The following is a 72,089-nucleotide window of genomic DNA, read 5'->3' on the forward strand; positions in this document are numbered from 1 at the left end:
GATAGATAGATAGATAGATAGATAGATAGATAGATAGATAGATAGATAGATAGATAGATAGATAGATAGATAGATAGATAGATAGATAGATAGATAGATAGATAGATAGATAGATAGATAGATAGATAGATAGATAGATAGATAGATAGATAGATAGATAGATAGATAGATAGATAGATAGATAGATAGATAGATAGATAGATAGATAGATAGATAGATAGATAGATAGATAGATAGATAGATAGATAGATAGATAGATAGATAGATAGATAGATAGATAGATAGATAGATAGATAGATAGATAGATAGATAGATAGATAGATAGATAGATAGATAGATAGATAGATAGATAGATAGATAGATAGATAGATAGATAGATAGATAGATAGATAGATAGATAGATAGATAGATAGATAGATAGATAGATAGATAGATAGATAGATAGATAGATAGATAGATAGATAGATAGATAGATAGATAGATAGATAGATAGATAGATAGATAGATAGATAGATAGATAGATAGATAGATAGATAGATAGATAGATAGATAGATAGATAGATAGATAGATAGATAGATAGATAGATAGATAGATAGATAGATAGATAGATAGATAGATAGATAGATAGATAGATAGATAGCAAGCAAGCACAATGTAAGACTGTAAATGGGAGTGCAGACTGAATTTTGCCAAACCTGCTCAAAGCCTGTCCCGCCTCACATTGAGCCTGTCAGCATGACTCTAAATGCAGATAAGGAAGAAATGGAAAATGGAGGCCAAATTGACCCTTTCACAGCGTGTTAAGTCAGTTTGTATGGGTACCTGGAGTGGTGGTCCCCCTCCTATCAATAAAATAATTTAAGAACACATTATACTCTTTTAAAAGGGCCCATTTGTCAGACCAGGTGACTCCTAAAAGACCCTACGGATTAGAGACGCCCTGCATCAGGTACTTTTAATTCAGCCACAATCGATATGGCTTAGACTGCCGTTGTGTTGGGAGTGAATATTAAAAAAGGGTATTTCAGTCGAAATGTCTCTTGTGCATAAAGTCAATAAAAATGGACGGGGGGTGGGGGGCAGGCTAAGGTGGAAACCTTACATTGCGTGTCTCAGTCATAACATGCAATCTGCAGAACCTGAACATCCATCCATCCATCCATCCATCCATCCATCCATCCATCCATCCATCCATCCATCCATCCATCCATCCATCCATCCATCCATCCATCCATCCATCCATCCATCCATCCATCCATCCATCCATTTTCTATACCTGCTTACTCCAGTCAAAGGCCACTTGGGTGCTGTAGCCCATCCCAGCAATCATAGGGTGTGGTGTTTAGGGTGTGAGGCGGGGTACACCCTGGACAGGATGCCAGTCTGTCACAGGGTCACATATTGACAGACAAACACATGCACACACACCTACGGTCAATTTAAAGTTGAGAACCTGACATACAAAAACAAATACATAATTCTACAATGATCATAATAATCAATGAATGAACAGAACCAAAGCCCTGACCATAAGAACTGTGTTGTCAAAGTGCCGGATCATCATGATACATGTCAACTCCTTCCACATTTGCATCAGTTCTTTTCTCATCGGATCCACCAAAATATTATTTTCATGGATTAAAAAAAGAGCTTTTAATGTCATAATGAAACAAATCAAGCTGAAATAATTAATTGATTAGCTGTTCCCTTACAACACTGTAATAATAATAATAATGACACTAATACTTCCAAAGACATGTAGTTTAGGTGAATTGGTGTGAGTGAGAGTTTCAATTTGGCACAGGTTTTTACAGCAGATGCCCTTCCTAACACAACTCCAGCTTTATCTGGTGAAAACATCAACAACAACAACAACAGCCCGAGTGTTCCAAAGCCAAAATATGCATCAGGACCCACTCTGCTTTACTATAATAATAATAATAATAATAATAATAATAATAATAATAATAATAATAATAATAATAATTGGATAGATCTTTCTGAAACATACATACTAAGTGCCTCACAATAACAGATGCAATAACAAAACAAAAAATGGAACCTTAAAAAAAAAGAAAAAAGAAAGCTATAATTAAAAGCCATAATAAAATAGCTTAGTAGATAAAACCCAAACTGGGCCATGAAGACACAAGTTACCCATCAATGATTAGAGGTCATCAAGTGCATTTAGATTGAGAAGTTTTGAGCCTGACCCAGAAAATGCAGGGTGTTGTTCTCCATAGTATGCATTCTGAGAAACCAACATTGCTCAACACAGCACCCAGTGAGTCAAAACTTCACACGTTCTCGAGAAATGTTGGTTTGCCAGAATACAAAATATGGAGAACAACGCCCTACTTTTTCTGGGTCCGGCTCAAAACATCTGAATCAACCCCTTGTAAGTATATTTGGGTTTAGACTGTTATTCAGACACATGACCATTGCCAGGGGTGGAGAGCACGTGATGACAGACATCAGGTTTTTTTTTTTTTTTTTTTGTATCCTGTGAACCAGATGAAGCAATTGCTTCTGAAAACGATTCATTGTTTTGGAAAGTTCAAATTTCTCAAAAGAAAACAAAATAAAACAATAACAACACAAAAATATTCTTCATGGCGAAATACTCCAAACCTTAAATGAAACAAAGAAATTATGATCAAAACACTACAATAATAACATCCTGTAGACATGAGATTCCTTCGTTAAGAAAATTATTGTTTTTTTGTTTTTATTTTTTACCCCCCAAAATACAAAAACTAAATTACAACAGACTTACAACTGCCGCTGTTCTACATTAGCCACATAACCCCCCCCCTCCCCCCCCCCACACACACACCAAACAACAACAAACAACACCAAAACAAGTGAAACCACTGGATTAATTTTTTGTCACTGTTTTGCTTTTAGTTTGCTGGAATATTACCTCTGCCAACAATGTTTGTTTGCCCGGGTGTTTGTTTATCTGTTTGTTTGATTGTGAACAGCCTGGAGCCCACAATGTTTCATATATCACTATGACTTTTTTACTAAAGATTCATATGCTCATAAGCAAAAACTGATAAAATGTTCAAGGTCATAGGTCAAAGTCAGGAAAAATCTTGGAAAATTGGAAAAATCCCTATCTTGAACAAATTTTCAAAAATTCTTACCTCTGTCAAAAAAGATCAAATTTCTTTCATATTTGAGAGTGTTATGTCGAATGGTGTCCTTTATCAACTGAGTTTGATCCAGATCTGATCCAGATAACAGATTTAGCGGATACCTGCTTACTCCAGTCAAAGGCCACGATTTTAACATTGAAAAGCCCTTTTAATCTATATTTTGTACTATATTTATGTTTATGAAAAGTCACTTCGAACAGGACTTTGAACTTGAACATTTTTTCCAAAGTAAAAATTTGTGGAATTGGAAACTAGTGCTGGTGGAAGTTTGCGCTGTATGAGTATGGTGCTCCAGTTCTGATTTGTTTGGCCCTGTTCACTGCATTAGCCCCATGTTTGATTGTCTCCCCCTTTCTGTGCTGCTGCCAGCTCTCCTTCCTTATTCTTAATTATTTGGGTTGTTCCCCAGTTTTGGATTCACATTGTGTCATGGTAAAATTAACAATTTACTTCATAACTCTGGTTGCCATCTGCATTTTTGGGTTAAATTCCTCAGAAATTAGAACAGTCAGTAAATAAAGGGTTATTCTTGGACTAGTTTTTCTTTGATATCTTGTGTATTATTAAAATAAGTGCATTGGAGGCAGAACTTTTCAGCTAGCCTTTGTACGAAAGCAACCTCACTAATGCAAAGTTTTCAGGACTGTCAGATTTAATTTTATCAGGAATATATGTTATTGTTGGAATGTATGTGTAATTTTTAAATGTATATCTGTGTATATATTGGCACAGTGGCAAGATGCTTGGAATGCGAAGTGTGACTCCAACCTCTTATTATTTAATATCACTTCTGAGTTACTGCGAGGGTGAGATGTTGGCCAGACAGTTAGTGTACTTCCAGAGTGGAAGGTTGCCCCTTCAAAGCCACCTCTGCCCATGCTCCATGAATGTGGAGTTGGCATCTGAAGCACATCAGCCATAAAATTTGTGCCAAATGAACATACAGCTCCAGCTATCATTTCCTGTGGTGACCCATATTGAAAAGGGAGAAGAAGAAGAGACTTACTTCTGACTTACAGGGACAGTTCCACAATCAGCACTCTGGACAGTTCCACAACCACTCTCATTATAGACTTCTTTCTTTAAACCACCCTTCAAAATAAACAGAGAACGTATGCTTCCACCATGGGTCAACAATCCACCAGGGGCCTTGTGTTCAAAGACTTACATGGATTTTGTACTGAAAAATAAAATGTATTAACAGAGTTTCACTAAACTTCATTGTCTGACACATTTTGATTATGGATACAGATCTAAAACCTGAGGCATGGATTTCCTACTGAAACATGGAGAATGCTAAAACCCAGAAACTGACGTAAGCACAAAAATATTCAGATGCATTCAGTGTGTTTTGATACATGATTTTTTTGTACATATGACAGTTTCTGGGTTTTAGCGTACGCCATGTTTCAGTAGGAAATCCATGCCTCAGGTTTTAGATCTGTATCCATAATCAAAATGTGTCAGACAATAAAGTTTAGTGAAACTCATTTAATACATTTTATTTTGTATAACAAATAGAGGAATTCATTGAAGTCCAGTCATGACTTGAAAAAGACAATTGAGAGAAGTGTAAAACAAAACAAAGTTAAGATTATAAGGCAAAAGGGTTAATTTTACAACTTCGTAAATGTTGTGAAAGTGTAGGTACACGGACCCACAACAGGGGGCGTAATGAACGGACAATGGAGAAAGGTGAATAACAAGTTTTACTGTTGTGAAACGAGCACAACTAATACAACAATCAATAATTTGGGGTTTAGGTCGAAATCCGCTGGTGTCGTGTGGGCAGGCTCGAAGGTAGGAGACGTCCGTCCCAGTCGAACCGGAACCACCCAGATCTCCTCTGCCACCGAACCCTGGGAGTACTGGAACCGCCAAGTCCCGAATTCCCAGGTGGCCACTGCCTCCGCTCGTCGGATCCGGTACTGCTGGCGGGAGAGAGCAACAAACACACAGGTGTGGATGCGACAGCACCCAGTAAACGGAGAGGGGAGAAGCCGCCTCCACCTCTTGTCACTATACAGCAGGAAGGTGAGTACTTATCCAAGTGATTAGCTTTCAGTAGTCAGCTGTCCTGAAAAGGTTTAACAAGTTTTATCTGGTTATGCAGAATATGCGTGCAGAGAACGTTACCTCAATCTTAAGGCGATATCTCGGCACTGAGGTGGAGACGCCGTCCTGATGATATACCTCCGTGCTGAGTGGAGTCAGCTGTGTCCAGTAATGGGTGACAGCTGTCACCCTGACTGCTCTCGTAAGGCGGCAGCGCCCTCTGGTGCCTGGAGCCCGCACTCCAGGCAGGGCGCCCTCTGGTGGTGGTGGGCCAGCAGTACCTCCTCTTCAGCGGCCCACACAACAGGACCCCCCCCTCAACGGGCGCCTCCTGGCGCACGACCGGGCTTGTCCGGATGGCGACGGTAGAAGTCGGCCAGGTGGGCCGGGTCCAGGATGAAGCCCTTCTTCACCCAGGAGCGTTCTTCGGGGCCGTACCCCTCCCAGTCCACCAGGTACTGAAAACCCCGGCCCATTCGACGGACGTCGAGGAGCCGGCGCACGGTCCAAGCCGGTTCCCCGTCGATGATCCGGGCAGGAGGTGGTGCCGGACCCGGGGTGCAGAGGGGTGAGGTGTGATGGGGTTTTATCCGGGAGACATGAAACACTAGATGAATCCGCAGCGAGGCCGGAAGCTGGAGCCTCACTGCGGCGGGATTGATGACTTTGAGGACTTTGAAGGGACCGATGTATCATTCTTGGAGTTTGGGGGAGTCCACTTGAAGGGGAATGTCCTTGGTGGACAACCACACTTCCTGCCCAGGACGATACTTGGGGGCCGGGGCCCGCCGCCGGTCTGCATGTTTCTTCGCCCTCGTCCGGGCCTTCAACAAAGCAGAGCGGGCGGCACGCCACACCCGACGGCACTTCCGTAGGTGGGCCTGGACCGAGGGCACACCGACCTCTCCCTCGACCACCGGAAACAAGGGGGGCTGATACCCCAAGCACACCTCAAACGGGGAGAGGCCGGTGGCTGATGACACTTGGCTGTTGTGGGCGTACTCGATCCAGGCCAGGTGGGTACTCCAGGCCATCGGGTGCGCGGCTGTCACACAGCGTAGTGTCTGCTCCAATTCTTGGTTGGCCCGCTCTGCTTGCCCGTTGGTCTGGGGGTGATACCCGGACGAAAGGCTGACCGTGGCCCCCAGTTCCCGGCAGAAGCTCCTCCAAACGTGTGAGGTAAACTGGGGACCGCGATCGGAGACGATGTCTGATGGTATTCCATGCAGACGGACGATGTGGTGGACCAGGAGGTCCGCTGTCTCCTGGGCCGTTGGGAGCTTCGGGAGGGCCACGAAGTGGGCCGCCTTGGAGAAACGGTCCACTATCGTGAAGACGACGGTGTTTCCCTGGGACGGCGGGAGACCCGTGACAAAGTCCAGGCCGATGTGGGACCAGGGGCGATGAGGCACGGGCAGTGGCTGTAGCAGCCCTGAGGTCTTTCTGTGGTCGGCCTTGCCCCTGGCGCAGGTGGTACAGGCCTGGACGTAGTCCCGGACGTCGGCCTCCAGGGATGCCCACCAGAAGCGTTGCCGGACGACTGTCACGGTCCTTCGCACCCCAGGGTGACAGGAGAGCTTAGAACCGTGACAGAAGTCCAGGACTGCAGCCCTAGCTTCTGGTGGGACGTATAGTCTGTTCTTTGGTCCGTTTCCGGGGTCCGGGTCACGGGTCAGGGCCTCCCGGACGGTCTTCTCCACGTCCCAGGTGAGGGCGGCCACGATAGCGGACTCCGGGATGATGGGATCCGGGGGATCCGACGGTTCCGTTTTGACTTCATCTTCGTGCACCCGGGACAATGCATCCGATCTTTGATTCTTGGTCCCGGGACGGTAGGTAATCCGGAAGTCAAAACGGCCAAAGAACAGTGACCAGCGGGCTTGCCTGGGGTTCAGCCGCTTGGCGGTCCTGATGTACTCCAGGTTCCGATGGTCAGTGAAAACCGTGAATGGCACGGCTGTTCCCTCCAACAGATGTCTCCACTCTTCGAGGGCCTCTTTCACAGCAAGGAGTTCCCGATTGCCGACGTCATAGTTCCGTTCAGCGGGGGTCAACCTGCGGGAAAAATAGGCACACGGGTGAAGGACCTTATCGGTCTTCCCGCTCTGGGAGAGCACCGCTCCTATCCCTGAGTCCGAGGCATCCACTTCAACCACTAACTGGCGGCTAGGATCGGGCTGCACCAGAACTGGTGCAGACGAAAAGCGCCGTTTCAACTCCTTGAACGCGGCTTCGCACCGATCCGACCAGGTGAAGGGGACTTTTGGAGAGGTCAGGGCTGTCAGGGGGCTAACTACCTGACTGTAGCCCTTAATGAACCTCCTGTAGAAATTAGCAAAGCCGAGGAACTGTTGCAGCTTCCTACGGCTTGTGGGTTGGGGCCAATCTCTCACCGCCGCAACCTTGGCCGGATCAGGGGCGACGGAGTTGGAGGAGATGATAAACCCCAGGAAGGACAAAGAAGTGCGGTGGAATTCACACTTCTCGCCCTTCACAAACAGACGGTTCTCCAACAACCGCTGCAGGACCTGACGGACATGCCGGACATGAGTCTCAGGATCCGGGGAAAAGATGAGTATATCGTCCAGATACACGAAGACAAACCGGTGCAGGAAGTCCCGCAAGACATCGTTTACCAACGCTTGGAAAGTCGCGGGAGCATTAGTGAGACCGAACGGCATGACCAGGTACTCAAAATGACCTAACGGGGTGTTAAATGCCGTCTTCCATTCGTCTCCCTTCCGGATCCGAACCAAATGATACGCATTCCTAAGATCAAGCTTGGTGAAGATTTTGGCTCCATGCAAGGGGGTGAACACTGAATCCAACAAGGGCAACGGGTATCGATTGCGAACCGTGATTTCGTTCAACCCCCTATAATCAATGCATGGACGAAGCCCGCCATCCTTTTTACCCACAAAAAAGAAACCAGCACCCATCGGAGAGGTGGAATTCCGGATCAACCCGGCAGCTAATGAGTCCCGGATGTAGGTCTCCATTGATTCACGCTCCGGCCGTGAGAGGTTGTACAGCCTACTGGACGGGAACTCACTGCCTGGAACCAAATCAATGGCACAATCATACGGGCGGTGGGGAGGAAGAGTGAGAGCCAGATCCTTGCTGAACACGTCAGCGAGGTCATGGTACTCCGCCGGCACCGCCTTCAGATTGGGCGGGACTCGGACCTCCTCCTTAGCTTGGGAGCCGGGAGGAACCGGGGAACCTAGACACTCCCGATGGCAGGTTTCGCTCCACTGAACCACTACCCCGGACGGCCAATCGATCCGGGGATTGTGCTTTAGCATCCAGGGAAAACCCAAAACCACACGGGAGGTGGCCTGAGTCACAAAGAACTCGATCACCTCCCGGTGGTTACCTGACACCACCAGAGTTACAGGTGGTGTCTTATGCGTGATTGGTGGGAGTAGGGAGCCATCTAGTGCCCGAACCTGCACAGGCGAGGTAAGAGCCACCAGAGGGAGCCCTATCTCCCTGGCCCATCTACTGTCTAGCAGATTCCCCTCAGAGCCCGTGTCCACCAGTGCTGGGGCCTTCAGGGTTGAATCCTCAAACAGGATCATGACTGGGAGTCGTGTAGCAATGTGGGTGTGTCCCACGTGAATGTTTCGGCCCACCCCTGGCCCAGTCTCTAGGGGCGGGCGTTGGAGTTTATCCGCTCGGGGCAGTCGCTTGCGAGGTGCTCACTCGAGCCACAAACATAACAAGCTCCGTAGGCCCGCCTCCTTTGTGCTCCAGGTGCCCTAAATGTTGCCCTGCTCGTGTCCATAGCTTCGTCAGCAGGGGGAGCCGTAGGCGCACGGAGCGCAGGAACAGAGGAGCGTGGGGAGGGCGGAGCTCGGTCGGAACCGGAAGGGACAGGGATGACTCGTGCCTGGCCACGCCCTTCGCCTCGTTCCCGACGGCGTTCCTCTAGCCGGTTGTCGAGTCGTATGACTAGATCGATGAGCCCATCTAAATCCCGCGGTTCGTCCTTCGCCACCAGGTGCTCTTTTAGGACCAGTGACAGTCCATTTACAAAGGCGGCGCGGAGGGCAGTGCTATTCCAGCCGGATCTCGCCGCCGCGATGCGGAAGGCGACTGCATAGGCAGCTGCGCTCCGACGCCCCTGTCTTATTGACAGTAGCACGGTTGAAGCGGTCTCTCCTCTGTTGGGATGATCGAACACCGTTCTGAGCTCCCGCACAAACCCATCGTATGTATGAAGGAGCCGTGAGTTCTGCTCCCAGAGCGCTGTAGCCCAAGCGCGTGCCTCCCCGCGAAGCAGGTTTATTACATAAGCTACTTTGCTAGCGTCAGTCGCGTACATCACGGGACGCTGTGCGAAGACGAGCGAACACTGCATCAAAAAATCCGCGCACGTCTCCACACAGCCTCCGTACGGTTCTGGAGGGCTTATGTAAGCTTCTGGGGACGGAGGAAGGGACCGTTGAACGACCAGTGGAACGTCGCTATCACGCGCAGGGTCCTCGGGAGGGAGAGCCGCAGCGGCGCCCACTTGTGCGGCGAGAGCCTCCACCCTGCGGTTTAGGAGAACGTGCTGCTCGGTCATTAAATCGATCCGAGTGGTGAAAGCGGTGAGGATCCGCTGCAACTCACCGATTACCCCTCCCGAAGACGCCGACGCGCCCTGTTCTTCCATTGGCCGTTCAACAGCCGGTTGACGCCCCTCGGGATCCATGACGCTGGCCGAGATATCCTGTTGTGAAAGTGTAGGTACACGGACCCACAACAGGGGGCGTAATGAACGGACAATGGAGAAAGGTGAATAACAAGTTTTACTGTTGTGAAACGAGCACAACTAATACAACAATCAATAATTTGGGGTTTAGGTCGAAATCCGCTGGTGTCGTGTGGGCAGGCTCGAAGGTAGGAGACGTCCGTCCCAGTCGAACCGGAACCACCCAGATCTCCTCTGCCACCGAACCCTGGGAGTACTGGAACCGCCAAGTCCCGAATTCCCAGGTGGCCACTGCCTCCGCTCGTCGGATCCGGTACTGCTGGCGGGAGAGAGCAACAAACACACAGGTGTGGATGCGACAGCACCCAGTAAACGGAGAGGGGAGAAGCCGCCTCCACCTCTTGTCACTATACAGCAGGAAGGTGAGTACTTATCCAAGTGATTAGCTTTCAGTAGTCAGCTGTCCTGAAAAGGTTTAACAAGTTTTATCTGGTTATGCAGAATATGCGTGCAGAGAATGTTACCTCAATCTTAAGGCGATATCTCGGCACTGAGGTGGAGACGCCATCCTGATGATATACCTCCGTGCTGAGTGGAGTCAGCTGTGTCCAGTAATGGGTGACAGCTGTCACCCTGACTGCTCTCGTAAGGCGGCAGCGCCCTCTGGTGCCTGGAGCCCGCACTCCAGGCAGGGCGCCCTCTGGTGGTGGTGGGCCAGCAGTACCTCCTCTTCAGCGGCCCACACAACAGTAAAGGCACCTCGACACTTACATGAATCCCACACAATGAGTAAACTTGTCATAAACTGTAGTTACCTGTGCAAGAACTGTGCGCGGCTGCATGCCAGTGTGCAAAGAAAATTTTGAAATGTTCAAAATTTGTGGCACTCATAAATTTTGTTCCGCTTGCATGAACTACTCATGAACACTGAGTAACCTATTTGAAAACACTTTGTGTCACTGGGCGCAAGGCATCTGAATGTGAAATTAGATGAAAATGCAACTGTTTTACCAATCTGTTACAATATATCTAATAAATAATTACCTTTGAGACAAGATTCCAAATGCATTCTCCACCACACGGTGCACAAGACAGCCTGCAGCTGTAGATAATGTCTCTGTGATTCTGGGAGCGATGAGAGAATGGTTTCATCAGCCAAGTTCTGAGCGCAAATGCATCACTGACTATGAAATGATATGGCACAGGATTTATTTTATATAGCGTGGCATCAAGTGGGACAAAGCGGGACGCATTGGTGCATTGACAAATTGCAGGGAAGTGTGGGGATCAAATTTGTGCAAATGTCAAGGTGGCTCAAGGCATAATTATGGCATACATTAGAATTTTGAAGTGTAGAAGTGTACATTAAAATTGTGACTTTGAATCACATACTAGCCTAATTTAGAAAGGTAAATGTTTTTGACTCCGTAGCTTATCACAAATTTCATTGTATTTTTTTCTTTTTTCATTGGTGCTTGAGATTCCTCCAATAACTCAGTTGTTATTTTATTTTTCCTCTGGTAGTCCTGTCTAATGATGAATGCTGAAATAATAATGTAAAAACACACACACACACACACACACACACACACACACACACACACACACACACACACACACACACACACACACACACACACACACACACACACACACACACACACACACACACACACAAGTAGCAGGAGGTGGTAAAATCACAAGTCAGAATTTCAATACATCCACTTGGGAAATGATTCACAATATTAATACCAGCATTTTGGCATCAAAATGAATCCTATATCTTAAAAATAACCCCCCACCCTTGAATGTAACAAAGTATGGTCTATTTTCAATTATCTGGTTATTCCGCTATGTGTAAAGTTTGTCCATGCTCTTCAAAAACTTTATAAACACAATTCTTTCACAAAGGTTTTATTTCAGTAACACTGTGTGAATAACAGAACTTAGGAGGAGGCCATGCTCTTCCAAAAATTTAAAAACATAAACCATTGTCAAAGTTTTTATTTCAGTCACACTGTGTCAATAACAGAACTTAGGAGGAGGCCATGCTCTTCAAAAACTTTAAAAACATAAACCATTGTCAAAGGTTGTATTTCAGTCACACTGTGTCAATAACAGAACTTAGGAGGAGGCCATGCTCTTCAAAAACTTTAAAAACATAAACCATTGTCAAAGGTTTTATCAAATTCTTTAGCCTGAGATCTTGTTTTTGGCTTAACCATGACACTTGATTTACTACAACTTGCCATCTTGAAATTACATGTGTAACTGCATGATCACTGTAATAATATCAGTGCTTATGTAGCTTTTGTGACTTCTCTAAAACAAGTACTACCAAGTCAGGAGCATTATATATCATAAACTTGAATGTTGTGTTCAATGCAGGGTTCATCAAAACTAATCATGAAGTCAAAACAATTACATTGTAATATTTCAAAAGATGTTAAAATTACAGTATATATTGTAATTTTCTTTTTTGCATGGGGTGTTTTTTTTTGTCATGGTAGTCACCCACTTCCTATATAAAATATCTGAATCTCTGAAGTGGATATAAGCATATTTGAAAAAAAAAAAAATATTTTCTACCATTACCACCTCCTGCTAACAAAAGCCCCCCCCCCCCCCCCCCCCCCCCACACACACACACAAAAATACCCTCTTCAATTTATTTATTTATTTTTTTGTTGAGATGCCCGGTTTAAAACTTGAATCAGTTTGACAGAACTCAGTAGCACCATGTGTGAGAACTGTGGTTTAGTTTATATCTTCCTCCACTGCATTATTTGATGCCACATTTTTACACTACAGAAGTAGCCACTAACACGTTTTTTTACCTTTCAACTAAAAACTGTAACACAAGAAATGATTGGTTTTTTTGAAGGCCCCAGCTGTTGGTTTTTTTGAAGGCCCCAGCTGTTTGAGTCTGAAAATGACAATGTTTTAATAGGCTGTTGTACTCTGAGATTATCTCTATAATTACAACTCCAAGGAGCGTGTTTGTCGGTGTGAAACAAAACAACTCCATTTTTCTGTCTGAATTGAAGCAGCCTCATTCATCCTCCTTCAACTTGCCATTTTTCCCCCCCTCTGATGTTTGTCAGTTGGTGGAGGTTTTGGAGGCTGAGTGAAGCAGTGATTTGGCATGTTGGTGAGTGTGTTGGGGCTAATCAGACAGAGGGGCCACTGTAATGGACAGAATGTGGGCAGAATCACAGCTAGACCTGCCGCTGTAGGGAGCTGGTAATACAACTAATTTCTCCTCTGTCTCAGCCAGCGCACACACGGAAATGGGGTTAACAAAGGTGCGAGCGGCATCAGATGAGCAGCTGTTGCCTTTGTCAGAACCGAACAGCCAAAGAGGCGAATCTTTACAAAATCCCTCGTCCTCCTTTTTGTGCAAATTCAGAAATACGTATGTAGAAATTAAGGGCAGGACCTGTGCATATTACTTTCTTCATCTCTGAAGGCAGTGATGCTATACCGCCTGATGAAATGTGCATCAGGTTACGCATACATTCCTTTATTGGCTGAGGTTTGTGCATTTGTTGTGCTGGAGAAGCAATTGCCTATTACAAAGATGTCTCTCGTAGGGAAATAAGGTGCTGTGGTGTACGTTGGAACCACCAGCGGTATCGGTGTGAAGTGCCACTCTTTTTGATAAGAAGCTGCCTATGTATTAATGCAGATATTAAGGTACAATCACTGGAGTTTGTTGTCCCAGTTCTGTGTGATTGGTCTGGTCAAATTCTAATCACAACAAATTCCACAGCAATTCCTAATATGCAGCAAAGTATGATGCTTCATTTGATGGGAATTGTAAGGAGCTGTGTGCTGCATTCTGACCCATGTGAGCTGTAAAAAAGTGGAATTCTATACGGACTTAAGCCCAAATATGTTCCACGATGGGTAATTGAAAAGTTTTGAGTCTGACCAAGAAGAAAATACAACTGACTTAGTGTAATGCTTTATATTTCAACATAGTCCCTATGTACAGCAAATTTATATTTGCAAACTCTGGCGCCTTGAGTCTTCACTGTGCCAGTTATATTAGTTATATTGTTATTAGTAGCCTTAAAGGCCTATAGTCATTATGCTACACCACATCATCCTCTACTAGATGTATAATGAGATGCAGCAAACCACATTTTACAATGCAAACTCCTAAAAGTCCTACTTTTGCAGTTATTTTGGTTAAAGTAACTCAAACATAATGCAGAAGCATGAACACACTACAATTCAGAGACAGTAATTTTGTAATCTAATGAATTATTTTCAAACTGCAACTAGTGATCTATAATTTATTACATTTTGAAGTAACTTGCACTGGTGCAATAGTGCTGTGGCAAAACAATGTTAATATCACCGCAATAACTCAATTACAGTCTGATGGTGTGCCTTCGACTTTTATCTATGAAACATAGCGTTTGGGGGACTGTTTTGTACTTGAATGAATTTAATAGAGTATCCCTTTGAGGAAAAAAATGGGTGTTGTTGTTGTTGGTGGTGGTGGGGTGCTCTTATTTAGTCCAAGATTTAAGAACAAAAGTATTTATTTAAGTCCAGGCCTGTTTTAAAGACCCAAGGTTTGTCAAAATTTTCATTTTAAATCCTGCATTAAGCCACACCAAACACCACAACTCCCATAGTAACAGTCGCCTGATCCGGAGAAACAGGGAGCAGGAGGAACAAGAGGAGACTGAAATGCACATGCCAGCGACGGCTGAGATGCATTAAAGCTCCCCCATCAGGAGCAGTAATGGATTAAAGGCCGCTGTGGCTCTGCAGTTTGCCAGTCAATGTTCTTTCGCTCTCCTCCGACCCGAGCCCCCCCCTCCTCTGTTCTCTTCCCGCTGGAAGAAGTTGATTTGCCATCAATTGCCATCTTGGCTGGTGCCATTAATGCACGCCCACAAAAGGATGACACAACGCATTATCACCTCACTCCCTTTCAAATTAGAGCTGAGCGATGCCTCGGCGCAGCTTGTGACTGGTTAACACTATCAGCTATTTGTAGGGATTGCTCCCTAATACGCAGCGTCTAAAGATTTCATCAGGCATTTGATGACGGAAATAAACCACTGCCCACAGGGAAATTGGACTGATTAATGGAATTATGTGTTGGAGGGGAGTCGATACAGGCGGCAGACACTCACGTAGGGAAGAGCAGAGCTGACCAGACTGGAGTGACCTCACCTCGAACGGGGATTGTGCCCACAACAAAAACCAAGGACTGAGACCAGTGCGTGGCCCGGTCTTCCACCACTATAAATACCCCAAACCAGTTGAGTACAGATCATTTATATGCCATCTATCTAACAGAAAGTGCACTACAAACTTTATCATGTTGGGTAAGAGCAGCGCCAAAATGCCACTTCTTCTGCCTTTGTCCCCTTTTACCAGGACAGTTTTTTTTGCCCCCTCTTCAATTTTAGTGTAAGTGCTCTTTTAGTCCTCCTTAATGTGGACTAAGGTGCCAAAACTGTAGGCAACCCTTTTTTTCACCACCACGACCCAGGCTACCTTTGCTTCAAATTAAGGCCTCCTTTTGCATGAATTGTGCAGCACTTGTGGAGCATACAGATGGTTCTTTTACAACCATTCATGCATTTGGAGAGACTAGCAGCGAACCTATTGAAGCTATTTACTCTTTTATCGACTACTGTGTGTCCCATTTGGCATTTTTGTGTCATTGAAATCTGCTTTGATTGCTATTTGATTCCAGTGCAGACTGCTCGCCATATACAAGCGGTGCAAATGTGGGGGATTCATTCAAATGAAGGAGCACCAAGCAGGTTTTTGGTACTGTGATAGGAAATGGGTCTTGTCATGCTCAGAACCTGCTCTGATACTTCTCAGACAATCAACAATTTTAATGAAACAGTCAAAACTAGTAGACAAATTTAAATAGATCTAAAATTAATGTTTAATGTCACCTACTTCTAGTCTGTAAATTAATGGTAATGTAATGAATGAGTCTTATTGACCTCGCCTGAAGCAGATTATTCTAATGGCCATGTCTGTTTGTTTGTGCACGGCGATATCTTCAAAACGTAAAAAGCCATTTCAGTCAAACTTGGTAGATACACTCTGTGGACCATCCTCTCACAACACAGGTCATATGAAGGTCCTAAGTCAAAGGTCAAGGTCAAATCAGATGTCAGTGTTGAAAATACATTTGCATCAATATATCAGCAACACCACAAGATATTTAAATGTAGTTTTCTGTATAGATTTCTGCTCTCCAGGACTTTACAAATGTATTAGAAATCTGATGTCAGTGATGTCGTGTGATGGTGCCAAGCAAAGGTGAAAAATTAGGCATGAGTAATGAACAGAATAAATTCAACCCCTTTGGCCCCAGCATCCACATTTGAAGCCAGTTTCCACCTCTTCTATATCAGTCAGAACTCTGACACACTCCAAAAACATTTGCACTACGTATCACTCATCCACCATCAAGATAAGAGTCCTTAATCTTAGACATAATACCAAAGGACTGATGTTGGTGTCTGTGAAAACAAAAATTAAAGCTGGCTCATGCTTTTGGCCACACACTTGTGGTGATGTGGATTCATCTGTGACGCTCTGCACCATCAGGCAAGAAAATGATTTCCTGGAGAAGGGTCCATTACATTCTAGTTCTTCATGGGAATCTGGATTGTGAACAACATTTAATGATTTTTTCCCCCACCTATTAACTTTCATAAGTTTAATGACCCTCACCCTTTGACTGGTGATCAAGTTGTTATCAACCTGATCTTGTATATGTTGTCTGATAGCAATTCTGTTTTATATGTGATGTCACCCCCTCCCTCCAGCAAGAAGTATTTGTCAAATTTGTGTTTATTTTATACCACACGTTTGCCAAACTGCATTGTATGGAGAGGATTTAAATTCAATAATGAGCAAAATTGGTTCAATGAGGTGAAAACGTTCACTCTGGGTTCTGAAAGCTTCAACAGCACTGCCCTCTAGTGTTCATTCAGTGACACCAACTCTACTGAAAATGAAATAGACGACTGTAAACAGATTCACCCCATTTAACCATGTAACTCATCCATTATCTAAAGGTTGCAAAGATATTGTGTGTGTGTGTGTATGTATATATACAAGAATGCAAATATGATATGCAGTTTATATATATAAAACTGCATATCATATTTGCCTTCTTGTGTAACATTTCTGAAACGGCAGCTGAATTTGACACTTACTGCACTACAATAAATGTTTTGTATATTTTAAATGATGAATAATGTTGATTGTGATTCTTCTATTTCCTAAATGCAATCATCAGTTATAAACCTGGCAAGACTCTGGACATTAGAAATGTGTCACTGTCAAAATGTCATTAGTTGCTCTAATAGCACTCTGCCAATGGGCCGTTCTGTGGCTTTTAAATGAAACGTTAATCCCTAAAATACCAAACAGAATTATGAGTGTGCTGAATGGCATCATTAAGTGCAGCAGCACAGATTACAGAGGAGCTGAAAGATTGTCCAAAGTTGGCAACAACGGCTTCATAACTTTTCTTTGGTGGCTCTTAGGAGACTCCCATTAAACCCTGCAGTCATAATTCATCTTCAGTCACTGCAAATTGCTTTCCAATATACAAAGCATCACGGTGGCTTCAGAGACATCGTTAAGCACAGTGACGGTGACATTTCCAGATCACTGTGGATTACAGGCACACAACAAAGAAAGAATACTCCTGCTTTTCAATAATAATATGACTTTTATTTTCTTCACAGTTCATACAGAATAATTTGATCAACATGATCTAGGAGGCTATGATGTTTGTCCTGAATGATCTACTGTCGACTCCCTGAGAATTGACACACTGTAATAAGTTAACATGAAATAATCTTTCACTGCGCAGACCCCTTTGTGCAATGTCACTAGGCATGTAAACAAGCATGAATCTGATTGACCACTATTTATTTTGTGTGGACAAATGTTTTATTTTCAGATGTTTTTAATTTAGGGAAGAGGCAGCTAAATTTCAGGCATATGTTTCCTTTCTTTGGCATTTGTGCCTTATGACATCACAAACGTATTATCTCCAACAAGTATTTGTGATGCCATAAGATAGGGAAGGACATCAACTGAAGTTAAAAGTCTCTGTTGTATTAAAAAGCAGAACTGGTAAAGAGGTCAAAGGAACTATTTTCCTTAAAATGTAATAAATTTATTCTTGTCTCATGACTTCCTTGCCTTATGACATCAGGAAGATTTGACTGATGGTATGAATCTTTGTGATATCAAAAGGTAAAGATTTTAAAGATATAAGGAAAACCTACCCCACAGTGTTAAAGAAATTCAAGAAAGAGGACTGAACCTTGAGGCTGCCACTCGCCCTGGTGTTTCACAGCCAGAATCCATTGGGTTCGATTTCATTTGAGACACATGTTGCATGTTTTGTCCATTTATACATGGGTTCTCTGAATGCTGAGGTCTGAAAAAAGGAATTTTGGCTACCTGTTTATAGGTGTTAGATTAGTGATTTGTCCAGGGTGTACTCTTCCCAGTGCATGCTGGGATAGGCTACAGTGCCCCATAATGGGATAAGTGTTGGAAAATGAATAAGAGTAATTATTTGGAGGTCAATTCAGTTCACCACTGACCCAACAACGATCACTTGACAAAACTGACCTAAAACCAAGGACAATCACAGATGAGCTTCGATCCTGTGTTTGCGTGAGATTAAAGTTATACCTGTGTTTGCTAACACACACATTTCTCTGCTCTTGAAATCACTCAAGCATCAGCTCCTCTTTGTTCACCCCATCAATAAAATCCTGAAGCTGCATTTAGTTCTAAGCACTAAACAGCCACTTTCCCCCTACAGGCAATATTTTGAAGAAGTTAACTTTTCCAGCAGCTGTAACAACACGCTGAGACCTCATCAGTTTGAAAACAGATGGATCAATTAGGCCTGTGGTTGAAAGCAGAGGGATAAGATATCCGTGAAGTGCCTTTCCTTCAAATCCCCTTAGTCAAGGCTTCTCTGCGGTGATCTGCTTTACTGTGGATCCGGCTCAGACTGGAATCAAACACTGGCATCTGGAGCCAAGCAAACCTTTCACTGATTCACCCCAAACTACCATTTCATCCCGATCACACCAGGAGCCGGGGGATGTGTTAGAAACCTCTGAGGAACACGCTGTGCGGGTCAATGCCAGATCGTCTGAAGGTTCTTGGTTGACATCTCCTTCCAGCTTCCCGTGATGAGTCTGAAGGCAGCAGGAGCATCACACGTGACAGTGACGGGAGGCTCGAAATGGTTTCAGGAAACAATGCAGCAACAGACATTACCCCGAGTCCTTGGAACAGTGTTTTTAAGCCTCTGCCGGTTTGTTCCTTAAATACACCAAATAAATCTCTTTCCCACTGGCAAGGCGGTAATGAGATTACTCACAGACGCTCTGTGGAAAACAGGCACATGAAAACGCTGTGGTTGAGTTAGGATGGTGAGATGAAGGATAGCATTAATTTCAAGTACGAAAATGAAAAAAAAAAAGTTTATAGTCAATGTGAAAGACTGATTTATCCAATTTTCCATTTTCTGCTATTTAATAATAAATACTTTCTCTAAACTAAATGTTATTACGATGGTGGAAGACTTACTGAGGGTCTTCACTTGATTAAAAGTAACAGTATCACAGTGTAAAAATACTTGCTCCCTCCTATGCTGTTACTGTGGGCCAAATACGCGATTCAGGAGAACTCAGGAGAAAGCGTAGCTCTGGCTTTTATTCTGATTTCTCATCTATGAGGCTGATCGTTGAACTGTGATCCCATTTATAACTTTGATGGTGAATTAACTTTGATTGTGATCACTGACCTTTGATCCTGATTCTCTTTGATGCTTACACCTGAACTTTGATGCTGCTTGTAGCATTTAGAGCCTGATCCTGATCAGTGACGTCTGATGTTGATCTTGACCTTCAATGGTGAGTTTTGGTTTTTGATCCTGATTCATGATCTTTGAGATTGTTTTTTACCTGCTTGCCAGCCAACCAGCCATGTCTAGAAATGTGTGATTGCACAAGCTTTTTCATGGAGGCAGCTGATGTCATGTTACTAAGTTCAGATGAAACCATCTATATCAATACCTAAGGACTCTTGATTGGATTACAGCTGGAGCCCAGATACATATGAACTTCTGTGACATACGTCACAGACTTCCAAAATGACTGTTTAAGCATAAATTTTTACTTAATGCAATATAACATCTACATACACATGCAAAGAGGGATGTTATGAAATTGGATGGTGTTTAACATGAAATTCCAACATATTTAACAGCACGAGGTAGACAAAATAATTTTGTGCAATGTGACCCCTTTAAAATTTTTAGTAAACAAAAATTACCTGGCTGCTTGAATAAGTATAAATGGATCTCACAATTATTCTGAAAATGCAGCCAAAATGAACCTGGATTGTATTGTTCTGTAATCTAAAAGTGCACAAGAATACACATTTAGAAAATATTATATGTTGAAACAATATCCAATTAATGAAATAATGAGAGAGAGCGAGAGAGAGAGAGAGAAAAAAAACGTTCAGTTATATAATAACATTGTGCTGATGTCAGTATTTGAAAATTGATCAATATGTTCTGTCTAGTTCAGGAGCCTAATCAATATTAATCCTCAAAAATCCTGTCTTTGAGGCCTGAAATATGTTTATATTCTCTCTTATATCGATGGATGAAAATGTAAAAGCCCTTGTAAAGCATGAGTACCTGAAAACTGCACTTTAGCAGAACATCCGAGGAAATCTGCTTTCCTCTTTTATTATTGATGCTGTCACCAGTCACTGATGGATTTTTTTCCCTCCCCTGATCTGAATGTGAATATAAACTCAGGCTGGTCTGGTGGTTGAACTGCTATAAGATGAGCAGAATTCACAGGTTAAACTGAGCTGAATAATGATTTTTCACTCCAGATTGAACAAAACAAGAAAATAAGCAATCACAGCATCACTGTGAGAGTGGGCCTGAGGGAAATCACAAAGACACCTAATCAGTTTTATATTGACCTCTGTTGGTGACCCATGAGAATGACAACAGCATCAACCTCTTATAATGAAGTCAATTGTCTTCTGCCCCGACAAGGACTATTTAGTGAAGAGACAGAATATGCACAACCAATAATGTATTTAAAACATTTTTAATGATCAACTCTCTGTTGCAGAACTAACAGAACTGAACTGTACGGGAACAGTCCTGATGACTTTTCCTGAAAAGCTTTCAGCACATTTGTTCAAATGGTGGAACATCATTTCAGGATGGACACATGGACACAGGAAAAAAATGTCAAATCCTCACCTCACTTGATTTGCTCTGACAGAGCTGCCTTTTTGCATTAAAAGTGTTTTCAGCCAAACTACTTCACATTTAGCATCAATTTCATTGACAAGCTTTCAAATCAGAATCTGAGCTTAAGGCAGTTTGTGAATTTCTCTGCACAGGATCTAAAGCAGGAGTCACAAACAGGTATTGCAGCGTTTCTTTCAGTGTTGCCTGATTTTGTGCTAACGATGGCAACAACTAACTAGTAAAACTGATAAAAAAAAATTTGGTGGCGACAAATTTTTGATGCTGATGAGTTCAGTTTCTGATGTTACATGTTCTGCCATCTACTGGTGCCCAGATGCTCAGTACTTAGGGTGAATACTGCCATGAACACTACTGGCCAGTAGATGGCAGTAGAGGCCTGAAAAACCTGAAAAACAAAATTCCAGATAATCTGTGTCTGCTGCGTTTAAGATGCGTGGAATTTAATAAACGCAAACTGAATTTCAGACATCTTATATATATTACGCTGGAACAAAGACGACAGACAGTGTTTGACATAAGCAAGATGTTAAAGAGCAAACAGGAATTGATTGCAATGATTCCAACTGAAAATAATGGAGAAGCAACCTGGGCTTCTGGCATTTTTACAAAAAAACAAACACAATAACAACATCTATTAAACCCAGAGAATATATTCACGAGAGTTTTAGGCACAATATACAAAGTGTTTAATGCTGTTGTCCCTGTGGAGCCTGATCAGAGCATCTCAAATGTATTTCTTCTGTCATGAATGTACAGAGATTGCCCATAATGCACTGGGCACACCAGGTCCACACTAAAACCTTCAAAAATAGTGCATTACTTAAAAACTAAAACATATATCTGACATTTTCACTTTATAAAACTTCAGACGTGACGTTAATTTAAATATCTTGTCCAAAATTAGTTTGGTTAAAATTTTAATCATAAGTTAAAACTGTATGCCTCTGGATGACTTGGGTGATATTGCCAGCATATCAGTATGGGATCAAAAGAAGTGAGTTTTGTTTTTTCTTTTCTATGAGCAGTTCTCCTTGCCTGCAGAGGACCAGAACTAGCTCTCCTGTTTGTAAAGCACAGTGCATCTACTCCTAAACATCAAACAGACAAACTGATTTTATACTTCATAAATGTTTGTAACTGTTGAGCTTTGTTTACTACGTCTGCAAAAATGTTAGCGGCCTAAAAATTATCAGACCAAAACTTATCGGAAGATAATTGGTCCGATGATGGTTTTCAAAGTTATCTGAAAAGCTAATCCGATAATGAAAGCATTATCTTCGATAATTACTGGTTAGTGGATTAGCGGAACTGTGCACACCACTGAATTTCATGCACCATAGGTGTCAAAGTGATTCCAGAAAGGGCCCGGAGTGTGCAGGTTTTCTTTACAACCACCCACTCCATCTGACGATTTCACTGATTAACATCATTTTGGGCAGACTGGATGAGTCCATCAGTGAAACCACCTGCCTAGATCAATCCAAAAAGTAAGTAAAATCCCGTAGACCTGTCTGCCACCTGCTAGAAGATATCTGGGATTGTTGCGGTACCTTCACACCGGAAGCGTTGACGGCATTAGAAGCGTTGTGAATCGGTCTAAAAAGCATTATTTTCAATGAGACGCTTTGCGTTTTTGATGCGATGCTTTACTAAAGCAACGTTTCACCGGAAGCACGTTGCTGCTTGTCAACAAGCTACCACGGTCAAAGTTCAACCCAATCCAACTTGCGCTGCTATGTGCTGTGATGTAGCTTTGCGCTGTCCAATAGAAATGAGGCATCACGCCAAAACACATAAGACTACAGTGGCAGAAACCACTGATCTGTATAAAACACTGTATTATATACAGATCAGTGACAGAAGCGTGTCACAGAACTGCTCATTTATACACAGCAGTTTTCTGAACAAAATCTTTGCAAATGTTTTTTTTTTTTTTACCTCAAAATTAATTTCTGATTACTGTAAAAAAAAGTTTAGAACACTTGTAATTAAAATAGTAAAAAATAAAAAAATTCCATACTTAGCTGTTATTTCAGATTACAACTCCAATTCCAATGAATTTGGGATGTTGTGTAAAATGTAAATAAAACAGAATACAATGATTTGCAAATCTTCTTCAACCTATATTCAACTGAATACACCACAAAGACAAGATATTTAATGTTCAAACTGTTAAACTTTATTGTTTTATTGCAAATATTTGATAATTTTGAAATGGATGTCTGCAACACATTTCAAAAAAGCTGGGACAGTGGTATGTTTACCACTGTGTTACATCACCTTTCCTTCTAACAACACCCAGTTTATGTTGTCTGCACAACAAATGTTTCTGACTGTAGGACAAATACAAAAATTCTTAAACTATAAAGAAACACTAAACAGTAAAAAAAACAAAAAAACAAAAAACAACAACAACAAAAAAACCCCAAACAAAAAACGCCCCCCCAAAAATCTAAGTCACTTAAAGTTGAGCTTTTTGTGGTCTGAGAAGTAACAAAAAAGCTGTAGCTTTATTTGGATAGACGGATCGGTGCAGCATCTGCAGTGATGTGGTCGCTGTATCGGACCGTCGTGGTGAAGAGAGAGCTGAGTAGGGGAGCAAAGCTCTCGATTTACCGATCGATCTACGTTCCCATCCTCACCTATGGTCATGACATTTGGCTCATGACCGAAAGAACGAGATCGCGAGTACAAGCGGCCGAGATGAGTTTCCTCCGCAGGGTTCCTTAGAGATAGGGTGAGGAGCTCGGTCACTCAGGAGGAGCTCAGAGTCGAGCTGCTGCTCCTCCATGTCGAAAGGAGCCAGTTGAGGTGGCTCGGGCATCTTTTCTGGATGCCCCCTGGATGCCTCGCTGGAGAGGTGTTCCGAGCACATCCCATCGGGAGGAGGCCCCGGGGAAGACCCAGGGCACGCTGGAGGGACTACATCTCTCGGCTGGCTTGGGAACGCCTTGGGGTTCCCCCAGACGAGCTGGGGGAGGTGTGTGTGGATCGGTCTGGGCGGCTTTGCTTGAGCTGCTGCCTCCGCGACCCGACTTCGGATAAAGTGGAAGAAAATGGATGGATGGATGGAAAAATAGACTGAACCATTGACAAATTAAAGCGTTCACTTGGCTCAACTGTGCTAAAAGGCTAAGCTAATGTTAGCCAAGCAAAACCTGGCAGTGCAGGAACGTTTTATTTTTTAATTATTCTCACCTCAGATTAAGATGCAGAACTAAGCTCCATTTGGTCAAACTGAGTGTTTGTATGAGGAATTTCGTATTGAATCGGTCTGCTCCATCATCCCGGCTGCCTGCCTCGCTCTGCCCCAGAATGAGGCCTGAACTCCGGCTGCTCCATGCAGCTCTGCACGCTGTCGCAGTTCGATTGATCCCACCAAGTCATCAGTCCTCCCTCTGCTCGGCATCACTCTGAAAAATAGCTGAAAAAAAAAAACCTTCCCTCAACGGGGTGATGGCAGACTCGTTCTACTGCTATCTTTTTACAGCTTTTTTACCATCTAAGATGGCGATCGCTCAGCTTTTGGAGTTGTGGAAAAACCCAGAGTGTGATGCAACAACCCCACCCCCTTGCCGTGTTGAACACGCCCACAAAGCACCTGATGCAACTGGACACGTTAACTGCTGCGACTGACACTTGCGATGTGAAAGGCCCTTGATTGTGACAGAATTAGGGGCAAGTGTGGTTGAAGTTATATGGAGCTTGAAATGCGCTTGTTTGTCCTTTTTTCCATTTCCAAAGCCTAGGTTTGGTGGTGGCCACCAAGGCCACTGCTACTTATTTTAATTTACCAGCTAATTATTTCTGTAATCATGTGTGTGTGTTTGCGCAGGTCAATCAGCTACTGAAAAGTCTACGAACCTGAGAGAATCATCAGATTCAGTCTGTGTGTAACTGGAGACAGGCGTCTCAGTAAGGTGCCCTTGGGGGCACCTGAAGGATAGATGAACTTTATGTGAAGATTGTCTTTGGATCAAGGAACAGCTGATTGAATTTAGCAATAACCTGGATGCGCATCAAAATATTCATGCTTTTTTATTTTAAACTTTGCAAGAGAGGGTGTTTTTCAAGAACCCACTTTATGATGTCACATAACTATTTACATGTGGCCACACAGTTGTGCATAACAGGTGAATCTTTGCAGAACTTTTGATCTCAAATAACTTTTTTCCAATCATCTTATTTCATATCTAAAATTCTGAGTTTTGTCCGCTTTGTGTGCCATAGCTGCAGGTGACCCTGTTTATTGAGGAGGCGCACTGGAACTCATTTTACTGATAGATTTGTTATAGACAGGCAGGTAATTAGGTATCCCTTCTCTTTATGGCTTATCATGTGAAAATGATGTCGGCCATCGACTTAAATTGTGTTCACACGTTCCCTGAAACAGAGTGGCAGATCCCATAATTCTGTTTTGTCATCTGAAGCTATCTGCTGCATCTCCTACACAGATTAAAAAAGGTTTTTATGAGTTTGTGGTTGAGGATGAAGCCATTTCTGCAGCTGTAAACGCTAGCTGCAGATCACTGTGAGCTGTTTGTGTCGATGACTTCTTGTGGAAGTACTGCAGACTGTTTCGTGGCCTTTTTAGCCTGTAGCTCCTCAGATAAGTGTCACATTCTGGTTTGAAAGTATCTTCATGGTGAAGTCTGAGAAGTACAAAAGGGCACCTTCTGCTATGACACTCTATGTGACTTCTATCTGTTCTGCCTGCATATTTCTGTTTTCTATCCGCACAAACACATATTACTGCCATATACTGGATGTGCTTGAGCTATTTGTATGCTGCCTCCATCTCACTGTGCACACCAGTGGATCACACTTCTGAAAGTTTGTTGCTGTCTGTATATGTGGTAATGTAACCAAGCTGAGGGCCCCTTCACACAAAGTGCGAGTATGTACAACTCAGGGCAACACCTGTCGGGGCAGCTAGTATGAGAGAACCACGAAACATTGTGCCGACGGGCAGGCTTGCACGATGCCAGTGCAATGGTTCGTGCACGTGGGAACACACTGCCACCAGCTGCACGATGTGGTTACACATGGCGCAGCTGCTGTGAAGAAAAAATAAATAAAGAATAAAAAAAAAACATGCTGCAACAGTTTTGTGCAAGTGGGTACACAGCAGCTGCTGTGAAAATAAAACAAATAAAAATTACATGCCACCCACGGGAATCAAACCTGCGCCAAAAGCTCTGCTTGCCAGTCAGAAACTTTACCACTGAACTACAATCACTGTCTTGTAAAAGCTGTGGGAAACTGCCTCATATCAGGAAGGACAAGGACGTATTAAAAAAAATAATAAAACTGCACACCATATAAAACACCACATTTTACTGAATCCCTCTTATCAAGCGGGCAATACAAATATGATCCGTCTGTTCCTCTGTAGATGACCTGTGGTCATAGACATACAAATGACATAAATGATGAAGCAGTTCGCTGTTCTAATGCCAGCATCTACTGGTCCGGTGTGTCCAGCCGGCCGCACACGTGTGTCTGCCCGATATCCGTGTCTTGTGGACGGCGCTGCAGGACAGACACCGCGCATGTGGAACAGAGCTCACATGGGTGATATGACAGGCAGATCACCTGCTGTGTGTTCTGATCTGATGGTCTGTTTCAACCTGGGGGTAGCCTGTCAATGTGTGCAACCCATCACCATAGCAATATATGTTTTTATTAATGTCCACGTAAGGGCAGCAAGCACACACATGCGCGTCACACTGGGCAGTTGTTAGTTCATGTCTGTCCAAACACAGTAGGTGTTGTCCCGCTGGGATGTCCAGATTGACAGCTGCCCACAGCTGATTCTGTCGGTGGCCACACCTCCTGTCAGTTCAGCGCACACACACCAATGTGTCAGTGTGTGTTTGCAAAGCCACACTCGTGGGGGAACTTAGACAAATTTCACATCCAGCTCAACAGTGATTGTCTGCAGACTGTTTTCGTGATGATAGCATGAATGGCCACACATTTTCTAAGTGCCATGCGAGCATGTTAGGTGTTTGTGTGTGTCACCTGGAATTTGGCTGACACCTGCCACGAGAGTGATCGATGGGCTCGCACAGCAGACACTTTGTCTTTCAGCCGCTAGTGTGTGCAAATATAGTTGTAGCAAGAGGTGTACCAGGCAGCGATGATTTTACACGTTTTGCACATGACTCCTGCTTCATGCACACTTTATGTGCAACTCAACCAAATTTGCACTATGTGTGAAGGGGCCCTGATGAGCGTCCGTTGCAGGTGTGTTGAATATTAAAACACAGGACAGTCGATGAACGTTCGGGCACAGCAAAATGGCTGTCCCTTTTATTCTGCGCTCCCATACTAACCACACACACGCAGGTGGGGGCATGTCACCTCGCACCTCTCATTCTACAGCAACACAAACATGTCAAAAATAAACCCCATCCAAATAACGATAAATAAAACCAAAACATCAGAAAGTCTGTTATAGTAATATGACCAGAAGCCATTCTCTATTTTTGTGCCCTCTGCAGCAGGGATGGTCAGTCAGGTGTCTTGACAGTTCCAACAGCATGCAGGTTTTCCATCCAAAATTGGCCATCAGTGGACTCACCTGGAGAGGTGAAAGATCCAGAAGAAATTCAGTGGAAACATTGCCCTTCAGAGATGTTCCTCACATCGCCAGTTCCTCCTTGAGGAATTCCTCCAGTGTGTTTGTCTGTATTCAACCTGAAATCTCTGACCAGTTGGTCAGATCAGGTCTGGGAGAATTAACCCTCTGGTGCATAGCGGTCAATGTAGTGGACAGCTACTGAAGTCATTTTCTCTTAAATGCAACTGCATACCAGCCTCTTGAGTGCTCTCTGCTGCCCTATTCAATTGAGGTCTATTCAGTGGTCAGTCAGTGTAACTGCAAGTAAATTTCCTCTAAATCCAAGATGGCCGAGAAACAGTCACCCCTCCTGACCCCTTCTGGAATGTCCTGTCAGAGGTAAAAAAATTATTTTGATAAACAGTAACATCGAAAGAAGGATATTATTCATTTGGAATATGAAATTTTTATTTCCAACATGTAGAAAATTACAGTTAACCATGTGTCCAGCGGAGTGTACATCATGCATCACCCAGTATATTTTTAACAGGTGTCACACTTTCACAATTTCTTGTAACTGTTTTGTTTATAAGTCAGTGTATAACTGTTATGTTTATAAGCTAGTCATTTAAAATAAACATTTTTTGTGCAGATTAGCTGGTAGATTGTGTTACTATAATAATTATTTTATCATATTTTGTAGACTTCAAACAGGAAACAATAGGGCAGCCTACAGAATAGTCCAGGAAATTCCATCCAGCTCCGGTGATTATGAATATGGTGACAACAATGATGATGAGTGGCTGCCAGAGAACTACAGAGACATGGAGCTGAGGATGATGGAGATACAGATAGTCAGGATGCAGAAAGTGAGGATGCCTATCGTCAAGGAGATGAGGGCCAGGATGATGCGGAGCAGAATACACAGGCAGGTCAGCATAATCAGGGAGCTGTGGAAGATGAGCACATGACACCTGACCATACTCAAGCCATGATGCTGCATGCATGCGCAAGACCAAAATACATCTGCATGTATGGCTGTGTGCCACTGTGCCCTGGATGTTTTGTGAACTTTCATGCAGCCTAGGTGTGATGAACACAGACGTGCTTGGAGATGCAGAGACTAAAATGTCACTTCTTGTCACTGAAAGCAACATGGCAGGATCATGAATGGTAATACCAGTCTTGCATTCCTATCGAACTGTAGAGACACAAAATATTGTTTCTCCTGTTGGAGATGGTTTTCATTTAGGTGTAAGATTCACAGATATGAAATACCATTGGTTTGTTATTCAGACCTAAATGTTGCACCTATACAGTGTTAAAATTTACACCCCAAAATTTGAAATGTTTTTCAAAGCATAAAAAGAAACAAGTGTTTTTGTGTATTTATGATAAAACAAGTTTATTCATTTCTAGAGTTAGTTCCCAATGTTTTATGCTGAGTGCTCAGGTGCACATAGCCCACTGGAGTGAACGTTTCTGTATCTTTATGAAAAAATCCTATTTTTTGAAAAAAAAAAAAAAAAAAGAGTTGAACATGTTTTTTCATGTCCGGAGAAGAATAAAAACACTTGGGAAAAAGTCTTGACCAAGACTTTCATAATTCATGCATCACAGGGTTAAATTATGTTGTGTGGAGAAGCAACGGAGCTGCTTTGGGTCTTGGATGGCAACCACCCAGAAAGACAAGTGGTCCACCCTAATCTCACAAAGTTAGCCACTGTGGAAGTCTTCTTGGCCTTTTCTAGTTGCCTCTGGTCTTCAACAGTGAGGCACATGTTGGCCTGATCATCCCCATAGAAGCTTGTCACATGGCCAAAATGTCACAGCTCATGCTCCCTCACAATCCAAGTGATTCCAGATTTCTTGATAGAGTATTCATCAGTGCAATGTCCGTTTGTCAAGCAAAGTCGTGTCATTTGGTCCTGTGTCGCCGGTGCACTATGTGAGCCACTGTTGTGCTTTCTCAGATGCTTGCACTCCTGCTTCAACATTTAAAATTTCTGTCTGCACTATTTCACAGTGTGTTTCATTCCAAGGGTATTGAGGTGTGCTGACATGGCCATGTAAATTTTCCGATTCCTCCTTGAGGACCCAAATCTTCGCTAGACCTTGTCCATTGAGAAGAAACCTGATGATGCCTGTACCTCCTTGTCAGTCCATCTGTCCCTTTTACTGTCCATTCTGTCAATCAGTCAGCATCAAGCCTCACCCAGCAATTTTTCAGGTCCACTCAGAATTATATACCTTGGAGGATCAGGGGCTTATTCCCGCCAAAGTCACTCAAAATCATCTCTTAGAGGTTGTCCCTGCAATGGAGACACACTCAAAGGTGTTGCACTCCCTAAAATGTGCCGCAGGTTCCTACGGTGGAAACGGGTATGGTTGGACAGACACACAAGCCTGAAAAACAGCACTACCACATGTGCAGCTACATGTGGGTGTAATAATAAAGTTCCATATTATTTTTAGCAGAGTAGACATACTGTCTCAGGTGTGAATCATGTCATTTTTTTTATGGGCTGCAGCCAGCTTTCAGCTGCATTTTCTTTCATTTCCTACAGTGTTTACCCTTTCATCCCATTACTGACTCATGATTTTCAGTCCTGCCTGCCTCTTAGCACCCATCTTCTTCATGCTGGTTCTGAAGTGCAAAAATCAGCCTGCAGAGGTTTGCACAGGGATTCCACCATCACGACGACTTGCTGTTGGTGTTTAACATCGTATTTGTGCTGAAAAAATCTTTGGCATAAAACAGACAGAAAAGATAGATTTCCAGCCGTGAAGATTAGGGTTGGATTTTGTACGGATTTTACAGTATTTGAAATGACAAAACTCAATTTTGTGTGCAAATATTGACACAGGAACAGCTCCAACCTCACCTTCTTTGATCTCACAAAGAATCTGACACTATATCTGTGCATATTACAAGCTAAGCAGTGGTACAGTATTTAAACCATTATGGGAAACAACATAATGGTCCTGCCAGGTGTGTTTCCTTTCTCCCAATCCCATGCCTGTAATTACTGTACACTCATTTGGATTATGGCTGCTGATAGATGCAGATAATTTTACAGAGGCGTTGTTGCAGCAGGAGGCAGCAGAGGGTGCACATCACCAACCTTTGAAAAATACAGACCAGATGCTGCTGTGGCCTTCCTGTAAACAGATGTAAGAAACAGCATCATTGAGAAATGAGCGAGCGTCAAACACATGAACGCAGCATCAATCAGTCTAAAGTAACAATGTTAATAGTGAGCACAGTTAGAACAGGAAATAGAATTTATTTCAGCAGGCTCACATCTGCACATTTCGCCTTCATTACCTTCTTGCCTCCTAAGGTTTCTCACTGCCCATCAGTTTTTTTTAACTGTCTCACTAAACGCAAAGCAGGTTGAGGAACTGATCGATTCCCTGTGCAAATCTGTACAGTGGACGTGTAGGTGATATTTTCATGAAGATTTCATTTATCAAGATGAAATTTAGTACAAAATGTCACATCACTAACACCTTGGACAACTTCAACATTTCAACTCTAATTTTTTCCATTAGGGGCTGTGAAACCTTGCGTTTGTGATGTCTGACATTACACTTTGTGTATCCAGGTGATACTTGGTACATGAGGTTACCTCACTTAGACCTCAGACAAGTACAAATTTATGTTTAAATAATTGTTACCACTAAGAAGCTGAATCTATGAAACCTTGTGTATGTCATGATTGGGTCTGTGGGGTAGTTTTGTGTAGTTGTAGATTTTCTCTCTGTTGTTATTTTTGTGCTTGGGTTTTGGTGGAGGGACTTCTCTTGCATCTGGTTCTTTGTGTTAGGCATGTCCCTCCTGTCCTCTCTTCCTGCTTGCCATGCCCCGTTCCTGAACCTTCCTTACACACCTGTCCTACATTTCCTCATTATTACTCCTTCTATACAATCAATCAATCAATTAATCAATCAATTTTTTTATATAGCGCCAAATCACAACAAACAGTTGCCCCAAGGCGCTTTATATTGTAAGGCAAGGCCATACAATAATTATGTAAAACCCCAACGGTCAAAACGACCCCCTGTGAGCAAGCACTTGGCTACAGTGGGAAGGAAAAACTCCCTTTTAACAGGAAGAAACCTCCAGCAGAACCAGGCTCAGGGAGGGGCAGTCTTCTGCTGGGACTGGTTGGGGCTGAGGGAGAGAACCAGGAAAAAGACATGCTGTGGAGGGGAGCAGAGATCGATCACTAATGATTAAATGCAGAGTGGTGCATACAGAGCAAAAAGAGAAAGAAACAGTGCATCATGGGAACCCCCCAGCAGTCTACGTCTATAGCAGCATAACTAAGGGATGGTTCAGGGTCACCTGATCCAGCCCTAACTATAAGCTTTAGCAAAAAGGAAAGTTTTAAGCCTAATCTTAAAAGTAGAGAGGGTGTCTGTCTCCCTGATCTGAATTGGGAGCTGGTTCCACAGGAGAGGAGCCTGAAAGCTGAAGGCTCTGCCTCCCATTCTACTCTTACAAACCCTAGGAACTACAAGTAAGCCTGCAGTCTTAGATCGAAGCGCTCTATTGGGGTGATATGGTACTACTATGGTACTATGAGATCCCTAAGATAAGATGGGACCTGATTATTCAAAACCTTATAAGTAAGAAGAAGAATTTTAAATTCTATTCTAGAATTAACAGGAAGCCAATGAAGAGAGGCCAATATGGGTGAGATATGCTCTCTCCTTCTAGTCCCCGTCAGTACTCTAGCTGCAGCATTTTGAATTAACTGAAGGCTTTTTAGGGAACTTTTAGGACAACCTGATAATAATGAATTACAATAGTCCAGCCTAGAGGAAATAAATGCATGAATTAGTTTTTCAGCATCACTCTGAGACAAGACCTTTCTGATTTTAGAGATATTGTGTAAATGCAAAAAAGCAGTCCTACATATTTGTTTAATATGCGCTTTGAATGACATATCCTGATCAAAAATGACTCCAAGATTTCTCACAGTATTACTAGAGGTCAGGGTAATGCCATTCAGAGTAAGGATCTGGTTAGACACCATGTTTCTAAGATTTGTGGGGCCAAGTACAATAACTTCAGTTTTATCTGAGTTTAAAAGCAGGAAATTAGAGGTCATCCATGTCTTTATGTCTGTAAGACAATCCTGCAGTTTAGCTAATTGGTGTGTGTCCTCTGGCTTCATGGATAGATAAAGCTGGGTATCATCTGCGTAACAATGAATATACGAGGTCTGTTAGAAAAGTGTCGGACCTTTTTATTTTTTTCAAAAACCTGATGGATTTGAATCACGTGCTTGCATGAGCCAACCTTGAACCTTCGTGCGTGAGTTTTTTTCACGCCTGTCGATTGCGTCATTTGCTTGTAAGCAGCCTTTGTGTGAGGATGGGTGTAGTCTCTCATTGTTTTTTCTTTGCAAGGAAATGGCGGAACGACTGGAGCAGCGCGACTGCATCAAATTTTGCCAGAAACTGGGCGACAGCCAGGTGGAAACCATTCGGATTATTCAGACGGCTTTCAGTGACGATCCTATGGGCATCACACAGATTAAGGAGCGGTACAACCGGTTTAAAGACGGCCGCACAACGGTGGAGAGCGATCCGCGCTCCGGTCGGCCATCAACATGCTGAAATGACCGGATCATTTCCAAAGTGAACGCTGTGGTGATGTGGGACCGTCGTGTGACTATCCGAGAAATTGCGGAAGAGGTGGACATCAGCACTGAATGAAAGCATGAAAAGAGTTGCAGCAAAATTCATGCCGATGGCTTTGGCACGAAGCTGATGGCGCAGCAAAAGCGCCTTCGTGAGATTGTTGTGCCTTGTACCCCTTTCAAGAGGGTGTCATCTGAGAATCCAATCATGTTTTACTTACCTGTGTTTTGACCAGTCTGCCTGTTTTTAGAATCCTGTCTCTGCCTAATGCTTCAACCACTGTTGCTCATCTTGGCCTGCCTTTTTGTGTACCGCCTGGACTGACATTAAACTCTGCAATGCTGACTTCTGAATAATGCATTTGTGGCATCAGGCGTGTCAGTGTATATGATATCTTTATCAATTAATTCAGTTAAATTTATTTATATACTAGTGCAGTGCCTGTAGGAAGTTTGTATTCATTTAGAAAATTGGGAGAGTAGATTTCTCATGGATGGTAGTATGAGGCTGTGTTTGAAGGTGGGATGTACAAAGAGGTGTACTTATGTTATATTATTATATTGAATATAGTATTTCATATTGTTACAAAAATCTGTTTTGTTATCATTTATATGAAAATAAAATGATTCCTATTGAACAGGTTATTGGAGACTCAGACAAAATTAAACAGAACATTTAGAATATTTGAAATGGCAAATCATCAGTACCCCACCTCCTGAACACAGTTTATTTAAACTTGAACTCACAGCAAATATTTTCTTGCTTTTTCTTGCTTTTCTTCAGCTTATGTACTTACTAAAATGTTGTACAAATTGTGGGAAAATATAAGATTTTTTTCAGCTTATGTATTTACTGAAATGTTGTACAAATAGTGGGACATTTGTTGGTGTTAACATAAAATAGATTTTAGCTAACATCTCCTCAGTGTTACCAAAGTAAACAAAGTTGCAAACAACACTGACAGCATGCGTTTCACAGTAAAAATATTTGCAAGGATGCTGGCATTAAACATTTAATTGTGAAATGGTGCAAGCAACATGAACTATCTGATGTTGTTTAACTTTGCTACCAGTAACATTAGCGAGCTTGGAAGTACGAATTTTACAATGTTGATCAAAATAAAGGTTTCAAAATAAAGGTTTTGAAAATTGGTTCCAAAAATGTTCACAATAAAGGATGTATATCATCGCGCTATGTGCAAGCCATATCCCAAAGCTGAGGCCGATCTGACCAATAGAGAGATAACATGAGCCACATACTCGCACTCACACAGACGCTTCTTGCTTTATAGAGAGATAGCGCCAAATCACATTATAAGTCACCCATGAACAGCACAGCACAGCACATGTCCCAAGGGTACGGTGTAATGTTTTCCAAACTTTGGTCAAACACATTTGCAAAAGTGCTAAGGAAAAACTTAAAACTCATGCAGGCATTTTTTTTAATTGTGGAAAGAAAACTCAAGCAGACCAGACCCAATGGGGTGACCCTCTGCCCTAACCATTCAGCCAAGAACCAAATAACAAATAAATCATAATAAAGAAATGTCAAAAAGGCAGAGACAGATAAGACACAGCTAAGCATCCAATTACTTATAAAGTCCAGTGGTCATAATAAACAATTGTTCAAACACTATACAAAGACTGTATAATAAGGTGGTGCACAGATTTACATTAGATCTCAGGCACTAAAACCTTGGACAAGTTCGATACTGGGCTCAAAGATGCAGGCTCAGGTTAATATTATTCTTGAAGTGACCTGACTTGTTCATACTGTACTTCAGGTTTTCCTGTGAAGCAATCTTGGTTATTTAACATAAAGCATGCATATAGTATCAGTCAGGTTGTTAATTTGTGTTATTTCTGGAAGGTTTGTTTTCCCCCCTGTGTATTTTTGCTGCATTGCTTTCAGGACTATTTCAAAACTATGAAACTTGTTTCACATAATCAACAAACAGTATAAAGATCCAGTACCTTAAAAAAGAAAGAACATATTTTTCATGTTTCATATGAATATCTTTCAGACTGGGCTGAAATAGAAAGCATTACATTTGGGAGCAGATCTGCAAAGAAGGAGAGGATGCGTTCATACAATGGGCTTTCATGAAAATTCATGAATAGGACTCAATTAAATTTTGCAGCAGATCTGGATAAAATGGTGGAGTCAGGATATTTAAGTAAATCTTTTTTAAGCATTGCAGAATAATCCTTTTTCTTTGAGAGGCTGACTTTTTTTTTTTTACATTCTTCTCCCTCCGCACCTATTCCTCACCTCTCCATCAGTATTTGGTGCACAAATAGCTTTGTCATAAGTTGAGGGTAAAATCACCACTTTCACCCACTTCATCATTTTAAAGCTAACATTTTGAGAGCACCTGTTCCTTGGAACATGGAAGCTTTGAACATTGCCAATTCTGGTTCAATGCCCCCAACCTCCACAGGGATGCCAGAAAAGCTCCGCTGGAAGTGTGAGTTGGAGATCTGTCAGACAGTGGGCTCCTCCAGGCTTCCCCAGTTCACCCACATGATCCATTTGGGCTTACCAGGTCTGTCCAAAGTCCTCCACCACCAGTGGTGGGCACAGTTCCGCTAATCCGCTAACCACTAATTATCAAAGATAATGTTTTCATTATCAGATTAGCTTTTCAGATAACTTTAAAAAACATTATTGGACTAATTATCTTCCGATAAGCTTTGGTCTGATAATTTTTAGACCGCTAGGGTATTTTTGCAGACGTGGTAAGCAAAGCTGAATAGTTACAAACATTTATGAAACCTAAAATCAGTTGAGTACCTACCTGCTAAATGTTTTGTAGTAGATGTGCAGTTCTATCCTCTGTAAACAGAGGAGAGCTGGTTCTAAAAGAAACCACTCTATCCTCTGCAGGCAAAGGAGAACTGGCCACAGAAAAGAAAAAAAGGCCATTTCTTTTGACCACATACTGATACACTGGCAGTATGACCCAAGTCATCCAGAGGCATACAGTTTTAACTTATGGTTAAAATTTTAGCCAAACTCATTTCAGACAAGTTATTTAAATTAACGTCACATCTGAAGTTTTATAAAGTGAAAATATCAGATATATGTTTTAGTTTTAAACTAATGCGCTAATTTTGAAGGTTTTAGTGTGGAGATGCTGTGCCCAGCAGTGCATTATGGGTAATGTCAGTACATTCATGACAGAAGAAATGCATTTGAGACGTTCTGATCAGGCTCCACACCAAGGGTGGGCAACTTGTTCCAGAAAGGGCCAAGAGGGTGCAGGTTTTCTTTGCAGCCACTGATTCCACCAGGTGATTTCACTGATTAACTGATTCCATTTGCTCGAAGTGATATTAATCAGTGTCACGCATCTTAAACGTAGCAGACATGGATTATCTGGAATTTTGTTTTGGCAAGTTTTCACGGTCTCCACTGCCATCCACTGGCCAGTAGTGTTCATGGCAGTATTCGCCCGGCACCACTAGATCATGGCAGTGTTCTATTTATTTTGACACCAGTTATATCAGATGGTTATCTAATTACAACTTGGCTTTTTTTTGAAAATACCTTTTTTTACGCACACAAAAAAGGCATATTTTACAAAAGCACATTTTCTGTAAACACCAACACACGACACGACACACCTCACATTAACGCGTTGGTTTAAATAGAATGAATGAGTCAAACAATCAATGTTAGCGGAGGCACATTTTACCCATAATCCCTTTCACATTTGTCTGTGTTTGTTACAAAACTTCAGAATTAGTGCATTATTCAACATTAAAAGATATATGTTATATTTTAACTTTGTACAAATGACAGAATTGACATTAATGGACTTATTCTATCAGTATTAATTTTATTTATAAACCAAACCATAAGTCAGCACTGCTTTATTTTCCAAGACCTCCGCCTCACGGCGATGCTGTTATTGAGTAGAGAGTTGAGGAGCTTCCAGCAGTGGGCAGGGCGCACAAAGGCAGAAGTGCTGACTCACTGTTTGGATCTGTGGTTGCCTTTGATGCTACAAGAAGTGATTGTGGTGTTAAAAGTCAAAATCAGTGTGTTAATAGTTGCAAGTGTACCGGAGACAATACTGGAAGTTATTGGTTATCTGTAGCTTCTGATAAATTTTGGGGTGGTTTATCGGTTTATTTTTTATAAAAGATAACTTTGAAGCTAATTTTTTGGTTATCTGTGCCCACCACTGCCCACCACCCTCTGATCCAATTTACCACCAGATGGTGATCAGTTGACATCTCCACCCCCTGCACAAGCTCATGCACCTTCGCCCACAGTGAGGTGAAGTTCCACTTCCCCAGAGGTAGCCTCTGCCGCCTTGGTCTGGTCCGTCAAGGCCCTCAACTTTCACTGCCACCCATTGGACAATGCACGTCCAGCAGTTCCCCCGCAGGCTGTGAGCCCACAGGGTGGAGATGGAAATCCACGTTGCCTTTTCGGGTTGTGCCCGCCCAGGCTCTGTGGCAAGCCCAGCCATCAGGTGCTCGTTGATGAGCCCTCCATGCAGGCCTGGTTCCAGATGGGGTCCCCATCTGGAAAGAATCACCCGAAATGGACTTCCTCAGGAGGGTGGCTGGTGTCTCCCTGAGAGATAAGGTGAGAAGCTCGGTCATCCATGGGGAACTCAGAGAGGAGCCTGCTGTGCCTTCATGTTGAAAGGAGACAGCTGAGGTGGTTCAGGCATCTGGTAATGATGCCACCAGGGTGCCTCCCTAGGGAGGTGCTCCAGGCACGTCCATGTGGGAGGAGACTCTGGGAAGACCTAGGACTAGGTGAAGAGATTATATCTCCACTCTGGCCCGGGAATGCCTGGGTTTCACCCAGACAGAGGTGGTTAATGTAACCTGGGAAAGGGAAGTTTGGGGCTCCCTTGCTGGAGCTGTTGCCCTGCGACCTGATCCCGAATAAGTAGTTGAAGTTGAGTACTTTCACCACTTCAGCTCCTTGTAACCACACTATTCCAATGGGCTCACGCTCATTCACACACATGTACTCAGTCTTGCACCTACTGACTTTCTTTCCCCTGCTCTCCAGAGGTTCACTCCACATTTCCAGGCTAGGCTCAACCTGCTCTGTACTCAAACTACAGATCACAATGTCACTGGCAAACATCCATGCGGTGTTTCGCAGTCGTGAATCTTGCGCCATCTGGCGGTCTGTGACTCACGCGAGAGGTCGCTTTCAGCAGAGTTCTGGTGTCAGGAGCTCAGCACTCACAGTGTAAACACATCCCATGAAGTGTGGACAATAAGACAACATCGGGGCACAGCAGAAGTCCATCACAGGTGCTACCTCCAGATAACCCTCTCAACTTGGGAGGTGTCTAATCATCATAATCGCTAATGAACTTGCTAAATTAATGCCATCCACATCCTCACTTTGCCATTGTTTACATGCGTTGAGACAGCGGAACTCTGCTGGCATTCTGGGAAGTGCAGGCGGCCACCAGGGGCATTATGGGAAACGCTGAATCACCGAATGGAAAGTCCTGTCTGATCTCATCTGTCAACCTCTCCATCACCATTGCAAACAAGAAAGCACTCAGAGCTGATCCTTGGTGTAATTCCACCTCCACCTTGAATGAGTCTGTCATTCCTACTGCGCGTCTCACGGCTATCATGCTATCTTTGTACATGTCCTGCGCTACTCACATACCTCTCTGCCACTCCAGACTTCCTCATATGATACCACAACTTTTCTCTTGGCACTCTGTCTTAAGCTTTCTTTACCACCCCAATTCCAGTGAAGTTGGGACGTTGGGTGAAATGTAAATAAAACAGAATGCAATTTGCAAATCCTCTTCAACCTATATTCAATTGAATATACCACAAAGACAAGATATTTAATGTTCAAACTGATAGACTTTTTTGTTTTTGTGCAAATATTTGCTCATTTTGAAATGGATGCCTGCAACACATTTCAAAAAAAGTTGGGGCGGGGCAACAAAAGACTGGGAAAGTTGATGAATGCTCAACAAACACCTAATTGGAAAAAGGTGAGTGCCATGATTGAGTATAAAAGGAGCATCCTTTGCTGTTCACAAGCAAAGATGGGGCGAGGATCACCACTTTGTGAACAACTGCATCAAAAAATAGTCCAACAGTTTAAAAACAATGGTTCTCAATGTTCAGTTGCAAGGAATTTAGGGATTCCATCATCTACAGTCCATAATATAATTAGAAGATTCAGAGAATCTAGAGAACTTTTGACACGTAAGCAGCAAGGCCAAAAACCAACACTGAGTGCCCGTGACCTTTGATCCCCCAGGTGGCACTGCATTAAAAACCGACATCATTGTGTAAAGGATATTACCGCGTGGGCTCAGGAACACTTCAGAAAACCATTGACAGTTAACACAATCGTCGCTACATATACAAGTGCAAGTTAAAACTCTACCATGCAAAGTAAAATCCATACATCAGCAACATCCAGAAATGCCTGTGGCCTTTTTGTGTGGAGTTTGCATGTTCTCCCCATGCTTGTGGGTTCTCCCCAGGTTCTCCGGCTTCCTCCTACATCCAAAGACATGCAGGTTAAGTGAATTGGAAACTTTAAATTGTCCATAGGTGTGTGGCCCTGCGACAGACTGGCCCCTGTCCAGGCTGTACTCCGCCTGGGATAGGCTCCAGCCCCCCGTGACCCTTAACTGGAGTAAGTGGTTGAAGATGAGTGAGTGTGCTCCTGGGAAGCATTAGCATGGCAAAACCCTTCAGCTTCAGGGAGACCACCCCAACTACTGCCCGCGATTTCATACATTTTTCCTTATTTGCCTCTCACATGCCTGGAAGTTCCTTACCATCTCAACATATCATTTAGGTCCTTCAGGCTTTGTTTTTCTCAGTACATGCTTCTGGGGAGCATTAGCATGGCTAAAACCCTTCAGCTTAGACCCACCAACTGCAGCCCTCTTGATTCCCTGCTATTTTAAATTGTTTTCTTTATTTGCCTCTTACAGGTCTGGAAGTTCCTCACCATCTTACCATTTCATTTATGTCCTTCAGACTTCTTTCAGTAAATGGTTCTGTGGAGCATTAGGCTCCACCCTTCGGGCTCAAGGGGGCAAAGCCCCCCAGACCACCAACTATGGCCCTATTACCCCCCCAACCACCATTTTATGCATATTTCTGTATTTGCCTCTCACATGCCTGGAAGCTCCTCACCATCTAACCATGTAATTCAGACACTTTAGAGACTAAGAGAGAGACTTTATTTTTAGTAAATGCTTTAGGGGAACATTAGCATGGCTAAAACCCTTCTGCTTCCCCTCCAACAACGGCACTCTTGATACCCTGCCATTTTCAGCATTTTTCTTTATTTGCCTCTCACATGCCTGGAAGTTCCTCACTATCTATCCATGTCATTTAGGTACTTCAGACTTTATTTTCAGTCAATAGTTCAGGGGAGTATTAACATGGCTAAAACCCTTCTGCTTACTTATTTTCAAAAATCAATACACTTTTACATGCAATTTGTGTGCTAAATAGTCACTGATTTACCTCAAGACCTGTCAAGGTGCACATTGCCTCTTGGTTTAGCATTCTCGGAAGTATTCAACATTTGACATTTCCCATTTCACTATGGACTCAAAATGTGGCAATTCACGTTTGTGTCAACTTTCCACTGAATTCTCATGAGATTTCCATTTTTGTCGATCCAGGAAGTGTCAGTCCAAGAAATGTTTAACATTTCACATTTCCTGTTTCACTCTTTACACAAAATTTGTCATTTTCTGACTCTATCAGGCTGGATGGTCAGGAATTGTTGGACACAAATGCACGGCTCAAACAAACACCACTGGTTGTAAAAAGGCTTTTCTTGGGTGGATAGCAGAGGTCGGTACACAAGTAGGCAGTCCAGGAAAAGCAGCAATACAAAAATCATCAGGCTTAAGGCGTGGTCGTTGCAACAGGCTGGACATCAGGAGCACACAAGGAGGCAGACAGGACTATGGAACACAGGTACAGGGCTGGAAAGTGGCACAAGGCACAACAAACAGGTGAAGGACTAGCACTCCCAGTGGGCTTATAAAACCCCAGGTGATGAGCAGCAAATCAAGAACATGTGTGCATGGAAAGCACCAGAGCAAGGGTGTGGCCAGAGAGAGGGAAACACCCACCACCAAGAACCAAGAGACAGACAAGAGAGACAGAGACAGACAGACCCAAGCAGAAACACACAGCAAGAGAATAAACATACAAAAGCCAATGAATAAGAAAACTAACAAACAGACCAGAGAAAAATAAAAACAGATAACCAAACAAACTCAAACCCTAGCAGTTTCAGTGTCAACTTTGCACTGAATTCTCATGAGAGCTCCACTATTGTCAATCCAGGAAGTGTCAATTCAGGAAGTGTTCACCATTTGGCATTTTCTTTTTCACTGTGGGTTCAAAATTTGGCAATTACTGTTTCAGTGTCAACTTGCCACTGAATTCCCATGAGATCCCACAAGCTCTTCTCTATTGTCAATCCAGGAAGTGTTCAACATTAAACATTTTCTGTTTCACTGTGGACTCAACATTTGTTACTTCCTGTTTTGGACTCCCTGCACCATGAGCGAGCGTGCACTCATTATTTATCACCCTAGCCTGCTGCAGATCCTTTCCAGCTCTGTCCCTTTGTCTGGCTAATTGGTACAAGTCATTTTCTCCTTCCTTACTATTCAATGTCTTGTACAGCTTGTCATATGCTTGTTTCTTTGCTTTTGACACTTCTCTTTTCGCCTTACGCCACATCTCTTTGTACTCCTGCTTACTTTCTTCATCTGTCCGACTGTCCCAATTCTTTTTCACCAACCTCTTTCTCCTCTTTCCTGGACATCTTCGTTCCATCACCAACATTCTCTGTTGTCTCTGGACACGTTCTCCTCTTTTTCTTTGCCCAATAGTAGCCCAATTTCCGTCGGCACCCTGTTGGGCAACGGCACCGGTGGCAGTCTTTGTTAACCCGTGTCTCGACCGACCTGTTATGGAAATTTGATTTGTACTCTGCATCTTTATTATGGTTTGTTTTACGGTGGATGCCCTTCCTAATGCAAATCTACTCATTTATCTGGCCTTGTGACTGGCACTCACAATTTTCTGGCTGCACCTCCCATGTGGTTGAGTTTCATTATGCCGATTTACTGACATTACACTGAAAAAAATCACAGCACATTGTGTCATTTTGGGAGCACTCACTGACGGAGGCTGAAGATAAAATTGGAGATTTGTGGTTGCGGCACAGACGCTGCAATCCGTCATGTTCTGTTCATTTGTTAGACTTTGACATTAAAACTGTGATCATATGGAGCCAGAACTTGTCACTATGTGCGTCTTGCACTGTGGTGTGTCCGATGTTTTTTTTTTTCCCCCACACTTGACCCTTCCTGGGCTGAATTGAGCTTTTTATGTTTTTTCTTTCTTTCTACATTCATGACAGAAGAATTGGCACTGCAGCGTGTGTGTACTAAGGCTTAGAAACCTGACCCGTCGGGTCCCAGTGAGTTCAGACAAATAATTCACAATGGTTCTGGTTTGGGTTGTGTTTGGTCATGTCAGCAAAAAGACACAAATGTTTGACACTTAAAATAATTAATTAATTATGCAGGTTAACAACCAGGTCTGCTTCAAAGGATCCAAACATTTGTTTTCTTCCTTCTTGCTGGGTATAGGATGGAAACAACAGAATAACAGCATTGGACAGAACTATGAGGGCCAAACTGAAGTCTAATGTGTACTGCCTCTCTCTTGTTCTCTCTCTGATAAATCAAAATAAACGCCCGTTGAAATGTTCAGAACACACTGGACAGACATTGCGAGGTTAGCTAAGGTTGGCGACAATACATGTCCAAGTTTTATAGCACATATTGTCCCTGGCGACAATATGTGCTATAAAACGTGGACATATATTGTTGCTGGCGACAATATGTGCCACAATAGGGCGATGAATGTCAGCATATATCATTGTGGTGACAATATGTTCACTGCGACAATATGTGCTGTAACACCGTGGCCAAGTTGTCAGTGAACTTGCTTTCAAAACAGAAGGGTCTCTCAAGACCACCAGTAACCATTCTCGAGGCAATGTGGAACTGCACCAGGAAGTACATCCGGCATAAAACTTGTGCCAAATCAACATACAGGTCCACATTGGATTCACTATCATGACCCCGAGAAACAACAACAAAAAAAGGAGAGGCCGGAAGTACTGTTTCCCACACAGACTTGTAGGGAACATTATAATGCTATACTTTCATAAGTATCAGGTTTATTCGATGTGTGTACAAAGGCTGAGTGGGCAAAAATGGAAAAAGATAAAACACATATTTTCATTTGTAGCTGAGGTGACATTTCTGCTACAAGCTCCTAATTAGAGCTCCACATAAAACTCACACAAATGAAAGTGGTTAATGGTTAACACAGCACTGCCGATTTGCTAGTTTGCTCATGTCGGGTTGTACAACAACACTGCTTGGATGGTGCTGGAGGAAATCATGCTGCTAACTAGCAAAAACTATGAGAGTACATTCATGAAGATTTAAAATATAATTTACATTGCCAGAGAGTCATAAATGAATGAATGGAGCCTGCACGCTTGTTCACCAGGTTTATAAAGACCAGGGGCCTCATGTACAAAGATGTGCATGGGTTTCCAACTGAAACACGGTGTACGACAAAACCCAGAAACGTTAAGAACAAAAAATTCAGATGTTTCAAAGTGTACGTATGGATTCAAGCACATTCCATTTGTACAACTCAGTCAACATGGTATTGAGGGTACATTCACACGCACCAAGCTCCTCCCATTCCACACTATTTAAATACGCAAAGTCATGTAAATAGGCCCCACTCTGTCAGATCAGTCAACATGAAGACAGAAAAAAAAATTTACACCGAGTGTGAGCTACAGATGAATGGACATGATGTGATGACATGCAGGGATAATTTATTTGGTACGCTTGCCAACGGAATCAACATGTAATGGGAAAAATGTTCGTGGGAGCATGTATGTGAGGCTGCTATGAGCTTAGAGCAGTGCACACACACTGAAGTTAAAAGAAATTTGGTGTGCCAGCTGATAGTGTGTGACATTACAATTTTACACACGTTTATTGATAAATACTGAACACAGGGAGACAATTAGGGACCTGTTAAGAATCTGCAGCTTTAGTTTCACCATCAAGAAATACAAAACACATTAATAATAATAACAAAAACATATTTGAATGTGCACATGCCCAAATGTGCCCGCGCTGGTTTTTGTTCAGAACAATTACACAGATAGACTATCTACTCACTAAGCAGCCATCCATCGCACACTGTGTCATCTTGCCTGTTCCCAACACAACCCAATGCGTTTTCGCATCACATTTGATTTGACCACTGATGGAATGAAATTCTTTCCTATTAACAAAAACAAATTCATCACGTGATGGCACATTTATACTAAATTATAAATAAATTAGAGCAATATGTGTGTAGTCAATAGCTCTGATTATGTTAGGGAAACCGACTCACTGCAAATTACGCTTTAATGTTGGAATGTGATTTATCTGGATGGCTTTCGGATGAATGCGTTCCACACAGCTGGCATGGCTCAGCACGAGGTTGACTGGCACACTCCTGATTAATCGACCAGCTCATGCTGGAATGCCCCTGATGCCAAGAAGCCGTGTGTGATCAGCACTTGTGTAAGCACAGACAGCCACCTGGCTCCTTGCGCTCTGGGCCAGCCACAGTTCTGCAGCTGCGCACAACTCCAGTAACAGTCACCTTGGTAATGGAAATCATCTTATAAAACAATTATCGTCATTTGCAAGTAAATCCTCACATTCCCTGAATACTTGCTCATGTCAGATTGCACCTTTTGCAAGGTCCTCTAACAAGGCTAAAGCAGCCATTGTTCCTGCCATTTTACGCATCATTTTGCCATGCTTTTATGTACAGTGAGGAAAATAAGTATTTGAACACCCTGTGATTTTGCAAGTTCTCCCACTTAGAAATGGAGGGGTCTGAAATTTTCATCTTAGGTGCATGTCCACTGTGAGAGACATAATCTAAAAAAAAAAAAAAAAATCCGGAAATCACAATGTATGATATTTTAATAATTTATTTGTATGTTAATGCTGCTAATAAGTATTTGATCCCCTACCAACCAGCAAGAATTCTGGCTCACACAGACCTGTTAATTTTTCTTTAAGAAGCCCTCTTATTCTGCACTCTTTACCTGTATTAATTGCACCTGTTTGGACTTGTTACCTGTATAAAAGACACCTGTTCACACACTCAATCAATCACACTCCAACCTGTCCACCATAGCCAAGACCAAAGAGCTGTCTAAGGACACCAGGGACAAAACTGTAGACCTGCACAACACTGGGATAGACTACAGGACAACAGGCAAGCAGCTTGGTAGAAGACAACAACTGTTATGATTATCTCGTCAATAGTTTTACATCCTCATTGAAGACAACTTTGGATGCTGTAGCTCCTCTGAAAAAGAGAGCTTTAAATCAGAAGTGTCTGACTCCGTGGTATAACTCACAAACTCGTAGCTTAAAGCAGATAACCCGTAAGTTGGAGAGGAAATGGCGTCTCACTAATTTAGAAGATCTTCACTTAGCCTGGAAAAAGAGTCTGTTGCTCTATAAGCCCTCCGTAAAGCTAGGACATCTTTCTACTCATCACTAATTGAAGAAAATAAGAACAACCCCGGGTTTCTTTTCAGCACTGTAGCCAGGCTGACAAAGAGTCAGAGCTCTATTGAGCTGAGTATTCCATTAACTTTAACTAGTAATGACTTCATGACTTTCTTTGCTAACAAAATTTTAACTATTAGAGAAAAAAATTACTCATAACCATCCCAAAGACGTATCGTTATCTTTGGCTGCTTTCAGTGATGCCGGTATTTGGTTAGACTCTTTCTCTCCGATTGTTCTGTCTGAGTTATTTTCATTAGTTACTTCATCCAAACCATCAACATGTTTATTAGACCCCATTCCTACCAGGCTGCTCAAGGAAGCCCTACCATTATTTAATGCTTCGATCTTAAATATGATCAATCTATCTTTGTTAGTTGGCTATGTACCACAGGCTTTTAAGGTGGCAGTAATTAAACCATTACTTAAAAAGCCATCACTTGACCCAGCTATCTTAGCTAATTATAGGCCAATCTCCAACCTTCCTTTTCTCTCAAAAATTCTTGAAAGGGTAGTTGTAAAACAGCTAACTGATCATCTGCAGAGGAATGGTCTATTTGAAGAGTTTCAGTCAGGTTTTAGAATTCATCATAGTACAGAAACAGCATTAGTGAAGGTTACAAATGATCTTCTTATGGCCTCGGACAGTGGACTCATCTCTGTGCTTGTTCTGTTAGACCTCAGTGCTGCTTTTGATACTGTTGACCATAAAATTTTATTACAGAGATTAGAGCATGCCATAGGTATTAAAGGCACTGCGCTGCGGTGGTTTGAATCATATTTGTCTAATAGATTACAATTTGTTCATGTAAATGGGGAATCTTCTTCACAGACTAAAGTTAATTATGGAGTTCCACAAGGTTCTGTGCTAGGACCAATTTTATTCACTTTATACATGCTTCCCTTAGGCAGTATTATTAGACGGTATTGCTTAAATTTTCATTGTTATGCAGATGATACCCAGCTTTATCTATCCATGAAGCCAGAGGACACACACCAATTAGCTAAACTGCAGGATTGTCTTACAGACATAAAGACATGGATGACCTCTAATTTCCTGCTTTTAAACTCAGATAAAACTGAAGTTATTGTACTTGGCCCCACAAATCTTAGAAACATGGTGTCTAACCAGATCCTTACTCTGGATGGCATTACCCTGACCTCTAGTAATACTGTGAGAAATCTTGGAGTCATTTTTGATCAGGATATGTCATTCAAAGCGCATATTAAACAAATATGTAGGACTGCTTTTTTGCATTTACGCAATATCTCTAAAATCAGAAAGGTCTTGTCTCAGAGTGATGCTGAAAAACTAATTCATGCATTTATTTCCTCTAGGCTGGACTATTGTAATTCATTATTATCAGGTTGTCCTAAAAGTTCCCTGAAAAGCCTTCAGTTAATTCAAAATGCTGCAGCTAGAGTACTGACGGGGACTAGAAGGAGAGAGCATATCTCACCCATATTGGCCTCTCTTCATTGGCTTCCTGTTAATTCTAGAATAGAATTTAAAATTCTTCTTCTTACTTATAAGGTTTTGAATAATCAGGTCCCATCTTATTTTAGGGACCTCGTAGTACCATATCACCCCAATAGAGCGCTTCGCTCTCAGAATGCAGGCTTACTTGTAGTTCCTAGGGTTTGTAAGAGTAGAATGGGAGGCAGAGCCTTCAGCTTTCAGGCTCCTCTCCTGTGGAACCAGCTCCCAATTCAGATCAGGGAGACAGACACCCTCTCTACTTTTAAGATTAGGCTTAAAACTTTCCTTTTTGCTAAAGCTTATAGTTAGGGCTGGATCAGGTGACCCTGAACCATCCCTTAGTTATGCTGCTATAGACGTAGACTGCTGGGGGGTTCCCATGATGCACTGAGTGTTTCTTTCTCTTTTTGCTCTGTATGCACCACTCTGCATTTAATCATTAGTGATCGATCTCTGCTCCCCTCCACAGCATGTCTTTTTCCTGGTTCTCTCCCTCAGCCCCAACCAGTCCCAGCAGAAGACTGCCCCTCCCTGAGCCTGGTTCTGCTGGAGGTTTCTTCCTGTTAAAAGGGAGTTTTTCCTTCCCACTGTAGCCAAGTGCTTGCTCACAGGGGGTCGTTTTGACCGTTGGGGTTTTACATAATTATTGTATGGCCTTGCCTTACAATATAAAGCGCCTTGGGGCAACTGTTTGTTGTGATTTGGCGCTATATAAAAAAATTGATTGATTGATTATTTATTAGAAAGTGGAAGAAACACAAGATGACTGTCAATCTCCCTCGGTCTGGGATTCCATGCAAGATCTCACTTTGTGGGGTAAGTGTTGTATGGCTGGGGGTGCCTGGCTGCCTTTTGTTTCTGTCTTCTGTTCTGTCTTTTGTTTTTCCTTCCAGGTGGCTTGCGTTCAGGACTGAGTGGCTGTGTGGCTGAGCTATCAGAACCTCACCCTGATCACCTGAGGCTGGTCATGTGCAGCTCGTCAGGACTCATAGCTGTGGTGCATCTACATGGATTGGGGCATGGTTGCATTTAAGTCTGGAGTACACAGTGTGTATTTGCCAGAGACTCGACCTTGTGACCAGACGGGTGAGATCGTCGTCTCGAGAGCCATCTCATCATCATGGATGCAGAGACCGTACCAGGTTTGATGCACGGTCTGTGAAAGAGGAGGGGGTGAAGTCTCACGCTCGTCAGCACACTTCCTGAGGTACGTTAGGTTTTGTGACTAACATTAGTACAGTCAGTAAATGTGGTGTCCCTCACACCTTATTATATTATTATTATATACTCATTTGTTTGTACTTTAGCACATCACTGTTATGTTTATTAAATTCTGTTATCCTTTGTACCGTGCTCTGCTTATTTCATCCTGGGTCCTTCAAACGCTGGTCGGTTCTCCGTCCTGCGTCCGACACATAACAGTAAGGATATCTCTGAGAAAGCTCAGAACTACACAGGAGGACCTTGTCAATGACCTGAAGAGAGCTGGGACCAGAGATGGATGTATGCCACGTCTTTGTGCATATGCATGCTTTGTACATGAGGCCCCAGACTATGATGATTCCATTCATCCTACAGTTTATTCATAGTACAGAATATATTCAACAAATAAGAACTATTAAGAAATAATAAAACACATAGAAAATAATTTTAATCAACTAATTCATACATTCACTCTAAATAATAAAAAGAAAGGGGGGAAAAGTCAGATGACTTCCTAATTGGCCTCTTAGCAGTTTATTAGTTGAAAAGCTAATTTGCTAATGAAAAGCAACAAACTAGCTGTTCGTTGATTAGCAGAACTGTGCTCACCACTGCCGTAAGATAATGAAACAGATTCTGCAAAAAACACATAGATGAGATAGAAACAAATAATTCATAAAACAAATCTTCTGTTGTTCAGAAAGAATACAGTTGCAATTGAAGCCAAGGATCTTATTTCACTGCTTTCTAAAGTTACATTTCTGTCCCGAGGAAAAATGGGAGGAGAAAAATGTAAGATATACATTTCTTTTGGAAGAGGTCCAAGAGGAGACATTTGCCTCAAGCTTTGACCAAATTGTCAAAATGATTTGAAAGAGTCGAGTTCCAACATGGACAATATCTGTCTCTGCTGCAGCTCCCTCCCTCACAAGTTGGCTTCTTTTGGTTTACAGAGGTACCGTAGAATGCAGGTTCTTGGGGCTGCCAAGAAAGCCGACTAATGGATGTGAGCCAGAATCAGCATGAAATAGCACTCAGTTGGCCCTGCTTATGCTGCGTTTGTTTGGTCGCATCAACAGAAGTACACGCAGTGAGAGAACAAGAAGGGATAAGTGAATGAAAAACAAGGTAGATCAATAAGAATGAAAAAACAATGAAGGGTTGGACAGGTATGGTCAGCAGAAAAAGCCACGAGGCTTACCAACAAATTACTGCTGTAGATGGAGAGTGCTGTCATGACCACAGCGTCAGTGTAACATGGGACAAAATGGACCTCCAATGACTTCTGACATTCAAAACAACTTCTAAAATGACAGAGGTAGTTATAGGACAGATGCAAATCCCCCCCCCCCCCCAAAAAAAATCAACAATTATGTTTGATATATTTCCCTTTTTGTGTTTCAAGAGAACCAAAAACCACCACTTTGACTGACTGAAAAATATGAAGTCCTACCACACACACACACACACACAAACACACACACACACACACGTTCTATAATGTTCTGAGAACAACTTTGATCTACCGCACTGCTAAACGTCCTGGCATGGAGGAGCACTCATGATGAGAGATGTCCAAAATAATCACGTTTAAGGCACAAGAGGGAAAACTGGCCAACCTGCTTCTTCATTACCTCTATGTAGGAAATGACGGGTTTAGTAGCACCTGCAGATGATGTACAGCTTTGGCGCTGTGCGAACCATTCGTGCACATAGGCAATTATGCAGGATCTATTTAAGCTGCGGGCCAGGTGGGGATTTGAGAGGAACGCTATGGCTATGAGAACATTAGCCAGCCACATGCCCAAATAAACTGGAAAAATGATGCTTCAGCTGGGAAGCCCGTCTGATCACAATAACTGAGAGAGATATGGGACAGTGTTTGATTTTCAGTAAGCATATGTGTGTCTGACGATTTGTTGGCCCACAGCTGTTTTCAGTGAACCTGTCCATTGTGGCTTGTTTGAGCGTATGTAAATTATTGGTGTCCTTCAAAGCTCCTCCTGGAGATCTGTCTGCAAAGAATACATTCACTCCTCATAACAGACCAATGCCAAAAAGATGAAAGGATGGAAATGATGACAAGCCAAAAAACACCCTCCTTTCTGTGATTCTTCATTCCCTTGCATCATCTGTGGCTGAATCTGGCATTCCAGGATTAGAGTAATGAGCCATTTAGGAAATTATCAATTGTTGCTATAGATATGACTATTTATTGTTGTCCTGGCATTTATGAAGATTCTATACTAGCCAAGTTAACAAGTCAACACAAGTCTGAGCCTCTAGAATAGTAATGTCAGTCTAATGGTGCTGCATGGTTTTGAGTGCTGAAGAGTGGTGAAGAACGACATGCGCAAGACAGATGCCTTCCACAACAGTTGGCTGTGCAGAAGACAGGTTCCATTACCATGTTCCTTGAGATAAATATCCACAGACTAAGATGTTTTGGGCATGTCCTCCTTCGAATATCAAGTGACCATAATACAAACTATAAAGCAATGCTACAATACCCTCGGATGTATGAGTATTGTCTTTTTTATAATTTGCAGTTGTTTAATTGATATGCATGTATATATATATATATATATATATATTGTTATTGTGTGTTATTGTGTATTGCTATATATGTTCAATAAAGCCCCACTATCAATCAGTCAATCAATCAATCATAAACAATATGCACGTTTAAGAGCTTTTTACAAGAGTGGAAGTTAGCTTTGAGTTAGCGGAAGTTAGTGTACACGCTGACATCTGCAAAATGTTTTGTAAATCACTCCAGATGTGTTATCATGTTACAAAAACAGTGTTTTCAGTGTTAAAGGTGTTTCTTTCTTACTAGCCTTTACATAATATATGACAAAGAGATTATATCTACACACAAACAAAACAGTTTGCAGTTAGTTACCAGCCTGTGACGTCATCATGCTAACATCCACTAAATGTCTTGGAAATCACTTCAGAGGTGTGATTAGGTTCTTAAAACAGTGTTTGCAGTTTTAGAAGTGTTTATTTCTTGCTAGCCTTTACAGAATACATGAGAAACATGTTATGTACACATAAATGAACCGGTTTTACAGAGACCTACCACTGACATAATGGTGCTGCTCTACTCTGATTGGTTGTTACCACTGCCACTCAAAAAAAAAAAGAAAAAAAAAAGAACAGCGTGAAACAGAATGCGACTTTTTAATTTCCCAAAATACCTCTTAAAATAGGTCAAGGTTAGCCATCTTTGAACTTGTCCAACGTTTGTGTCCCAAGAATGTTCCCTGTGAATTTGAAGACTCTGGCAGCAATACAGACGGACAGACAGATGGATGGACAGACGCAAAGTCTTCGCAATACCTGATGGCCACATTTGATGGCCTTGGGTAATAATGAATTGCACACCACTGTGGAAAAGTAAGGGAGGAAGGCCAAGTATCACTTGACACAGGACTGTTATAGCCAAATCCAAGGAAATGACTTGTCATTGGGTGAAGCCAAGGCCAAGGAGAGGGTGCAGTGGTAAAGACTGATTACAGCCTTCGGCTCCACCTTTGATACAAAGGATTATGCAAGTAAAGATCCATTCACTGCTGTTTTCTTTAAGCTTCCCAAATCAGTTTGGGATAGAGTAAAGGCAAAGAAAAGGTGAAAATATACAAAAGAAAATACCAATAGAACCCACATTAAGCAGTATAACTACAGTATGAAAGAGCTGGGTTTATACATCAACACCACACAGTACAATTTATGCAAGCATTTAAATACAATTTATTTATAGCACTATTAAGCACATAAATGTATCTGTGCCATCATACATATTGAGTATTAGAGATCCAAAGATACGTATGTTACTGTTTCAGGTTTTGACTAATGATGTAGGTCCTAGTATGAAGTCCACAGGATGCACTTTATTTCAAATCGATGAGTTCAAATGGATCATGGATGTTTGTACATTTTACCACCTCTGCTGATATCTACATCAATGATTATCCCTCCTACTGCCTGTCTGTCAAACTACAGGTTTGTGGGTACTGGGACTCTGGGGGTTCTCATAGCTTCACAAAGGGATCTGCAATGAGTAATTTCAAGTCAACTAAATGAGATGACATGGATTTGCCCTTTTTGTCCAAATTACATTTTGGAGACGAGTCATGTTCAGCATCAACAGGGAATAAAGACTGAAAATGAAAGAGCAAAGTATTAAGCCACTCCTGAAATCTACTGGGAGAGCTGGGATATATTTTTCAGGTGCAAAGGTTATGTTTATCCATAAAGGACGCCAAAGCTCCGGAGGAAAATGAGAGAAATATTTCCTGTGCTGTGATTTGTGAGGATCTGCTGATCGCATATACCAACATCAGAAAAACAAAACAAAACAAACAAACAAACAAACAAAAAACCTGCAAAGCCTTTTAAATTAAACACATGATTGAGAAATGTTAACCCCCTAATGCAGCAAGAACAGAAAATTGCTTTTATTTTGCATATAAATTGTATTGTACCAAATATATTTGGGAATTCCTGTTTTGACAACTTACAGGTGTAGATACAAGCCTAATATACTATAATATAAAGCATCGCACCTAATTCGACCTCAGAAGGCGTAGGTTAGTAGAGATAATTGTTGGGGTGGGGCATATTTGATCATGGCGATGCCTTCCCATGCGCGCAAACAGGCAGTTGCTGTACGAATGTTTGCTGTCAAGATCATACTGTGAAACACAATACTTACCTGCCTCCAAGACCAGTACTTTCTCCACTCTGGCTCAGATCAGCCATGAAGAATATAGAGATTCATGAAAGGGTGAATTATAGTGTCTATAAATGGATGCATTCATAGCTTTCATTTCATATCTTCTTAAAAAGAAGATATGAAATTTCAGCTACAATTACTGCTAGGTGACACTTGTGAGGCTCAAGCCAGCAAAGGGATCTGCAACACACATTTTTTGTTTTGATGACTGAGAGCTTTGCATTCTTGCAGGGCAGGTGGCATACGGGATAGAAACTGGACCACAGAGGGGTTTGAATAATGAATAAGCTTTATTGTCATTGTATAAAAAACACAATGAAATGTCGTTCGGCAACACCCCTGTGCAGCAGCTCCCTCACAGATAAATTACAATATACAATAGACTATCACATATAAAATATATAGTCTGTTAAAAACTCAGTATAAATAAGATATTATTATTAATATTAAATACATATTTTAAAGAATAAAACAGTGGAGGGAATATCCGGTGCAATAATAAAAACAGTGCAGTGTAATCCCCAGTGTGATACAAGTAGTCAGTATTCTTCTAAAAGTCTTTTCACAGCCATTGGGAAAAAGCTGTCCTTCAGTCTGTTTGTGCGGGCTCGGATAACCCGGAGCCTGCCAGACGGGAGGATGGAGAAGAGGGAGTGTCCCGGATGGTAGGGATCATTCGTGATCTTTGTGGCCCGTCTGAGAAGGTGTTTTGAGTAGATCTCAGTCAGGGATGGGAGCGGGCAACCGATGATCCACTGAGCTGTTTTAATCACTCGCTGAAGCTGTTTCTTCTCAGATGCGGTGCAGCTGGCGTACCACACCGTACATCCATATGTGAGTACGCTCTTGATGGTGCAGCTGTAGAAATTCTTCAACAGAGGCGGAGGCAGCTTGTTCTTTTTCAATGTTCTTAGGAAAAATAGGCATTGCTGGGCCTTTTTAACCATATGATTGGTATTGGCTGTCCAGCCAACTTCCTCAGAGATGTGTAGTCCTAGGAACTTGAATTCTTGGACACATTCCACCCGTTCCCCTTTGATCATCAGAGCATGGTGAGGTGTAGCCCGCGCCTTCCGAAAGTCAATTAGTATTTCTTTCGTTTTCTTGGTATTCAGGTCGAGATGGTTTTCACTGCACCATGTCACCAGTGAATCCACTTCCTCTCTGTAGGGCGTTTCATTGTTGTCACTGATCAGTCCCACGACTGTCGTGTCATCAGCAAATTTGATGACAGAGTTGGTGGCGCTGTGAATAGCAACGCAGTCATGGGTGTATAGTGTGTACAAGATGGGGCTTAGTACACACCCTTGTGGCACGCCAGTGTTGATGACAGTGGAAGCGGATATGGAGTTGCCTATTCTCACATACTGCCGTCTGTTTGTCAGAAAGTCCTTAATCCATAGGCATAGCGGGGTTCCAAGCTTCAATGCCTGCAGTTTGTTGACAAGCCTACTAGGGCTGATGGAATTGAATGCTGAGCTGAAATCAACAAACAGCATTCGGACATAAATGTTTGGATTTTCCAAGTGGCTGAGAGCAGAATGAAGCGCAATGGAAACTGTGTCATCTGTGCATTGGACTTGTATGCAAACTGGTGCTTGTCGAGGCCGGGTGGAATCTTGTCCTTGATGTAGTTGAGCACCAGCTTTTCCATACACTTCATTATCACTGGTGTCAGAGCCACCGGCCGGTAGTCATTCAGTCCCGAAATGGCAGAGCATTTGGGCACAGGAATGATCCTGGCAGTTTTCAGGCAGGCGGGGACTGTGGTCTGCTGCAATGATTGATTAAAAATCTTTGTAAACACGTCAGCCAGTTGGTAAGCACACGACTTCAGCAGCCTCCCTGGCACGTTGTCGGGCCCAGGTGCCTTGCTGATATCGATCTTCCTCAGTACCTGCAGTACTTGGTGCTGCTGGATAACAAGGGGCTGACTGTAAGGTGATGTTGGTGGCAGCATCAACAACGTGTCTTCAGCCTGTCCTCTTCCTTCCTCAAAGCGGGAGAAAAAGGCATTGAGCTGGTCCAGGAAAGCCACATCTGCGTCAAGGGGAGTGATGTGGCATTTTTTATAATCCGTGATGTTTTGGATACCCTTCCACATGGAGCGTGCGTTGCCCTCTATGAAGTTGGCCTCTATACGCTTCCTGTAGTTTGCCTTGGCAGCCTTAATACCTCGGGTCAGGTCTGCTCTGGCCTGTCTGTATGAGTCTCTGTTCCCTGACCTCAGTGCCATGTCCCGAGCCTGGAGAAGTAATCTGGTCTTTTTACTAAACCAGGGTTTTTGGTTGGGGAAGACCTTCACCATCTTTTTAGTTGTTGCATTGTCCATAGAAAAATAAATGTATGACAGGACTGAGTCATGCTCAATGTCTGTGTGCTCAAACATGTCCCACTCTGTGTCCTCAAAGCAGTCTTGAAGAGACAGTTTGGTCTCTTCAGTCCAACACTGAATTGTTTTATTCAGCGGTTTAGACCTACAGATGAGTGGTTTGTAGGTTGGTGTCAGTATCAAAGAAAGGTGATCAGAGTGGCCCAGGTGGGGGGAGGGATGGGCTTTGTATGCCTCTGGAGAACTAGTGTAAACCTGGTCTAATGTTTTGCTTTTCCACATCCTGATATCTACATTTTTGTAGAACCTGGGGAGCACAGTCTTTAAATTTGTGTGGTTAAAATCCCCAGCCACAATAAAAAAAGCTATCTGGGTGTTTATTCTGCTGTCTGGTTATGCTGTCATACAGCTTGGACATCGCAATTTTAGCATTTGCACGCGGGTGTACATACACAGTGGCTACAAACACTTGGCCTCTGCTCTGTCCGTAGACTCTTCCGCTTCCTTTGGCTTTGGCTTGTGCACTCCTGCTGCACGGTCCGCTCTTGGTCCGTCTTCTCAATCCGTCCTTGCCGACGTATTTCGTCTGGGAACAAACTGAATCCTTCCGGCGTCCAGCCGGTCCAATATTGTTCCAGTTCAATAATTTTGGTTCGAGTAATAGTATTTCTCTGTGTATTGCTGCTGTCAAAGGAAGAGCGCCGGGCCACTGCGTCTACACGCGCCGCCATCTTAAACACTCTTGAATCCAGGTGAGTGCTTCTGGCTACTTTTCTGTGTCCTTGGTAACCTCACTTCATCTGCATTGCTCCAATCAACCTAGCTGTAAATGGGTGCCACCTTTGGCCAGGGAAGTAAACTGTCTTTGGCCAGGGAAGTAAACGTGTCCCGGGGACCCGTCCAAGGCGAGTTATAGACTCTTCACTTCATGCTATGGCACTGGCCTGTACAGAATTTACTTACTTACTTCTTTTTTGTGAAAATAGAGGGGCTAGTTATAAAAAATATCTATATGAACTGGTTTATGCAACATTTTTGTTGAACTTATTGAATTAAAGCTGGACATCTACACTACATATATGTCTTGATTGTTTCATTTTAACTCCACTGTGGTAGTGATATAAAGTGGTTTTAAGGTTATAAGGTCATTCATTTTCTACACCAATTTTACTCCAATTAAGGGTCACAGGGGGCTGGAGTCTACTCCAGCAGTCATAGGGCATGAGGCAGGGTACACCCTGCACTGGACACCAGTTGATCACAGGGCCTCATGGATAAACAAACTCATTCACACACCGACAGTCAACTTAAAGTTTCCAGTTCACGTAGCCAACATGTCTTTGGAAGTGGGAGGATTGGGAGAGAACCCACACCAACAGGGGGAGGACATGCAAACTCCACACAGAAAGGCTCAGGTGGGAAGTGATCCCACGATATTCTTGCTGTGATGTAGCAGTGCTAACCACTAAGTCACCATGCCCCCCAGTTTAAGGCTATAAAGTAAGTCCTATATAGGCCCTGAGGTCCACTGGTGCTAGAACTTATCTCCAGCTTCCTTAGTGTGAAACCGATGAGAATCTATGATTTCCCCTGGACGGGATGCCAGTACACAGGAGGTTAATTCTGGAGCCAGTGCTGGTACCCACTTACAGCTGGTTGGACTGGGACACTGCAGCAGAAATGTCTTGTCAAAGTAAACAGACACGTAGTGAGACTATGAATCAAACCCAGGTCCACATGTTGGTAGCCCATCTTTGATTGTACAGACACCAAATTAAAAAAATTGTGTCACTGTCCAAATACAGTATACAACATATACTGTATGTACCTGACTGTATTTGACATGAAATATTTCAGATAATTAAACAGTGATCCCACTCCATCTGTCATTGAACTGTGTATTACGACATGTTAGTTATTTGTTGCATCTTAGCAGAATCAGAATCAGAATTAAATTTATTGCCCAGTAAGTTCTCACATACAAGGAATTTGAGCTGGTGTCATTGGTGCATAAACAACACTAAAAAGAAACGGAAAAGATACTTCTGTAAGAAGTAATTGGTGCATAAACTGTTATGTGTTGGACGCGGGCGGAGAACCGACCAGCGTTTGAAGGACCCAGTATAAAATAAGCAGAGCACGGTACAAAGGATAACAGAATTTAATAACATAACAGTGAGTGCTGAATAATAACAAATGAGTGCGCGGTCTGGCGAGGTGGAATAACGGTGTGCTCCCAGCAGCACAAACGGTCTGGAGCCAGAACAGTTCGGACCCAAGGACCCCGCCGACACCCCCCAGGTGGCCGCGACCAACCGAGTCTGTGAAAGAAGAAACCATAATGTGAGTCCTCCACTCCACACACAGAGAGACCACTCAAAGGTGTACATAAACAGCAAACACTTCCTGGCTTAATTACCAATCAGCTTCCCACCCTGCAGGCATGGAACACCCAGTTCAATTCTCCACTGCAGTGGAAGCTGATTAAACGACTAACATAACAGCTCAATATAATAAGGTGTGAGGGACACCACATTTACTGACTGCACTCATGTTAGTCACAAAACCTAAAGTACCTCAGGAAGTGTGCTGACGAGCGTGAGACCTCACCCCCTCCTCTTTCACAGACCATGGCATCAAACCTGGTACGGTCTCTGCATCCATGATGAGATGGCTCTCTAGACGACGATCTCACCCGTCTGGTCACAAGGTCAAGTCTCTGGCAAATACACACTGTGTACTCCAGACTTAAATGCAACCATGCCCCAATCCATAAAGATGCACCACAGCTGTGAGTCCTGACGAGCTGCACATGACAAGCTTCAGGTGATCAGGGTGAGGTCCTGATAACTCAGCCACACAGCCACTCAGTCCTGAACGCATGCCACCTGGAAGGAAAAACAGAATACAGAAAACAGAAGACAAACAAAAGCCAGCTAGGCACGCCAGACACCCCAGCCACAACGATAAACAACAATAAAAATAAAAAGGAAAAATACTTCTGTAAGAAGTAAAATAGTCAAATAGACAAATGGGCAAAACTATGTTCACCGTCAAATAAATAGAACATGTGGTGGAATAGGGCTGTGCAAGGGCATGCAAAACTACAGCACCTTTCATTACAGGTATGATCAATCTGTACTTTGTGGGAATGGGGGGGGCAGGGTAAATGGGGGTCTTTGGCATTATTTATGAGTCTAGCTGCAGATGGAAAGAAGCTGCTTTTGTGTCTTGAGGTTTTTTTGGCCTGATGGATCTCAACCGTCTGCCAGAGGGGAGGGTGACAAAAAGTTTGTGTCCTGGGTGAGAAGGATGAGCCACAATCTTCCTCGCTCGCCTCAGGGCCCTGGATGTGTACAGGTCCTGTAGGGATGGCAGATTGCAGTCAATCACCTTCTCTACTGTGTGGATGATACACTGCAGTCTACTCCTGTCCTTAGCAGTGGCAGCAGTGTACCGGACTGTGATGGAGGAAGAGATGATGGACTCAGTGATGGCAGTGTGTAAGTTCACCATCATTGTTTTGGGAGGCTGAACTTCCTTAGCTGACGCAGAAAATTGCTTCTTAGGAGGGATTTCTCCATGTAATGTGGACATGTGTCAGGAAGGGTATCTGGTGTGAACTTATGTCAAGTCAACATGCAGATCCACGTTGGATTTGCTGTGGTGACCCCAAGTGAAAACAAAGGAGCAGCTGAAACTATTTGTTCTTTCTTGATCAGTCTTATTAAGGCAACAGACCCATTCAATTTTGCAGCTGATCGTGAATAATTTTATTTCACTTTAATGACATGTGAGATATTTCTTTCTTTCTTTGTACATTTTGATCCATTCAAATCTAATACATGGATCATGTCAATCTGGAGGTTTTACATTTGTACATGCATTCATGTCGGTTATGATTGTTCAGCATTGCTGCAGGTGTGTCCTCTGCAAACACCCTTCGGACTGCTCTCAACATCTGTTCCTTTCACTTTATTTTCCTTGTTTAATCACATGGCTCTGATTCCGAAAGAGAAACATAACTTAAAATCTGGCACCCCTCAAAAATGGTCTTGCATTGTTTTTGTCAGTATAATGAAAGCCAAAGCAGGGCAGCTCATCAGTAGTCAAATTCTAAAGAGAATGATCCCTGCAGGTGCTTCTCTTAAATTATCTTCACAATTGTGTTGGTATGGAAAAGACAGATTACCACAGTGCCTTTTGCATCATCTCTTTCAAACTGAGATGGAAATTATCTCATCCCCTCGGATGGCCGAGTCACCCAAATATTTTACCGGCTGTTGTATGGTTCCTTCAGACTCTGCAGTGTGCAGCATTTAAACACAACAGTCATCAATTTTATGGCGGTTTTGTTCGGGATAAATAAAAGCAGCAGCCATTTGGGTTTACGACAGGCCAATATTATTCAATAAAGAGGCTATTCAATCTGTTTTATAATGCAGAGCACTGCCTGTTTATTGGATTATGGAGTGCAAACAGTTTTCTGAAATATTCCTAAAATCCATTTTCATTACTCGTGTGAATTAAAGAGGACGGAGAATGTGTTGTGACATCATTCCATATTCCTGAGGAGGATGATCAGTCATTCCATGCATTCAACGTAAGAGGTACCTACAGCGAGCTGAGAGCTTTCTGCAGTCATCACAGTGCTGTGCTTATATGTTTCTCTCATTTATGGATAAAGAGGTAAATGCAGTGCATCACTCCTGGGACAAGACATCATTTTTACCATGAAGGTCATGTTCTACCCATTGGGTGTTGGTTATTCAGCAGAACTACTGAAGTAGAAAAAAAAAAAAATCACCACCCCACAGCCACACAGCTCTGTCCACACCTGACCCTGTCAGAACTTGAGTAGGTCCTGGGAAACCTCTTAGGATGCTTTCCTATTGTCCATTTTTGTTACTCAAAGTATGTTTTTGGTACAAAACAAATCAGATTAAATCATGATACTCAAACACATCAATAATTGTTTTATTGTTTTTAACAGGTGGGGGAGAGGTCTGGGGGTGGGGGCTATTGTTGTCTAATAGTAGGTGAAAGTGGATGAATGGGTACAATATGCAGTAATTGTGCCCTACCGTTCTCTGAGCAGACGCCTCCTCCTCCTCCCAGATCTTACTCTACAACCAGCCCAGTCTCACGCTTTTCTTTTGTGCTCCCATCACGAAATGATTCATATTTTCGTGACGGGATTTTTTTTAAACTCACTATTACTAACCCTACTCCTTCCCCCAACCCTAACCATAACCAACCCCCCCGCTTCACTTTTAATTTCGTGCAGCCATCATGGAATGTATTAGAATGAATTTGTGCTGCCGTGACGAAAAAGAGGCGCTTTTCGTCACAGTATTACAAACCAAAAGATTAATGTATATTTCGTGCTGCTGAATCACGACTTGCCGTGAGACTGGGTTGTCTGCAACATAAAACACTTGGCTTTGGCCTTGAGGGTTTTGGGCTTTGACTACAACACTGGTCTGATGTGGAGCGGGGGCAAAGCTTACAAGAGAAAAGCATCAGTTCTTGATAAACACTTGACTCAGCTTTTGACATTAGTTAAGTCCTGTGAATTCAGAGAATTGAAAGAAAAGCTTATAAAAGAGAGAATGTCATCTTTCAACAGAAGACCAATTTGATATGTTAACAGAAACATTTGACCTTTTTAAAAAAGTGTGGCAAAAATTTGGATTTAGCATTTTGCGCATGCGCAAAATGAATTGCGTAGTATCAGGGCTAGACACTGACCACTTTTTGCCACTGCCTTACAGGGCAAGTAGCTTTGAGAAGTTACTGGCCCCACCAAAATTCTGCTGGCCCAGACATACAGTAGTGTTCAGAATAATAGAAGTGCTATGTGACTAAAAAGATTAATCCAGGTTTTGAGTATATTTCTTATTGTTACATGGGAAACAAGGTACCAGTAGATTCAGTAGATTCTCACAAATCCAACAAGACCAATGCACACTCTTAAGGCTATGAAATTGGGCTATTAGTAAAAAAGTAGAAAAGGGGGTGTTCACAATAATAGTAGCATCTGCTGTTGACGCTACAAACTCAAAACTATTATGTTCAAACTGCTTTTTTAGCAATCCTATGAATCACTAAACTAGCATTTAGTTGTATAACCACAGTCTTTCATGATTTCTTCACATCTGTGAGGCATGGAGTCAACCAACTTGTGGCACCTTTCAGCTGTTATTCCACTCCAAGATTCTTTAACAACATTCCACAATTCATTCACATTTCTTGGTTTTGCTTCAGAAACAGCTTTTTTGATGTCACCCCACAAGTTCTCAATTGGATTTAGGTCCGAGGATTGGGCAGGCCACTCCAAAATATTAATTTTGTTGGTTTGGAACCAAGATTTTGCTCATTTACTAGTGTGCTTGGAATCATTGTCTTGTTGAAACACCCATTTCAAGGGCATGTCCTCTTCAGCACAAGGCAACATGACCTCTTCAAGTATTTTGACATATCCAAACTGATCCATGATACCTGGTATGCGATATATAGGCCCAACACCATAGTAGGAGAAACACGCCCATATCACGATGCTTGCACCACCATGCTTCACTGTCTTCACTGTGAACTGTGGCTTGAATTCAGAGTTTGGGGGTCGTCTCACAAACTGTCTACGGCTCTTGGACCCCAAAAGAACAATTTTACTCTCATCACTCCACAAAATATTCCTCCATTTCTCTTTAGGCTAGTTGATGTGTTTGTTGGCAAATTGTAACCTCTTCTGCACGTCTTTTATTTAACAGATGGACTTTGCGGGGGATTCTTGTAAATAAATTAGCTTCACACAGGTGTCTTCTAACTGTCACAGCACTTACAGGTAACTCCAGACTGTCTTTGATCATCCTGGAACTGATCAGTGGGTGAGCCTTTGTCATTCTGGTTATTCTTCTATCCATTTTGATGGTTGTTTTCCATTTTCTTCCATGCATCTCTGTTTTTTTTGTCCATTTTAAAGCATTGGAGATCATTGTAGATGAAAAGCCTATAATTGTTTGCACCTGCGTATAAGTTTTCCCCTCTCCAATCAACTTTTTAATCAAACTACGCTGTTCTTCTGAACAATGTCTTGAACGTCAGGCCAACAGGTGCTGGCTTCATCCTTAAATAGGGGACACCTGATTCACACCTGTTTGTTCCACAAAATTGATGAACTCACTGACTGAATGCCACACTACTATTATTGTGAACACCCCCTTTTCTACTTTTTGTTTGAAAAGTGAAGTACACGGACCCACGCCAGGGGGCGTAAATGAACGGCCAATAGGAAGTCAAATAAATGACAATTTATTATGCAAATGTGCAAACAAAACCAAATATGCTCCAGTCAATCAGTAATCAAAAGGGTGACACGTGGGCAGGCCCGAGGGTTGGAGACGCCTATCCAGAGGAGAGCCGGAACCCATGAAGTTCCACCGCCAACGGAGACCTGCAACACACCAGAGCCGCCAAGTCCTGATTCCCCCAGGTGGCCACCGCTCGTGGCTGTCAGATCCGGTACTGCTGGCAGGAACAAAAACAGGTTAAGGGTGGGTGTGTGAACACCCAGCAAACAGTCAGCAACACACAGTAATCCTCTTGTAGGAATAAATCCAGATACTCCCAGAGTGCAGAGGAAAAACTGGAGGACGTGCAGTGCAATTGTTATACTTAGTAAGTCAGAAGTGAGGAGTGGAGACGCCACCTCCTCCAACTTCCACAAACTCGGCTACAAGCTGCAAGCATAAGTCACAACTGCAAAGACTTCAGTAACAATGAATGTGCATATGGCACAAAACGGCTGAGTAGGTTTACCTGCGTGGTAAGCTGATAACTCGGCAGAGTTATGGTGTCCTTCCCAGGCTTTTATGAATGGTAGTGATGAGTGATGACAACCAGCTGACAGCCAACGAGCAGACCTGGTGACGTCAGAGAGGCCAACTGGCCCATGCGCCCTCTAAGGGCCAAAAAGTGCCAGTGTGGATGGGCGCCATCTGGTAGTGGGCCAGCAGTACCTCCTCTTCAGCGGTTCACACAACAGGACCCCCCCCCTCAACGGGTGCCTCCTGGCGCCCAACCCGGCTTGTCGGGGTGCCTCCGGTAGAAATCTGCCAGGAGGGGGGGATCCAAAATGAAGGTCCTCTTCACCCAGGAGCGTTCTTCTGGGCCATAACCCTCCCAATCTACCAGGTATTGTTCCCCCGACCCCTCCGACATACATCGAGGAGCTGTCTCACAATCCAAGCCGGTTCTCTGTTGATGATGCGTGCAGGAGGTGGCGCTGGTCCGGGGGTGCAGAGGTCCGATGTGTGATATGGTTTGATTTTGGAGACGTGAAAGACCGGGTGAATCCGCAGTGAAGCCGGGAGTTGAAGCTTCACTGCGGCGGGGCTGATCACTTTGACGATCTTGAACAGTCCAATGAAACGGTCGGTGAGCTTTGGTGAGTAGGTCTGAAGAGGGATGTTCTTCGTGGATAGCCAAACCTCCTGCCCGGGCTGATAAGCTGGGGCCGGGGCTCGTCGGCGGTCCACATGGTCCTTAGCCCGCGTCCGGGTCTTCAGGAGAGCAGAGCGGGCTTTCTTCCACACCCGACGGCATCTCCTGAGGTGGGCCTGGACTGAGGGCACCTCGACCTCTCCCTCAACAGCTGAAAACAATGGGGGTTGATACCCCAAGCAAACCTCGAACGGGGAGAGGCCGGGTTGAGGACAACACTTGGCTGTTGTGTGCGTACTCGATCCAGGTCAGATGTTGACTCCAGGCTGTTGGGTGCGCAGATGTGACACACCTTAGGGCTTGTTCAAGGTCCTGGTTAGCCCGCTCTGCTTGACCATTTGTTTGTGGGTGGTACCCGGACGACAGGCTCACCGTGATCCCCAGCTCCCTACAGAAGCTCCTCCAGATCTGCGAGGAGAACTGAGGAACATGGTCTGATACTATGTCCGTCGGGATACCATGCAGATGCACGACGTGGTAGACCAGGAAGTCTGCAGTCTCCTGGGCAGTCGGGAGCTTTGGGAGGGCCACGAAGTGGGCCGCCTTGGAGAACCGGTCCACTGTTGTCATGATGACAGTCTTACCCTGGGATGCAGGGAGACCCGTGACAAAGTCCACTCCTATGTGGGACCAGGGGCGAAGAGGCACAGGCAGTGGCTGGAGGAGCCCTTCTCCGGCTGGTGTGTAGCCTTGCCCCTGGCGCAGATGGTACAGGCCCGGATGTAGTCCCTGGTGTCGGCTTCGACTGATGCCCACCAGAACCGCTGCCGGACCACTGCCACAGTTCTTCACACCCCTGGATGGCAGGAGAGCTTGGAACCATGACAGAAGTCCAATATGGCAGTCCGAGCGTCTGGTGGGATGTACAGCCTGTTGGGAGGACCACCTCCGGGATCTGGATGTCGCGTCAGGGCCTCCCTGACCACTCCCTCTACATCCCACGTGAGGGCTGCGATGATAGTGGATTCCGGTATGATGGTGTCCGGTGGGTCCAACAGCCTTGCTCCAACTTCCTCTTCATGCACCCGGGACAGGGCGTCAGACCGGATGTTCTTGGTCCCGGGGTGATAGGTGATTTTAAAGTTGAAGCGTCCGAAAAACAGTGACCATCGGGCTTGTCTGGGGTTCAGACGCTTAGCGGTCTGCATGTATTCCAGGTTCTGATGGTCAGTGAGAACCACAAATGGGACCACAGCTCCCTCCAACAGATGTCTCCACTCCTCGAGGGCCTTTTTCACCACCAGGAGTTCCCGATTGCCTACGTCATAGTTCCGTTCAGCGGGGGTCAACCTGCGGGAGAAGTAAGCACAAGGGTGGAGAACACTATCGGACTCCCTGCTCTGTGACAGCACGGCTCCTATCCCTGAGTCAGAGGCATCCACTTCAACAATGAACTGGTGGTTAGGAACAGGCTGCACCAGAACTGGTGCAGTCGAAAACCGGTGTTTCAACTCCCTAAACGCGGCTTCGCACTGACCCGACCAGGTGAATGGGACTTTTGTGGAGGTCAGGGAGGTAAGGGGACCGACTACCTGACTATAGCCCTTAATGAACCTCTTGTAAAAATTGGCAAACCCTAGGAACTGTTGCATCTTCCCACGATTTACTGATTGGGGTCAATCTCTCACCGCCGCTACCTTAGCCGGATCGGGTGCGACGGAGTTGGAGGAGATGATAAACTCGAGGAAGGACAAAGAAGTGGGGTGGAACTCACACTTCTCGGCCTTCACAAACAGCCGGTTCTCCAATAACCGCTGCAGGACCTGTCGGACATGCTTAACATGCGTCTCAGAGTCCGGGGGAAACCTGCACCTAACGGGGATGAAGAATTTCGGATTAGCCCTGCAGCTAATGAGTCCCGGATGTAGGTCTCCACTGATTCGGGTTCAGGACATGAGAGGTTGTACAGTCTGCTGGACGGGTACTCAGTGCCTGGAACCAAATCAATGGCACAATCATACGGTCGATGCGGGGGCAGGGTGAGTGCCAGATCCTTTCTGAAGACATCAGCAAGGTCATGATACTCAGCCGGCACCTCTGTAAGATTGGGGGGGACTCTGACCTCCTCTTTAACTTCATTGCCGGGTGGCACCGAGGACCTTAAACACTCCCGGTGGCAGGTTTTGCTCCATTGAGCCACAACCCCAGACGGCCAATCAATCCGAGGATTGTGCTTAACCATCCATGGAAATCCCAAAATAATCCTGGAGGTAGAAGGTGTTACAAAGAACACAATCTCCTCCCTGTGATTTCCAGAGACAACCAAAGTTAAAGGCTGTGTCTGGTGTGTGATTTCTGGTAGTAGGGTGTCATCTAGTGCCCGCACGTTCAATGGTGAAGGAACGGCCACCAGAGGGAGCCCTACCTCCTTAGCCCACCTACTGTCCAGTAGGTTCCCTTCCGACCCGGCATCCATCCCACTTTGGATGGAGCAGCTCTCATTTCTAGAAATCTGGCCAATTTTCTTAAATCCTTGTTGTAGTCCTAGTTGTAGTCTTACACACCTCTCTGCAGCTTCTCTCCCCCTGCCATCCCCTCATTACCCCATCCCCGTAGAGATGGTGCCTGCTCCCAGACCACCAATAAGCAGTAAAATCTATTTAAGCATAAAAATTCAAAAAGAAAAAATAATATAGCACCTTCAACTGCACCACAGACTAAAACAGTTAAATGTGGTCTATTAAACATTAGGTCTCTCTCTTCTAAGTCCCTGTTAGTAAATGATATAATAATTGATCAACATATTGATTTATTCTGCCTTACAGAAACCTGGTTACAGCAGGATGAATATGTTAGTTTAAATGAGTCAAGGTTTAAGGATATGTTTCCTTCTTTATGTTCCCTAATGCCATATACCAACACAGTGCAGAGTAGCTACCTAAACTCTGTAAGTGAGATAGAGTATCTCGTCAATAGTTTTACATCCTCATTGAAGACAACTTTGGATGCTGTAGCTCCTCTGAAAAAGAGAGCTTTAAATCAGAAGTGCCTGACTCCGTGGTATAACTCACAAACTCGCAGCTTAAAGCAGATAACCCATAAGTTGGAGAGGAAATGGCGTCTCACTAATTTAGAAGATCTTCACTTAGCCTGGAAAAAGAGTCTGTTGCTCTATAAAAAAGCCCTCCGTAAAGCTAGGTCATCTTACTGCTCATCACTAATTGAAGAAAATAAGAACAACCCCAGGTTTCTTTTCAGCACTGTAGCCAGGCTGACAAAGAGTCAGAGCTCTATTGAGCCGAGTATTCCTTTAACTTTAACTAGTAATGACTTCATGACTTTCTTTGCTAATAAAATTTTAACTATTAGAGAAAAAATTACTCATAACCATCCCAAAGACGTATCGTTATCTTTGGCTGCTTTCAGTGATGCCGGTATTTGGTTAGACTCTTTCTCTCCGATTGTTCTGTCTGAGTTATTTTCATTAGTTACTTTCTCCAAACCATCAACATGTCTATTAGACCCCATTCCTACCAGGCTGCTCAAGGAAGCCCTACCATTAATTAATGCTTCGATCTTAAATATGATCAATCTATCTTTATTAGTTGGCTATGTACCACAGGCTTTTAAGGTGGCAGTAATTAAACCATTACTTAAAAAGCCATCACTTGACCCAGCTATCTTAGCTAATTATAGGCCAATCTCCAACCTTCAGTAACAATGAATGTGCGTACGGCACAAAACGGCTGAGTAGGTTTACCTGCGTGGTAAGCTGATAACTCGGCAGAGTTATGGTGTCCTTCCCAGGCTTTTATGAATGGTAGTGATGAGTGATGACAACCAGCTGACAGCCAACGAGCAGACCTGGTGACGTCAGAGAGGCCAACCGGCCCATGCACCCTCTAAGGGCCAAAAACTGCCAGTGTGGCTGGGCGCCATCAGGTGGTGGGCCAGCAGTACCTCCTCTTCAGCGGCCCACACAACACCTTTTTTACTAATATGAATGCTTGGTCTGGTTGGAATTGTGAGAATCTCCTGAATCTACTGGTACCTTGTTTCCCATGTAACAATAAGAAATATACTCAAAACCTGGAATAATGTTTTTAGTCACATAGGACTACTATTATTCTGAACATTACTGTATGTGCATGATGCAAACTACAGCTGTCAAAATTTTTAAATTTTGATGCAATTTCATGCATTCTGGTGCATTCTAGGACAAAATTATTGAACAGTAAGACTGCACAAAATTGCCATTAGCAATGCTTAATATATATTTTAATCACAATCTTAAACAGTTGACCAATTCACTTTTATATGTCCATTATGTGCTTCTTAATGTATTTGTAAACTTAAAAATACTATTATAAAGCCTTTACAAGCTGTTAGTAATTTGGTGTGAGCTTAACTAAAGTGAAGGTTAAATTTGCATTATAACTCATTTGTAATGCTGTTTATATGTTTACACAGTCGCCAACAGTTGACCTACTTTTATATATCCATTCATAAATACTTATCAACGCATATTTTGTTTTGAGGAATTGGTACAGTGGTATTAGATAAGGAGTGTGGGTTCATTCGTTGCGAAATATGAAGTGTTCGGTTAGGAGGTGTGTCGATTTGTGAGTAATTGCACTGCCACTAGTTGCTAACTGATAGCTAAATGTGGGTTCAGAACGGGTCGCCATTAGTTGCTAAGCGACAGCAGCTAATCAGCTAATCATACCATTCCTTCCTTCCCACTGTCACCACGTGCTTGCTCACAGGGGGTCGTTTTGACCGTTGGGGTTTTTCCGTAATTATTGTATGGCCTTGCCTTACAATATAAAGCGCCTTGGGGCAACTGTTTGTTGTGTTTTGGTGCTATATAAATAAAATTGATTTGATTTAATTTGATACCTTCATACCTTCAGCATTTGTCAGTAGATACCCGGTGGGCATTAGGACCATCTGAGGTTAAGGTAGGACGGCTTGATGTAGATTTCTGTTGCTTGTATATTGTGTATGGTACTGTGTGGTCCGAAAAAATTTAGAAGGGGTACTTTGTAGTAAATATCATGTTTCAGCATGTAGTCTTGACTTGAAGTTGTTGATGTTTTCAGCTGAAAACTAACTTTAAAAAACGAATGAGGTTTTACATCTGACAATATAAATTCATATCAATCAAGTGGATAGCGTCTCGGACAGAAACAGTGTCCGCTTGATGATTTTCAACCTTAGAATACATTAAGCAGTTAGATTTGGTACAACAATGATTAGCTAATGTAGGTTTAGCCTAGCTTTCGCTAACACTTATGCGCATAACTGATTAACCATAGCTAAATTCTAAATAACTTTTGAATGAAATGAGATAGATAAAGTTATCTCCTCGGTCGTTGGAGCCAGCCGTCCACCGTCTTTGTACTCCTCACAGAAGCTGTGTGATGACGTGCGCAATGTGAGTGTCCAGTTGGAATTGGTTCACCGTCACATGGTTTTTCAAAATCCAATCGTAGGGCAGATTTACCTCACGCGATAAACCAAATATTGTTTTTAGGAGTGATGTGTTACTAGTTGGCCCGTTTGAGTAGCCCCCTGGCTGCTGGCTCCAATGCGCCCTGTGCCATTATGCACAGTGATCAGTGAAAGTGAGCACACGGAGCAGACGGAGGGCCTCTGATGATAATCTCATGTGCTCAAACAAAGAGTGTGTGAGTATCAGGATTGCTCCACTAGTTTTCCTGTCAATATTTTTGGATAAGCCTGTGGCAAGCTCTCTCGCTCTGCCGTAAAGCACTGTTTACCATATCAATGGAGCGGGGGGGGGGGGCGTGCTCCTCAAACTGTGAATGAGCCTCGAAGTGTGAAAGCTGCTTTCAGAGCAGGAGAGAACAAACACACAGTCACCTTAGAGGTAGAAGTTTGTGATGTGACCTTTGTGTAATAGCAGACAGAAACTGCAGAAGAGAAACAAAACACATAGACCATTTTGTATATATTGTTCAAAATTTGCATTTATGTTTATTGTTTGAACCTTTTTGTTGTACAGTCTTTCACACAAGTCCTCAAATTACCTTCTTAAAGTGTCAAAACAGTTGTTTATTATAGTTTGTGTTTTGAATAAATGTGTGTGGAAAATTATTTCCGCTTTACTTTTCCTTTCTTATTTTTGATTGTAAACCTTTATTAGCTTAGTCGGCACTCAGTGCTTTTTTAGTTCTTGTTTTTTAAGAGATACTTGTTTTATTGCATGCCCTTCTGTCTATTCCTACTGTTCTATGCTGTGATGTGACACTGAAATTTCCCCATTGAGGGATGAATAAAGGCTTTTTTTTAATCTTATCTTATTACACTTATAAAACACCACTATAGCATATATATTTTGAAAGTACAGGTTGTCCTGAAAGAAAAGATACATAAAACTTGATTATGGGATGCAGGGAGAGCTGTTAACAGCAATAATAAAACATTTATGACAGGTGAGTGAACTGTCCAAAAAATGCCCTCGGACCCCAGAAGGTTAAGCAGCATTGGTCCATACGGTTCAAAAAATGGTTAAAACCAGTTTTTTTTATTTTACTCTTTCCCCTCGGACGTTTGTCGACAATGAGAACAGAAACAGGAAGTGTTGTAGGGCGTCTTCCTCGCCATTTTAATTTGTTGAACAATTGTGTGAGGTGCTGCCATCTGTCAGCAATATAGTATCATTTGCACTTGCTGTTGCAGCCATTTGTCGGTGAGGTAGCTAAAATCACACTTTATTTGATTTGAAAAAATAGGTTTATATTCCTTGAAATGATTGGGTGCTAAAAATTAAGAAATGTAATTAATAAAACATAAAATAAATAAATGATTGGGTGCTAAAAATGAAAATTAATAAATTGAATAAAATAAAATAAGGACTAATAAATAATAATAATTAATGAATAAATAAAATAATAATAATAATAAAAAAGATGGCACTGGGAAAAAGCTCAAAATGAGGACCTCCTTAACCGGAGGTACAGTATTTGAGAGAGCTAAAAAGGAAAAGTGGAAAGAATTAGAGAGCAGAGAGCAGGTAGCAGCCAAAAGAACAGAAGAGGAATGTGATGAACAAATAACAAGTGCAGAGAGAAGTTGTTATTGTGGGATTCTTAAATGGTTTATAGAGAATTAAAAAATAATTTATAAATGCTTTATAAAGACATTACATATTTTGTTATTAATTATTAAGCCATTTATTTATGTTTGTACCAATGAGTAGTTAATAAAAAGAATGCTTAATAATTTGTGAAGAAAAAATGTAAAGACAATAAAAATATGATTTGTAAAGTATTTTTATCACTAATGAATAGTGTCTGATTTTATGTTTGTAAATGGTAATCTATTCATGATCAACTTTTCTTCATTGGTTTATAGAGAATTGAAAAATTATTTATAAATGTTTTATAAAGACATGACATATTTTGTTATGAATAATTATTAAGCCATCTATTTATGTTCTTACCAATGAGTAGCTAATAAAAATAATGCTTTGTAAATGTTTTACAAGTAGTGATTTAAGCATTTACTTACACTTTATAAATGCTTTACTAATGCTTTATAGTGTGCAGTTAATATTAAGTGTTACCTAGCATGGAATTATATTATAATTTGTACTGGTCCACAGTGGCCTGAAAGTGGGCCAAAACACCACTGGGCCAGTGGGCAAACGGCAATGTCGAGCCCTGAATATAAATAGTATGTACTCAGGTGTATTCTTTTCATC

At 42.8% G+C, this 72,089-nt stretch overlaps 1 long non-coding RNA gene across 1 annotated transcript; it reads right to left on the bottom strand.

Moving 5' to 3' along the window:
- Positions 1-28,065: 28,065 nt before the first annotated feature.
- Positions 28,066-41,604, bottom strand: LOC117516624. Its single transcript, XR_004562492.1, has 3 exons — positions 41,594-41,604; positions 31,355-31,361; positions 28,066-28,192 (listed from the first exon to the last, which is right to left on the bottom strand). It is a non-coding gene; the product is annotated as an uncharacterized LOC117516624 (long non-coding RNA).
- Positions 41,605-72,089: the final 30,485 nt, after the last annotated feature.

This window comes from Thalassophryne amazonica, chromosome 9 (assembly GCF_902500255.1).
Source record: "Thalassophryne amazonica chromosome 9, fThaAma1.1, whole genome shotgun sequence".
NCBI classification, from domain to species: Eukaryota; Metazoa; Chordata; class Actinopteri; order Batrachoidiformes; family Batrachoididae; genus Thalassophryne; species Thalassophryne amazonica.